This window comes from Arachis hypogaea, chromosome 14 (assembly GCF_003086295.3).
Source record: "Arachis hypogaea cultivar Tifrunner chromosome 14, arahy.Tifrunner.gnm2.J5K5, whole genome shotgun sequence".
Taxonomy (NCBI): domain Eukaryota; kingdom Viridiplantae; phylum Streptophyta; class Magnoliopsida; order Fabales; family Fabaceae; genus Arachis; species Arachis hypogaea.
The window spans coordinates 32,559,788-32,631,876 of NC_092049.1; the positions used below are offsets into that span (position 1 = coordinate 32,559,788).

The following is a 72,089-nucleotide window of genomic DNA, read 5'->3' on the forward strand; positions in this document are numbered from 1 at the left end:
CTTGGACCTTGCTCCATGTGCATCTCTTCTATCTCTTCCTGATGAACTGCAGCTACAGTCTCATCAATGATGTTGCATTGGAAGACGGAATGATCTTCCAGAGGGTGCTTCATGGCTTCATTCAGATTGAAGCTTACTGCTCGGTCGTCTATTTCAAAAGAGTAGGTTCCTGAAAAGGCATCCAGCTTGAACTTTGAAGTCTTCAGGAATGGTCTTCCAAGAAGGATTGATGACGGCTTCCCTGAGTCATTTTGGGGCATCTCCAGGATATAAAAGTCAATGGGAAATGTGAGCCCCTTAATGCCCACCAGCACATCCTCAGCAATTCCAACCACTGTAATAATGCTCTTATCTGCTAACACAAAACGAGCTGCCGACCTTTTTAAAGGAGGGAGCCTCAAAGCACCATATATGGACAAAGGCATTATACTAACACACGCGCCTAAATCACACATGCAGTCAGAAAATATTACACCCTCAATGGTTAAGTTAACTATGCATGGTCCTGGGTCACTACATTTTTCAGGTATGTCCCCCATTAAAGCAGATATGGAACTACCTAAAGGAATAGTTTCTAATTCATTAATCTTATCATTATGTATGCACAGATCCTTTAGAAATTTTGCATATTTAGGTACTTGCTGAATAACATCAAAAAGGGGAACAGTTACCTCAACTTTTTTGAAGATTTCTAACAAGTTCCATCTATTTCCTGGATTTCCTTGCAAGGTGTGGAAATGGGATAGGAATAGCGTCTCTTACAAATTCTGCTTCTTTTGGTTCTCCATTCCTTGGTTGAACTGCTTCTTCTTCAACCATGTATTGTATTTCATCTTCCTCTTCCACATCCTCCACTTCAACCATGTCTGCATCTGGGGCGTGTTCCTGTGGGCTTGGCTCCTCCTGATTCCTCTCTTGTAGTGTGGTTCCGGACCTTAGGGTGATGGCATTGATGCCACCCTTTGGATTGGGTAAGAGTTGAGAAGGAATTCCACTGGAGCTTGCAGGTTGAGTGTTAGAAGTGCTGGATAATCCCATCTGAGAGACAAGAGCTTGTATAGCGGATGTTAGACCGTTGAGTGTACCTTCCATGTTCTTTTGTCCTTGTGCAATGGACTGAAGCAACTCTTCATTGGAAGAGGAGGGGTAAGTGATTTGAGGGACCTGCTGTTGGTTGTTCTGAGGTGCTTGGGCTTGCCTTAGGTGAGGTGCTCTGTAAGGCTGGTTCTGGTTCTACTGTCTGTTGTTGTTATTATTCTACCTATGATTTCTCTGGTTGTCTCTGCCTCCTCTGTTATAGTTGTCCCTAAAGCCATTGTTAGAATTATCTCTCCAGCTATGGTTGGAGTTTTCTTGCCAACTCTGGTTATAGTTCCCACCTTGGTTGTAGTTGCTGCCTTGTTGGTAGGAGCTTTGATTTGGGCGGTCATAGAAATTGTGAGTGGCTACCAAGGTGTTGTCCTCTTGTTGGAGCTGTGGACACTCATCAGTATAATGACTATAATCAGCGCATATCCCGCATACCCTCTGAGGAACCAATTGTTGACTATGTTGGGGTGAGGGAGGTTCAGACTGTTGTTGATTCAGGTTTATCTGCTTCAGTAGATTGGTCACCTCTCCCAGAGCTTTAGTGAAAGCAGCAGTCTCACCACTAGAGGACACCTCCACAATAGTCTTAGGATGGTTGGTCCTGTGTTTAGTGTTCCGGGTAGATTCAGCCAGATCAACGATCAGCTGCCACGCTTCTGTCGCCGTCTTGTACTTCTTCAGAGAGCCATTACTTGTAGCATCTAATGTAGTTTTATCTTGAGGCTTCATACCTTGTGTAAAGTAACTGATCAACACCATCTCATCAATCTTGTAGTGTGGACATGAGTCCAAGAGGTTTCTGAAACATTCCCAATATTCGTAGAGGGTCTCTAATTTTCCTTGGATAATGCAGGAGATCTCTTTCCTTAGTCTGTCTGTAACTTTAGCTGGAAAGTATTTGTCCAGAAACTCCCTCCTGAGCGCATCCCAGTCAGTAACTACTGCCTCCGGTTGAGTGTAGTACCACTCCCTCGCCTTTTCCTCAAGAGAAAACAGGAAGGCCATAAGAAAAATAGTAGTTTCATCTGCACCATGACGCCTAACAGTAGAACAGGTTGTCTGGAAATCCCTGAGGTGCTTTATGGGCTCCTGAGCAAGTAAGCCAAGAAACTTGGGTATCAAGTTGATTAGTAGTTCTATCCTTGTTGGAATTTTCTCAAGATCAATCAATAATTAGTAGTTGTTTCCACTTAGTTAACCCTCAACGAATGAGGGAAAGTCAAGTTAAAAGTCAACTTCTATTCACAATTCCTAATCCTCTCCCTTGGGAAGGATTAGAGTTAGTGACTAACAAGCCAACCAACAACGAACCAATTATAATTGAACTCTTGAGTATTCCAACTCAAGGTTCTCCTTTTAATCAACTCCCAATCAAGTTGAAAAACTACTCCATTATCATAAATGTAGATTTTACAAAATAAAAAGGGGAAATAAAAAGAGACATGATAAATAATAATCAAACAGATCAATTAAAATAAAAATAGTCTTGCATTAATGAACTCTAAAAGTAATCCAATGTTAACTCTGGACAGATTAAGGATATGAAAGAGTAAGTAAAAAGTAAGTAAACAAACTAGAATGACCAAGTCCGGAGGTAGACTCTTCTCAATAACCGAAGCCAAAATCTTCAAATCCTCAATTATGAGTATATAGAAAAAAACCTAGGGGAAGAGTGAAAATCAGATCTAAAAACTAAAAATTATGCGGAATGAATGTCGTCCTTTGTCTCTGCATGTTCTCTGGCTCTAATCTGCATTTCTGGGCCGAAAACTGGGTTAGAACGCGGCCCAGAATTCACGCCAGCGACTTTTGTAAATTCTGCAGATCGCGCACGCCACGCGACCGCGTCGTCCACGCGTTCGCGTCATCCGGCATTTTTCTGTGCCACGCGTGCGCGTTGTCTACGTATTTGCGTCACTTGTGCAGCTTCCAATCCACGCGGTCGCGTCAGGCACACGAGCGAGTCACTGCAATTTTCTCCAATTCGCGCGGTCGCGTGAGCCATGCTCCCGTGTCACTTCTCACTGGTCATCTCCCCAACTTCTTGTGTTCCTTCCATCTTTGCAAGCTTCCTCTTTATTCTCTAAGCCATTCCTGCCCTATGAAACCTGAAATACTTAACACACATATCACGGTATCAAATGGTATAAAGGAGGATAAAATAAAAAAAAATATACAATTAAAAGATCTTTAGGAAGCAAGTTTTCAATCATAGAACATTTTTAGGAAGGTGGTGCACGAAATTGTGATCCTTAACAACGGCACCAAAAACTTGGTGCTCGGAACGTAATTCACACACTTTGTCATAACTTCGCACAACTAACTAGCAAGTGCACTGGGTCGTCCAAGTAATAAACCTTACGTGAGTAAGGGTCGATCCCACGGAGATTGTCGGCTTGAAGCAAGCTATGGTCACCTTGTAAATCTCAGTCAGGCGGATTCACATGGTTATAGAGTTTTAATAATTAAAAGATAAATAAAACGTAAAATGGGATAGAGATACTTATGTAAGTCATTGGTGAGAATTTCAGATAAGCGTATAGAGATGCTTTCGTTCCTCCTGAACCTCTGCTTTCCTGCTGTCTTCATCCAATCATTTCTACTCCTTTCTATGGCAAGCTTTGTGTAGAGCATCACCGTTGTCAATGGCTACTTCCCATCCTCTCAGTGAAAATGGTCCAAGATGCGCTGTCACCGCACGGCTATTCATCTGTCGGTTCTCGATCATACTGGAATAGGATTCAGTAATCCTTTTGCGTCTGTCACTACGCCTAGCACTCGCGAGTTTGAAGCTCGTCACAGCCATCCCTTCCCGGATCCTACTCAGAATACCACAGACAAGGTTTAGACTTTTCGGACCTCAAGAATGGCTGCCAATAGTTCTAGCCTATACCACGAAGACTCTGATCTCACGATCAGAAGGCTAAGAGATACACATTCAAGCTTGTTTGCATGTAGAACGGAAGTATTTGTCAGGCACGCGTTCATAAGTGAGAATGATGATGAGCGTCACATAATCATCACATTCATCATGTTCTTGTGTGCGAATGAATATCTTAGAGAAGAAATAGGCTTGAATTGAATAGAAAAATAATAGTACTTTGCATTACTTCATGAGGAACAGCAGAGCTCCACACCTTAATCTATGGTGTGTAGAAACTCTACCGTTGAAAATACATAAGAACAAGGTCCAGGCATGGCCGAATGGCCAGCCTCTCTAAAGGTCTAAGATAGCATAAAACTAATCAAAGATCAGATCCAAAGATGTAAATATAATAGTAAAAAGTCCTATTTATACTAAACTAGTGACTAGGGTTTACAGAAATGAGTAAATGATGCAGAAATCCACTTCCGGGCCCACGTGGTGTGTGCTTGGGCTGAGCATTAAAGCTTTCACGTGTAGAGGTCTTCCTTGGAGTTAAATACCAGTTTGTAACCTGTTTCTGGCGTTTAACTCCAGAATAGGGTAGAGAGCTGGCGTTGAACGCTAGTTTGCGTCATCTAAACTCAGGCAAAGTATGGACTATTATATATTGATGGAACGCTCTGGATGTCAACTTTCCAACGCAATTGAAATCATGCCATTTGAACTCCTGTAGCTCCATAAAATCCACTTTGAGTGCAGGGAGGTCAGAATCCAACAGCATCTGCAGTCCTTCTTCAACCTCTGAATCTGATTTTTGCTCAAGTCCCTCAATTTCAGCCAGAAATTACCTGAAATCACAGAAAAATACACAAACTCATAGTAAAGTCCAGAAATGTGATTTTTATTTATAAACTAATAAAAATATACTAAAAACTAACTAAATTATACTAAAAACTATGTAAAAACAATGCCGAAAAGCGTATAAATTATCCGCTCATCAGAAGGATTTGTAAATACATGCAAATCATATAAATAAGTGGGTGAAGACTTGATAAAACCACACAATTAAACACAATATAAATCATAAAATAGTGGTTTATCATGAGCCTCATCATTAAGATAAATAATTTTGATGCCCTTTGGGTTTACTGTCGACTTACCCATAACCCATGGAACAGTATGATCAATGGCTATGGTCTGCTTCACTGTCTCCCAATCAAAACTCATAAATCTCATGGCTTCCTTAGCCTGTTGATAACCATATGGCGCATCTGATTTAGGCTGGAAATGGAGGATATCCTCAATGGCCTCCTCAATAACTAAAATCTGTTTCCCTCTGAGCTGTACTGCATCCAAGGTCATCTTATAATAGTTGCAGTAGAATTTTCGGACACAGGATGCATTAACCTCAATCAAGTTCCTCTCCAGAAAGAACCAGCCTCTCTGTTTGATTTTTTCTGTAATGTACTGTTGTAATTCAGCTAGAATTCTTAGGGTCTTTTCCAAATATAGGTGCCTTTTAGACACAAAGACCTCATATTTCAGTTCACAATAGCGATTTGTAAACTTGGTTGGATCAGTCGCAGGCACTAGTTGATCTGCTTTTTCCTACGGAGTGAAGTTCTTCTCACGCCAGGAATCATCATGTAGAATATCTGTTAGAGCCATAGATGATTGGCCTCGTTTCCTTTTATCCGTGGTGGCCTTAGCTTTTCCTTTCCCTTTTGGATCAGACATCCTGAAAAAAAAAATAGAGTTTCCAGGATATAGATTAATAAGTAAAGCAGAGGAAAGAAAAGCAGGTATGAAGCAAACAGATAGGAAGCCAGAAACAAAAGAAGATTGAAACACACTGGTGAGTGTACGCATAGAAATGATCTCTTGGAAAGTAAGAAAACATTATGCAAAAGCATTCAAAACTACAACCAAGAATTCTGCAATAATAGTGAGAAGCTTGTTTGTTAAGTAACAACAATTAGCTTGCCTTAAAAGGGGTTAAAAGAGTTAGTGTAAACTTAAAAGGAAAGTTAGAAAGTTAATTAGGTTAATAGTTAGAAAAGGGTAGGGAGTTAGTGGCATGGAAATGTTGTTTTTAATCGAAAGAGGTTCAAAAGATTGTAGCATAACCAAGCTCACAGGCAAATGTACAATGCAAGTTATTGAAGATGAAAAAGAGAGAAGCATGAAAAGGGTCAAGAATCATCAATAATGCATTTTAAGTTGGAAGGGAACCAAAAAGGATAGGGAATGCTAGCCTAGCATGTCATGAGTGGACTTTGGGTTTAAACCAAATAAAGCACAATGTAAAAGTACCAAAGGCAAGTCATGAATAGCAGTTAAGAAAAATCATTTTTAGAAAAATTGGGCAGCATTTTGGTTGTAAAAGAAACGTTCCCAGAAAATCAAACAGCAGAATAAGGCAAGCAGTAGCACTTTCAAATAGGAGTAGCATGTAATATGAATCCTAGAACAAGTAATACCAAACTAGCAAGTATATGCAATAAGCAATTTAGCCAATCCAAAACAGCAATAAGCAAGTATATGTAATCAGCCTGGCCTCAGCAAATTCAGAAAGCACGCAATAATTTAAGATATGGATGCAATGTATTGAGCTTACTGAATCAACAAGGAAAAAGCAAATTGCAACAAGAATGCTAATGTATATGAAGTTATATAAGCAGTGGTATCAATCAATTAAGATCCGATGAAGCAAAATAATATCGAACAGCAATGAACAGCAGTGAATAGCAACATCAATAGGCAAGCAATAGATAATTCAAACAGTAGGAACGGAGCACTTATCAGACCTAGAATCCTCTAACCACAACCTAGCTACCTAACCACCTAGAATCCACTACGAAACATGCATATCTAACTAACCTAAATTGAACAGAATTGAAATATGCAACTGCCTAACTTGAACAGAAAAGAAATTTGAGTGCAGCAAAACCTGGGGGGCGCAGTGAAAGAAATAGAAATGAAGGGAGAGGGGGATGTACGGCGGCGCTAGTGTGGCGGCACGGTGGCACAGTGGTGGAGGCGGCGGTGCTGTGGTGGAAACGGCGGTGTGTGGTGAGGCGCAAGAATGTGAGAGGAGGGATAGGGAGAGAAAGAGAAGAAAAAGGGGGAAGAGGGGGGTATGGTGGCGTCGCGGTGGTGGTGGATGGCGGTTCTGTGGTGGCACAGCGGCGGGTTTGAGGTCGGCGACGAGGCAGGGGGAAAGAGGGAGTAGGGGGAGAAGGAGAAGAAAAGAGGAAGGGTGAGGGGAAACGGTGGCGGCAGGGGTATGGGGTTGCCAGCGGCTGCTCCGGTGAGAGGGTGGTGGGATGCGGTGGCTATGGAGGTTTGGAGGGAGACAGAGTGGTGAATGAACATTCGGGAGGGAGGGAAGTGACGCGAGGGAGGGCTAGGGTTTTCGCGTCAGAGGGTTAGTGAATTTAAATCCACGCGTACACGTGGGTCACGTGTGCGCGTGGATGAGGTAAAATATATAACGACGCGTAAGCGTCATTGACGCGAACGCGTGAAGAGGGATGGGTGGAGATGACGCATCCGCGTGAAGCACGCTTACGTGTTGACCAGAATCGTGATAAACGCACGAATCCAGCATCGTTTTGGCACAACTCTCTGTTTCATTTGAGGCGGCAAAAATATGCATGCGACGCGTGTGTGTCACACACGCCCACGCGTGGTGTGCTAAGATGAAAGTGATGCGTACGGGTCATGGACGTGCACGCGTGGGCTAATTTGTGCCTATCGCACACCAGCCGCACGATTCCAGCCCAACTTTCTGGTCGTTGGATGGAGACGCTAATTTGAAATCGACGCCCACGCGTAGCCTACGCGCACGCGTGGTGTGGGGTTTTTTTTTATGCAGTATGCAGCATGTAAAATTGGGATGCTGATGCAGATGTTATGAGTGAAACTTAGAGAAAATAGAAGAAAATAAAACTAAAAATAAAACAAAATAAAATAAAACTAAGATTGAAAAAGAACGATCATACCATGGTGGGTTGTCTCCCACCTAGCACTTTTAGTTGAAGTCCTCAAGTTGGACATTTGGGGAGCTCCTTGTTATGGTGGCTTGTGCTTGAACTCATCCAGAAATCTCCACCAACGTTTGCAATTCCAATAGCCTCCGGGGTCCGAAACTAGGCATGTAAAGCCTTCGAGCAAGTTAAAGAAGGTGATCAGGCTCCAGGACTGTTGATTATCAGAATGAATTCCAGGATTCCAAACCTTACTTTTGTACCCGTCTTCGCTTCGATCTATATTGTTCCAACCGGGAAGTATGAAATCTGAATTTTTATTGAGATACCCAAACATCTTCCGAAACCCATTCAATCAAGCTCTACACCAATCCTTGCACTTCCATTTGGAGCGTGAAACTGTATTGAACCTTGCATGCCAACTCCTATTACTAACCATCTTCCTCTTACTCTTAAAGCCACAGAGAGCTCTAAGCTGGCCATCGGTTTCAAGTAAACCATATTCAAGTGGGAAGGAAAAGATAAAGGCTAAAGATTTTACCCACTTGAAGTTTGTATTGGGTGGTAATGGCATCGGGAGAGGTGTTTCCAGTGGTTTTTCAAGCTCCACTCCCTTGTACTCTTCTGTGAATTCTTCCACTTCCTTACAAACCTCTTCAACTGCAACCGCATCTTGATCAAAGTCTTCTACTTCTTTCCCAATAACTCAAGTCATAAGTTGGAGGTTGAGAAAAGTCTACCTCCACATCATCTTCAAATTCACTTGGGGAAGATTCTTCAATCTCAAAGAATTCAATTGCGGATGCAAGTTCATCATTAGGTGAGCTTGATTCATGATCATCATTACCAAGGAAACTTGCTTCTTGATCTGTTCCGTCCAGTTCTTCATAAGGTACATGCCTCGGGGGTTGTGCACTATCCTCCTTAGCATCAATTGCAAATTTCTTGGCGGAATTCTCTACAACTCTTGATTCCCATGGAGGTTCAGCGTCTCCTAAGTCTTCGACCAATTCTTCTTCTTCGATAATTCCGACTTCCTCCACTTGTTCCAATACAAAGTCATGCTCCTTACTGTCCGTCAGAGCTTCTAGTGTCTCCTTCGTACTACGTTCTTTATTAGATTCTCCACATGAAACTATGGGAGTTCCTTGAGTGTCCGAACGTCGGGAAGCTAATTGATTTATCACTTGCTTCAGTTGATGAAGGGTTGCATGAAATTTATCCACTGTTTTCTTGAGACGATCCTGCGATTCTTAGTTTGCTCGGATTGCATGATTAGGATCATATGGCTCTTGGCTCAATGGATGTGGACATATGGAAGTGGTGGTTCTCGGTAGTAGGGAGCTTGTGAGCATGGTGGTTCAGAGCTATGTTGAGGAGGGGGTTTATAAGCATAGGGTGGGGCTTGTTGGTAACTACAAGGGGGTCCACCATATCTATCATCTTGGTATGCACCTCGAAATGGCTCTTGACCATAGTAATTTGGTGGAGGTTGGTTGTCACGAAAAGGTCCACCATAACTATTGTCTTGGTATGCATCATAGAATGGTTGTTGGTTATAGCGCATTAAAGGGGGTTGTCGCCAAGAGGGTTGATCAAATCCTTGTGGCTCCTCCCATCTTTGATTCTTCCAACCTTGATGCATGTTCTTATTATAGCGCCCATTCCTTACAGCAACATTGGAACCAAACTCAAAGCGACAAGGGTGAGAATTCATAGTAGCTAATAAAAATTAAAAACAAAAACAAAACCAAAAACAAATAAACAAGCAAAATCAAATATTTACAATAACCAATAATAAGGCACACAATTCCAAGTCTCCGGCAACGGTGCCATTTTAAACGAATTGGATTTCTGCTAGTAAAGAATTTCACAAATAAGTTCTCGTTGCTAGTATAGTTTCTAAACCAACAGAGAATCCTTTCATGCAAAAGTTTCGGTTGTCACTAAAGCAAACCCAATAAAATTTATAACTGAAGTATTTAAACCTCGGGTCATCTCTCAAGGAATTGCAGGGAAGTATGATTTATTATTGGTTATGGAAAAGTATCTTTTTGGGTTTTTGAAATAGGGAACAAGGAAATAAATTGGCAAGAAAGTAAATTAATAATCATGAAAACCATTGCAAGGTATAAGAACTGGAAATCCCATCCTAGTTATCCTTATCAATTGTGATGAGAATTGTTTATTGCTCCCACTTAGTTAACCCTTACTAAATAAAGGAAAGTCAAGTGGACCAATCAATGGGATTCCTCAAGTCCTAGTCAACTCCTGAGGAAAGACTAGCTTTAGAGGGATCCAAATCAACCAGCAAATTCCAATTATCAATCAACAAAGGAGTTTGATAACTCAAGTGTCACCAATTACTCAATCAAAGCCAAAGGATGTAAAAAAGCTAGATTAAAATCATAAATCTGAAATACCTCAAATTGCATTAAATAGAAATTCAAATCTAACATGAAGGGTTCATAAACAAATTTGGCAACATAAGTAATTAACAAGTGAAATAGATAAACCAAAGTACTAGAATAATTAAAAGTAGAAAAAAAACTAAATTAAAGGAACATTGAACCTGGAATTGAGAAGGAATAAACCATAAACTAAGAGAAATCCTAAATCCTAAAACCTAGAGAGAGGAGAGAGCCTCTCTCTCTAGAAACTACATCTAAAACCTAATATTTTTGTCAATAATGAATGAATGATTCCTGAATGATTGATTCCCTCATTCTCCAGCCTCTATTCTGTGTTCTTGGGCTTAGATTTGGGCCGAAAAGGAGCCTAGAAATCGTTGTGGGCGAGTTCTGCAACTTTCTGCACGTGGCATCTGTCACGCGTGCGCGTAGGTCATGCGTGCGCGTCATTTGGAGATTTTTCTTGTCACACGTACGCGTCAGTCACGCGTACGCGTCGCTCGTGCTCTGCGCTTGGCACGCGTCTGCGTCGTCCCTGCGTGCACGTAGCTACCATTTTCTTCAAAATTTCATTTTCGTGCGTTCCTTCCACTTTTGCATGTTTTCCTTCTGTCCTCTAAGCCATTCCTTCCCTATAAAGCCTAAAAATACTTAACACACAGATCACGGCATCGAATGGTAATAGAGGGTAATTAAAATTAACAATTTTTAAGGCTTAGGAAGCATGTTTTCACATATATCACAGAATAAGGAAGGAATTGTAAAACCATGCAAATTATATGAATAAGTGAGCAAAGACTTGATAAAAACCACCCAATTGAGCACAAGATAAATCATAAAATAGTGGTTTATCAATGATCCTCTTCTATGGTAGGCTATAAGTGATCAAAGCCACGCCAAATGATCCTTAATCTTCTCTGCTACAGGTTGAACACCATTGCCCGTGGTCATTCAATCTGATGGATGGTGAAGCTCTTAGCAAATTGTTCTCTTGGCGATCCTACTCAAAGCGCCACAGACAAGGTCGAATCTTCCGGATCAGAGAACGCTGCTTATATGGATTCTAGCCTATACCACGGAGACCCTAATCTCCCCGGACATTAGCTGAACTGGTGTCTCGAGAAGTCCTCAACAAAATTATGGATTAACCGTCTGAGAGATGTATAAATATAGCTATTGGTTCGTATTTTCCGGCCAAGTATTCACACGAACCCAGGTAGACGCGGGTGTTTGTCAGGCACATTCATCTTAATGTGATGAATAGAGCGAATTTGTCAGATCGTCCTGTTCACCACGATGAAGATCGGAATATACATCTTATAGATAGATCAAACACAGATCGAAGAAGAAGAAATAGTACTTTTATTAATTAATAGGACTCAGCAGGGCTCCTCCCCTCAACCTAGGAGGATTAGAAACTCATACTGAAGTAAAAGAAATGGTGAAAATGAAAATTTAGTAGACCTCCCTCCATGGGAGGTGTATGATCTAAAAAAGTGTATTACGTGAATTACATGAATAAGATCTCTTAAATACTAAACAAATGACTAGTAAGGGTAAAACAGTCTATTTAGTGCTAAAATCCACTTCTAAGGCCCACTTGGTGAGTGTTTGTGCTGAGATTTAATGATATCCACGTGATATAAGGCTCCTTGGGCGTGGAATGCCAACTAGGGGGTCCTCTCTGGGCCTTTGGACGTTGGGCTCTGCTCTTTGGGTGCTTGATGCTTGGAAGGGGGCAGGAAGCTGGCATTGGACGCCAGTTTTGGGCCTTCTAATCCGAAGCAAAGTATAAACTATTACATATTGATGGAAAGCTCTGGAAGTCAACTTTCCATAGCCGTTTAGATCGCTCCATTTGGACTTTTGTAGCTCCAGAAAATCCCTTCCGAATGCAAGCAGGTCAAATTTAGACAGCATCTGCAGTGCTTTCTCTGTCTCTGAATCAGACTTCTGCTCCAGCTCCTCAATTTCAGCCAAAAATACCTGAAATTGTCCAAAAATACAAAAACTCAATAGAATCCAAAAATGTTATTTTAACACTAAAACCTATAAAAACTTAATAAAAACTAAATAGAAACTACTAAAAACTATATGAAAGTGATGCCAAAAAGCGAATAAAATATCCGCTCATCACAACACCAAACTTAAAACACAGTAGGATAAAAATAAAATTAAGATACAATAAATTTCTAAGTTTCAAATGAATCTTAGTTAAAAATCAGATGAGCGGGACTTAGTAGCTTTTTGCTTCTGAATAGTTTTGCCATCTCACTATCCATTGAAACTCAGAGATGTTGGCATTTTTAGGAACTTAGAATCCAGATGATATTATTGACTCTCCTAATTAAGCTTATTTTTATTCTTGAACACAGCTTTCTGAGTCTTGGCCGTGACCCTAAGCACTTTGTTTTCCAGTATTACCACCGGATACATTCATGCCACAAACACTTTACCTGGGTGAACCTTTTTAGATTGTGACTCAGATTTACTAGAGTCTCTAGATAGAGGTGTCCAGAGTTCTTAAGCACACTCTTTTTTCTTTGGACCACGACTTTAACCGCTCAGTCTCAAGCTTTTCACTTGACACCTTCACGCCACAAGCACATGGTTAGGGACAACTTAGATTGAGCTGCTTAGGCCAGGATTTATTCCTTTGGGCCCTCATAACTACTGATGCTCAAAGCCTTGAGCCCTTTTTACCCTTGTCTTTTGGTTTAAAGGGTTACTGACTTTTTCAATCTGCCCTCCTTTTCTTGCATTTTTAGGCAGTAATGGATTTTTTTCCGCTATTTTTCTTTCTTTTTCGCATGCATAATAAATTTTTTTTGCAACATGCTTTTTCTTTTGCCTTTTGCTACTTTTTTTTGCTTCAAGAATCAATTTTTAGATTTTTCAGATTATGAATAATATTTTTCCTTTTTCCTTATTCTTTCAAGAGCCAACATTCTAAAATTTCAACTTCAAACATGCACTGTTTATTTCATACATTCAGAAAAAAAAAGCAGATGACACCACATCAAACTAATTAAACTAATATTATTTTAAAATTGAAATTCATGCATCTCTCAATTCTTTTCAATAAAAAATTTCATTTAAGCAAGGTGAGAGATATAAGGAACATTTTACAACTTTTAAGACATCAAATACAAATGATCATGCAACTTAGAACAAAAGAACAGATAAATAAACAGACAAAAAATAACAGGAAAGGAGTAAAAGAAAACGAATCCACCTGAATGATGGTGGTCAGTGCTCCTCCTTGAGGATCCAATGTAATGCTTGATCTCTTCTATGTTACTCCTTTGTCTCTGTTGAGGCGGCTGCACAAGTTTATGTGCATGCTCTCTAGTTTGCTCCATCCTCTTCTTCTATACTTAAGAGTGGTAGAAGTCACAAAGCAGAGCTTTGGCAACACCAAACTTAAGAGTTTTACTCGTCCTTGAGCAAATATGATCAATGGAGAAGAAGGTGGGGTAGGTGGAGCTTCTGTGGGTCCTCTTGGTCCTGAGAGGCTAGGGAATTCTAGCTTCCTTGCTTCTCTACACTGGCGTTTGAACGCCCAGGAGGGCTTCCTCACTGGTGTTCAACTTTAACACTCCACTTGGAGTGTTCTGTTTTCACTGCTGTGAAATCTGTCTCTTGACTGATACACATGATCATGACTCTGACAACTAAAAGGAAAAACAAAAGGAAAATAAATGGTTGAGTAAAGTTGGGTTGCCTCCCAACAAGCGCTCTTTTAAAGTCACTAGCTTGACCTTTAGCTCCTTACGGAGGTGAGTATGGGCTCAGATTTTTGCCCTTGACAGTGAATTTACTGGCTGTCTTCTCATGGATGAGCTCTATATACTCTAGACTTAGGACACGGCTCACTGTATGTAATAGGGCTGGCTTCTTAGTGAAGATAACTCTCATGCCAGGTGAGAGGCCTTCAGTTGGGACTTTCTTGTCCCTCCAACCTTTAGGTACTTTCTTTTTAGCACCTTTGTGCTTAGAGCTTGTTGAGGGCTGCCTAACACTAAACTTAGAATTGATGTCTGGGGGTTCTGTAGAGCTCTACACAGAAAGAAAGGGTTGGCACACTAGGTGTTACACAGTTATCTCTCTTTTAGAGGGAGAATTGGGGTGAAGCATCTTAAATAAGATGTGGTCCTCCCCTAACTTTAGGGTTAGTTCTCCCTTAGCCACATCAATGATAGCATTGGCTGTGGCTAGGAAAGGTCTTCCAAGGATGACACAGTCATCCTCATCCTCTCTTATGTCCAAGACAATAAAGTTTACAGGGATGTAGTAGTTTTCAACTTTAACCAACACATCCTCTACTAAGCCATATGGCTTCTTCATGGTCTTATCTGCCATCTCTAAAGAGACGTGTGCAGCTTGTACCTCAAGGATTCCCAACTTCTCCATTATTGAGAGTGGCATGAGGTTAATACTTGACCCTAGGTCACATAGAGCCTTTTCAAAGGTCATAGTGCGTATGGTGCAAGGAATCAGAAAGCGTCCAGGGTCTAGAAGCTTCTGAGGTAGCTCTTACTGTACCAAAGCATAGAGTTCTTTGGTAAGCAGTGGAGGTTCTTCCTCCAGAGGCTTTGTACAAAATAGCTTGGTATTTAGCTTCATTAGAGCTCCTAGGAAACGAGCAACTTGCTCTTCCCTAGTGTCTTCATCTTCACTTGATGATGAGTAGTCATCAGAACCTATGCACTGCAAAAGTGCATTCAAAGGAACCTCAATTGTCTTTGTGGTTTCCTTTGGTTCTGGGCTAGAGGGTTCTTGAGTGGGATTCAGGCACTCAAAGGGTATGCCTTGGCTAGCGTTCAACGCCAGCTCTGTCAGCTTATTGGGCGTTGAATGCCCTTGCTGTCCACCCTGACTGGTGTTAAACACCGGTCCCTCTAGCATTCTGGGCGTTGAACGCCATCAGGGATGTCCTTGCTGGCGTTCAATGCTAGCTTCCCTGGGCTGGTGGGCATTGAACGCCCAGTGAAGGCTTCTTCATTGGCATTCAATGCCTTTCTATTCTCCACCAATTCGGCCTTAACCTCCATGGTTATGGCCTTGCACTCTTCTCTAGGATTAACCTCAGTATTATTGGGAAGAGTGTCTTGAGGGATCTCAAGGATCTTCTTGCTCAGTTGACCAACTTGTACCTCCAAATTTCTAATGGAGGACCTTGTTTTATTACTGAAACTGTGGGTGGTCTTAGTGAGACTGGAGACTAGAGTGGCTAAGTCAGAGAGGCTTTTCTTAGAGGTCTCCATATTCCCTTGAGAAGATAGGAATGGTGGCCTGTTTTTGAACCTATTCTGGTTCCTACCACCTTGATCGAAACCTTGCTGAGGTTTCTATTGGTCCTTCCATGAGAGGTTAGGATGATTCCTCTATGAAGGGTTGTAAGTGTTTCCATAGGCTTCTCCCATGTAATTCACCTCCTCCATGGTGGCTTGATCAGGATCATAGGCTTCTTCTTCAAGAGAAACTTCCTGATTACTACCAGGTGCAGTGTGTATCCCAATGAGATGTTGAGAGATCATGTTGACCTGTTGGGTCAAGATCTAAATCTGAGCCAGGATGGCATTCAGAGTCTCAACTTCATGAACTCCTTTCTTCAGAGAGATTCCATGTTTACAGGATTTCTTTCAGAGGTGTACATGAATTGGTTGTGTGCAACCATCTCAATGAGCTCTCTTGCTTCTGTAGGTGATTTCTTCAATTGGAGAGATCCACCTGCAGAGTTATCCAATGAAATTTTGGACATCTCAGATAAGCCATCATAGAACATGCCTATGAGGGACCATTCTGAGAGCATGCCAGGAGGACATCTCCTGATCAGTTGCTTGTATCTTTCCCAAGCTTCATAGAGGGATTCACCTTCTCTTTGTCTGAAAGTTTGAACTTCCACTCTAATCTTGCTCATCCTTTGAGGAGGAAAGAACTTAGCCAGAAAAGTATTACAAGCTTTTTCCAAGAGTCAAGACTCTCTCTTGGTTGGGCATCCAACCAAAACTTAGCTCTGTCTCTTAGAGCAAAGGGAAAAAGCATCAGCTTGTAGACTTTAGGATCAACTCCATTAGTCTTTACAATATCACATATCTGTAAAAATTTTGCTAAGAACTGATGAGAATCTTCCAGTGAAAGTCCATGAAATTTGCAATTCTGCTGCAGAAGAGAGATTAACTAAGGCTTAAGCTCAAAATTATTAGCTCCAATGGCAGGTACAACAATGCTTCTGCCATAAAAGTCAGAGGTAGGCATGGTGAAGTCACCAAGGACCTTTCTAGGCTCCTCTTGTGGTTCGGCCATATCCTCCAATTCTTGTTCAAAACTTTCTGAAAGGTCTCTTCCGAAGTTTTGTGCTTTAGCTAGTTGTAAACGCCTCCTCAGAGTCTTCTCAGGTTCAAGATCAGGAGTCAAGAGGGGTTCTTTATCCCTGTTCCTGATCATAAATAAGAAGCCAAAAAAATAGAAAGGAAGAAAGTTCTTTATGCCAATTGGCAAGAAGCTCCTCCTTAAAGTCAGAAGTAGAGAAAGAAGAAGAAGATAAAAAATTAAAAATAAAAACAAAAATAAATAAAATAAGTAGAGAAAAAATTACCTTGGAAATAATGAATAAGAGTAAATAAAAAGAAGTGAAGATGGAAAGGGGATCACAAGAGAGCTTTGTGTGCCAATTGGCAACAAGCTCCAAGTGAGATACAAAGAAAAAAGGAATCCAGATAAAGAAGGTGAGCTAGAGCTAGGGCAGGAAGTAGAGTTTAATGAATATGGATGAGAAGAGAAGATGTATAAATAGAAAAATAAAATAGGAATTAAAATATTTTTATTTTTATTTATTTTATTAATTAATTTTTGAAAATTAAGTTGTTAATTTGAAAAAAATTTAAATGTTAATTGTTGAATTTTTGAAAATAGAAAAGAGAGAAATTTTTGAAAATTAAGAAGAGAAGAGAGTTAGTTAGGTAATTTTGAAAAAGAAGAGAGAGAAAGAGGAGAAGTATTTTCAAAAATTAATGTAGAGGAGAGTTAGTTAGGTGGTTTTGAAAAAGAAGAGAGAGAAAATAAGAAGTAGTTTTCGAAAATTTTGAGAAGAGAGAGTTAGTTAGGTGGTTTTGAAAAAGAAGAGAGAGAAGAAGAGAAGTAATTTTCGAAATTTAAGGAAGAGATGAGTTAGTTAGGAAGTTTTGAAAAAGATGAGAGAGAAGATAAGATATTAATTAAGAAAAGATGAAAATAAAAATAAAAGATGAGATAAGAAAAGATTTGAATTTTTTTAAAAATAAGATAAGATAAGAAAAGATTTGAAATTGAAATTTGAAATTTTAGAAAAAGATAAGATAAGATTTTTAAAAAAGTTTTGAAAAAGAGAAACAAAAAGATAAGATTAGAAAATTGATTTTGAAAAAGATTTAATTTTTTTTAAAAATTTTGAGATTTGAAAAAGATAAGATGAGATTTTTGAATTTTGAAAAAGATATGATGTGATAAAATTTTGATTTTTGAAAACTTGACAACTAAGATATGATAAGATAAAATTTTAAAATCAAAATCTGAATTTTATTTAAAAAATTCGAAAATTAAGGTGAAAATTAGTTAGAAAAGATATTTTTTTGATTTTTTTGAATTTTATGATGAAAGAGAAAAACACAAAAAAAAACACAAGGCTTAAAATTTTTAGATCCAGAGCCCCTTTATTTTCAAAAATTTGGAGGGAAATACTAAGGGACACCAAACTTAAAAATTTTAAGTTCAAGAGACATACAAGACTCAAGAACACTTTGAAGACGAACAAGAACACAAAGAACAAAATTTAAAGACTCAAAGAACACAAGAACATAAAAAGAACACTAAACTTAAAATTTTTAGAAAACCAAAACCAAATTTTCAAAAATTGCAAGAAAAATAAAAAGAAAACAGCAAACTTAAAGACTTGACACAAGATTAAACAAAGAAAAGTTATTTTTGAAAATTTTTAGAAAGAAAGATTCAAAGGAGCAACTATTTCCAAGAACATAGACACATTCAAAAAATGCATGGATTAAACAAAGAAAAGAAAAATATTTTTGAAAAAGTTTTTAGAATTTTCGAAAATTTTGAAGAAGAAGAAAATAAAAATAAAAGACTAAAAACAAGAACAAATATCAAAGAAAGAAAAGAAAAATATTTTTCAAAAAGTTTTTGAAATTTTTGAAAATTATGAAGAAGAACAAAAATTAAAGACTTAATTAAAATAATGTAAAATAAACTTACCTGATCTAAGGAGCAAAATCATCCTGCAGTTCGTCCAAACTCAACAATCTCCGGCAACAGCGTTAAAAACTTGGTGCGCGTGTACGCAAAACCCATACTATTTTGTACAACAGAAGCAGTACCAGCATGTGCATTGGGTCATCCAAGTAATATTTGAGCGAGTCAGGATCGATCCCACGAGGATTGTGGCTTGAAGCATGCTATCGTTGTCTTGCAGGTCTTAGTCAGGCGGAATCAGAAGGTTTTATGTTGGATAAACTTTGAATAATTATATGTCATAAATGCTTAGATATTAAGAAGTTAACTACTAGGAATTATATGTTGGGAATAGAAATACTAATAGAGTTGAGAGTTGGAGTTGCTTTGTCTTTCTGAAGTAACTCTGGTACTATTATCTTCTTTGCTTGTGAATGATCTTCTTCTATGGCAAGCTGTAAGTGATCAAAGCTACGCCAATGGTCCTTCATCTCCTCTGCTACAGGTTGAACGCCATTGCCCGTGGTCATTCAATCTAACGGAGGGTGAAGCTCTTAGCAAATCGTTCTCTTGGCGATCCTACTCAAAGCGCTACAGACAAGGTCGAATCTTACGGATCAGAAAACCCTGCTTCTATGGATTCTAGCCTATACCACGGAGACCCTAATCTCCCCAGAGATCGGCTGAACTGGTGTCTCGAGAAGTTCCCAACGAAATCGTGGATTAACCGTCTGAGAGATGTATAAACATAGCTGTTGGTTCGTGCTTTCCAGCCAAGTATTCACACGAACCCAAGTAGACATAGGTGTTTGTCAGGCACGTTCGTCTTAATGTGATGAATAGAGTCATGACGGGTGGAAAAATGTCGGTTAAGAAATTCTTATAAAAACAGCGTTGCAAGTATAGCTCCTAATCGATGAAATTCCCACTATCAATTTAAAAGATGTCACAATTAAGAATAATAACTGGGAGTAGAATTCCCAGGTCATTTCCCAAAGAGTTGACACAGATGTGTAAATTATTGATCAGGAATTTTCTGAGAAATTTTAGAATTAGAAGCGAAAAAATAAATGGTGATCAATTAAAGCAACAAATAATGACAAGAGGTATTAGATATTTGAAATAAAAGACCTTGGCTAGGAGAAGATTAATCGGAGTTTCTATCCTTGTTGAATTTTCCAAGTATAATAGTAAAAGTTATTGCTTCCACTCAGTTATCCTCTTGCAGTTACAATGGAAGGTCAAGTGGGTAACACTAACTCTGGTTCAGAAGTCCTAATCACTTCACAGGGAAGGATTAGAATTAGTGAAGATTGAGTTAGCCAGCAATTTCCAATTACAAATTAACACTTGAGTATTCCAACTCAAGGATTTCCAATTAATCAACTCCAAAGCCAAGTTGGGAGCTCTACTCCATTAACATGAGTGCCATTTTCACAAACATGTAAAGGGAGTAGATAGGAGACATGGTAATTGAAATTAAATTAATAAAAGCAAATTTGTAGCTGATGAATTGATTGAAAGGAATCAAACAAGTAATGAAATTAAATATAAAAAATAGTTCTTTGCATTAATAAATCCAAAATTAACAATATCCAAATATGACTACGAGCAATTAAATGGAAAACAAAAGAGTAGAGTGATAGAAAAGCAAACTATGATGATGATAACTCCACTTGAAGGTAGTAGCAACTCTCTCAATATCCAAATTGAAGCTAAAAACTAATAATGCTAAGAACCCTAAGAAAAGTAGTGTTTTTTTCTCTAGAATTCAAAAACTTAACAAAACTAAAGTGAAAGTAAAAGTGAAGTATGTCTCTAGTCTCTGCTACACCTCTGTCCCTAGTCTGTGTTTCTGGGCTTGAAACTGAGTCCAAAATCAGCCCAAAATCGCCCCCTGCGAGTTCTAATTAATGCAGCACGTCGCTCTGTCACGCGTACACGTCGCTCTGTCACGCGTACGCGTCGCTGGTCTGCTACACTTGTCACGCGTATGCGTCAGTCACGTGTACGCGTCGCCGTGTGACTTCGCTGGTCATGCGTACGCATCAGTTACACGTACGCGTCGCTGTGAAATGCTCCAAGTCACGCGCATGCGTCAGCCATGCGTGCGGGTCGCTCCTCGCTGCTCAACTCCTTAGTTTCTTGTCTTTCTTCCACTTTAACATGCTTTCTCTTCCTCCTTTGAGCCATTCATGCCCTGTAACCTTAAAACACTTAACAAACGCATCACGTCATCGAATAGTAATAAAGGAGAAATAAAAATTGACAATTTAAAGGCTTAGAAAGCAAGTTTTCAATCATGGAACAAAATTAGGAAGGATTTGTAAAACCATGCAGTTTGTATGAATAAGTGTGGATATAATTAATAAAATACACTCAATTTAGCACAAGATAAACCGTAAAATAGTGGTTTATCAAGCCAATTTGTCAGATCGTCCTGTTTACCACGATGAAGGTTGAAATATACATCTTAGAGATAGATCAGACACAGATCGAAGAAGAAGAAATAGTACTTTTATTAATTCATAGGACTCAGCAGGGCTCCTCCCCTCAACCTAGGAGGTTTAGAAACTCATACTGAATTAAAAACGATGGTGAAAATGAAAATATGGCAGACCTCCCTCCATGGGAGGTGTATGATCTTAAAAAGTGTATTACGTGAATTACATGAATAAGATCCCTTAAATACTAAACAAATGACTAGTAAGGGTAAAACAGTCTATTTAGTGCTAAAATCCACTTCTGAGGCTCACTTGGTGAGTGTTTGGGCTAAGCTTTAATGACATCCATGTGCTATGAGGCTCCTTGGGCATGGAATGCCAGCTAGGAGGTCCTATCTGGGCCTTTGGACGTTGGGCTCTGCTCTTTGGGCGCTGAACGCCTGGAAGGGGGCAGGAAGCTGGCGTTAGACGCGAGTTTTGGGCCTTCTAATTCGAAGTAAAGTATGGACTATTATATATTTCTGGAAAGCTTTGGAAGTTAGCTTTCCATAGCCGTTCAGAGAACTCCATTTGGACTTCTGTAACTCTAGAAAAGACCTTCCGAATACAAGAAGGTCAGATCTAGACAGCATCTGCAGTGCTTTCTCTGTCTCTGAATCAGACTTCTACTCCAACTCCTCAATTTCAGCTAGAAAATACCTGAAATTGTCCAAAAACACAAAAACTCATAGTAGAATAAAATGTGATTTTAACACTAAAACCTATAAAAACTTAATAAAACTAAATAGAAACTACTAAAAACTATATGAAAGTGATGCCAAAAAGCGTATAAAATATCTGCTCATCAAACACAAACCTCATCATTCAAACTTGTAGATTCTATTGAATCAAAAGTTATAATCAAAACCCTAAGATAACAATAACCAAAAATGGCGCGAAGCAAAGCATAGGGAAGCGTGGAGAAGAGAAGAAAGCGAGGAGTGAGGTTGGCGCAATCGAAGAGAAGTAAGGAGTGAGGTTGGCGCGATCTAAGAGAAGAGAAGAGAAGTGAGGTGCATGCAATGGAACCCTCTCTGCGAGAAGAGAAGAAATCGCGAGAGATTTTGGCGCGATAAAGAAACACCCACTCCCAACGCGTTGTATTAGCTTCCTTATACGTAACAGTATTTTCTACTGTATTTTAGTGAGAGTGGCTGAATTGGTGGCTAAAAAGTAGTGTACAAATAGCATTTTTCATATATTTGTTATGGATCCCTTAAACTATAACTATAATTTAAAATTGGTTTAATTACTCTGTTGGTCCCTATAGTTTCACGAAATTTTCAATTAGGTCCCTATACTTTTTTTCCTTTCAATTGGGTCCCTATACATTAATTTTTTTTCAATTTAGTCCTTATTAACGTTAAATGTTAAAAAAATGTTAGTGAATTGTAAAATTACTTGTATACCCTTAGGGACCCAATTGAAAAGAAAAAATGTATAGGGCCCTAATTGAAAATTTGATAAAACTATAAACATTCAATGAAAGATATTCCTATAATCCCTATTCAATGATTCTACAACAAAAAAGATATTCCTATAATCCTTTTTATTTTGTCACTATCATTCTTTTGCTTATTTATATATAAATTATACCAAAAATACCTTCTCTTTTTTTTTAACTTTCAAAATATCTTATCTTAAGAACAACTAAAAAAAAGGATTGAATAAAATGAAACAGAAATAATAATAATAAATATATATAAAATAAATTGTCAAAATTATCCCCAAAAATATAACAAATCAAATTTTAAATACAACAAGATAAAGAATTTATTAAAATAAAGGAACCAAGAGAAGAAAGTATTACTGTTTGTTTGCATTTTTTTTTTCAACAAATTAGGTACTGAATTCTAACACAACATCTAAACCACCACAAATAACTTTTTTGCTCTTTCTTTTTTGGACCCTTAAAGTAATCTCTCTGTATGAACAATGTATATATTTCAGAAGAGAAAACACACATCAAATCCGTAAAATCTCATATAATGAAACCATTTGGCCGTGAGTTCTCTAGCTGGTAACATTTTTTGTACATTGAAGCTTCAGGCACAAACCTTGAGATATGGAAATTTGGACAAGGTTAACACCCCTTCTGAACTATGTGCGCCAGAAACAATGAAGAACTCATCACAGTGTCTAACTCTCTTTCTAGAACATATTTACACGGAAGAACCATGGTAGAACAAAAGCTATGACCAAGCATGCCATCAAAAAGTTACAGAATGGCTGTCCACGCTAGCATCTTCCAAAGAAGCTGGTTGAGGTACTATTACCACCGTCGATGAACCTACTTTCGTTCCACTCTTCCATAAATAAATGATTGATAACCTGTGATTCTGAAACATTTTTTGCAGTCTCACCACATATTTCACACAACCTGTGATTGTGAAAAGGTTAATAACTTTAACAACATACTCGGCATTCAACAATGAGCAGTTCATGCAGGAGATACATAGTTATGAATTAATTCTTTTGGGGTGATGAAAGTGTAAATTTAATTTCCTATTTCATTCCCCATATATCATCTGAACAGAGGGGAAAAAGGGTTTTCAAAGATACTTTATGAACACACCTACCACATATTATTCGTTGAAACAAGATATTACCAGTGCACACACATACAGCAAGAAGAATGCAGGAGTGAGTGCTTCTTTTCAAAGGCATAATCAGAACTCATAATCAATTCAACTCATAATCAATTACACTCATAATTAATTAATAATAGATAAAATACATAATCAGAACTCGTAATCAATTCAACTCTCTCAAAGGCATTTAACCAAACACCTTATCTCCAATCTCACCTCTTTTCTTATTTCTAACATAATCAATTAATTACAGATAAAATACATAATCAGAACTCATAATCAAAATTTTTTAACACAATCAAAATTAATTTTAGCAAACTAAGCTTCACAACTAGATCAATTGGTTCTTCTTATCATTCAGGATGCTGGTTACCTAATCAAATAAAGTCAAAAATTACATACAAGCAGCAATAAAAAATAAGCATAAGAAAAATTAGAGGTATTTAACAATCAAGATTTCTCAACATTGTACCTGAAAAATTTGAATCGGAAGAGGATGCTGTTTGACTACTAGTTGTTTTAAGCATAACATTTCTCCCGTTCTTAGTGTAGTGGGAAGGAGACATTATTGAGAAGAATTATTACCCAATGCTAACAGAAATCCACATGTTCATTCTACTCCCGATCTTTGCAATTCAAACAAATGAAAGCCATCTGACTAGTTTCCTTCCCACATGCCACCTGGTTCATCTCCTCCGATCAAACAGTTGAAAAACTAAAACAAAATTCAATCATCACCTATTGTTGCAGAACTAGTCCAGACAGCAAAACAGAGTCGAGGAGCGGCAATTCGAGACAAGGCACCTGAGGCGCGGTGAGGCAAGGCGGGACGAGGGATGCAATAGGCAAGGCGGACGAGCGGAGCAGAACAGAGCACCTGTGGGCGACGCAGAGGGACGACGACCACCCAGCGACGGACGACGACGACGCCATGGAAGACGGCAGCAGAGTGCGAACGGAGGAGAAATCCAATTGGGAACTTAGGAGAATAACTTAGGCGTAGTTAGAGTTCTCTGATTTTGGGGGACAAAATATAAAGGGTATTTTTGGTATTTCAAAAAATAGAGATGTTTTTAATTAGGTTTTTTAACTAAATTATGAGAATATTCGATTTTTTGATGGAATATTCTATTATTTCAAACGGTTTTATGACGGTAGGGACTAAATTGAAAAAAAAAATTAACGTATAGGGACCCAATTGAAAGGAAAAAAAGCATAAGGACCTAATTGAAAATTTCGCGAAACTATAGGGACCAACGGAGTAATTAAACCTTTAAAATTCAAGTAGATAGAGTTACTAATAAATATAACCTAGCTGAATCAGCTAAAAGTTTGACCCTTAGTTATAAATAGCCTCCTTGTGATGTTCTATGTACAACACAATCATTAATAAAATTGTGTATTATTCTTCCTATTTTCTTTTCTCTTATCTTTTACTTTAAATTCTAATCCTTATTTTCATAAAATATTTGTAATTTTATAAAAAGAATGTATTAATTATTTAATGATTCTATTAATATGCATGTACCGTTAAATCAAAACAGCATAAGGTTAAAATGTGTTTTTATGGTATTTTTCTTTAAAATTTTATAGAATTTTAAAACTCTAAATAAAAAAGAAATATTATAACAATTATATTTTATTTTATTTTTTTAAAAAAAAAAACTTAATTAAATTATTTATTCGTATTGGCCTTACTACATGAACGTGCCGCAAACCGCGACAGCTTCTCTTTAAAGAAAAAAAAAATCTCTTAGAACATAAAATCTTCGTTTCCAGTCAAGAACAGCCGACAAACATGACACAACAATTTGGGCCATTAATGAATGTAATTATGTGATATATATTTTATGTGTATATAAAAAAATTAATAATTAAATTAATTACTAATATATAAATATAAATATATATTATTTATTTTTAATATATATTTTATATTAATAATTAATTTTTAATAACATCTATAACACATATATATATATATATATATATATATATATATATATATATATATATATATATATTTTGACAAATTAGAGATGTTAAAAATTAAATATATATAGTGACAAATTAGAGATAAAATTTTGATAATGCTTAAGAAAATTAGTCAACCGCTCAAATCCGGTCAACCATTTGGCAAAGACATCAAAATGATTCTAATATTTTAATCCTAAAAAACTGTCAAAAAATCCAAAAAAACCTACACACCTAACAACTCTTGATTGCTTTTTTTTAACTCTTTTTCGTATACCATGATCTTCTTTAGTATAGTTCTTTCCTTCAAAATTACTCTAGAAAAAATTAATAAATACTTTTTCGTCACTAAAAAAATAATTTTAATTTTAACTATATTTCTTAGATGTTAAAGTTTTATAACCATGATTTATTGCACGAAGCTTTTCTATGTAACTAATCCGAGCTAAAATAATACACAACGTAACTAATTTTAACACTGGTGTACGTAGCTATTGGTAAGTTCTTACACGAAGTAGGGTAATATTATTTTACGATATAATATTAATAATTTGACCAATGGAAAATTGATATTTCAATTTAGGTTCGACCAATTCAAAAAATAATTTTCACATACTACTTTTTTAAAAAAAAAGAAACTATTTCACATACTACTTTGGTTTATGATCATACTTCGTCGTGAAGTACAAAAACAAATAAAACTACTATATAGAACTCATTTATTTGATGTGATTCTAAAACTTTAAGAAATTAATAAAATACTAATATATTCACCTAAGTAACAATTGTTATAACTATTTTTGATTTGGTTATAAGTGTCTTTTTTTAATGAGTATTCTCTCAATTTTTTTAATTAAACTATTATAACTTTTGATTTGGTTATAAGTATTTTTTTTTTATGAAAATGAATTCTCTTAATTTTTTAATTAAAAATATAAAATATGATTTTTAACTTTATGATATTTTTTATGGTTTTTTTTTTCGTTTTATCTATGAAATGTATAATAAAAAATTACACATTTTTTTAAGTAAAAAAAAATTGAAAGAATCCAATTATCTTTTTAAGTATTCACCCATTAACTGCAATGATAGATATGTGTGTGTGTGAGAGAGGGGTAGAAATCAAAAGAGTGAACAGCCAACTCGGTCCCTGTTCTTTTTCTTGATGAATATCACGATCCTTATCCAAAAAAAAGGGACAAATCGGTCCCTATTCCATATTTCTGTGAGACGTCGCGGTCCTTCCGTCATCTCCCTTGACCAAAATAGATAGAAATTGCCTACGTGTCAGTTAACGTTGCTGATGTGGAGGTTAACACTCTGTTAAGTTCCACGTTGGCCATTAGGGAATGGACAGGGGTCGATTTGTCCCACTTTAGAAACCTAAAATTACGTTGTTTTTGGGTTTCAATCCATGTTCCATTAGGGAATGGACAGGGTCGATCTGTCCCGCTTTAGAAACCAAAACTACGTCGTTTTTAGGTTTCAATCCATGTTCCATTAGGGAATGGATAGGGGTCGATCTGTCCCGCTTTACAAACCAAAACTTTGCAAATTCACCATAATAATTTTTATTTCATTCATTATCAAAAGTATTGTTCACAACTCAACTCTAGGAAATAACAAAATTCAGCTATCAAAATTCAACACACTTGCTCTAAACAAGCTTGTAATTACAATCCCAACAAGAAATGCTAACAAATTAAACTCATACCTAATACATCTATTTTCACCCATTTTCAATCTACATTTATCTAACTGGTCTTCCAAACCAATTAATCTTTCCTCTAACTCATTAACTTTGTTATCCACCACATAACCATGGCCTTCTAATCGATTCTGCTTTTGCTTTGATGCCCCAACTGAGACAGCCTTGTTATCATCCTCAGCACATGAAGTAACATAATCATCTAACCATACAAAGAAGTTGTAATGTCATTTTTCAGTCTATGAAAATGTTTAACATTTGTTAGCATCTATAGAATAGAAATCGAAAATAAAAAATTAGCTAAACCCTAAACAACTACTTTGAAGTATGGGCAGCGAAAGAATAATCTGTCTGAATTCTTCACCATCCTTGATATGAACAAAATTGCATGAGAACCACAATAACAAATTGGGGCAACCCATTTCTTTTTTCTCGGAGCTCAAACACTTCCACTAGAATTCAAGCTCCAGCCTAAATTGCCTCTACTTCGTCGGTTTGATGATGAACAACGCTCTTCAGTACCAATCATGTTCTCTTAGGGTTTGTATTTGGGTTGGGAGAAGAGTGAGAGATTAGCTGCATAGAATCACTTTCAAACGATTTTGTTTCAGTGAAGACTAAAAATGACGTAGTTTTGGTTTTTAAAGCGGAACAGATCGACCCCTGTCCATTCCCTAATGGAACATGGATTGAAACCCAAAAACGACGTAGTTTTAGGTTTCTAAAGCGGGACAGATCGACCCCTGTCCATTCTCTAATGGCCAACGTAGAACTTAACAGAGTGTTAACCTCCACATCAGCAACATTAACTGACACATAGGCTATTTCCGTCTATTTTGGTCAGGGAAGATGACGGAAGGACCACGACGTCTCACGGAAGTATGGGACAGGGATCGATTTGTCCATTTTTTTTTTTTTTTGGACAAGGATCGCGATGTCCATCGAGAAAAAGGACAGAGACCGAATTGAGTGTTCACTCAAAATCAAAATTATACACTAATAACATATAAATAAGTCATAAAATGCTAGATTTCTTCTTTTGGGGATAAATACTATGGACTTTGCTTGGTGGCAAATGCATGTTTAAAGTTTAAACAATCATTATTTCATTATATACGATGATATATGATATGATATGATAGATATGATGCCCTCGATCGACCCCTCGTGAAGAAGAGGAGGACGCAGAGCATCACATGAGTAGGTGACAATGACATGCATAGGACTATAGGAAGGAACTCTAAGTCTCTAACTGTGCTTTCATTATCTAGCTAGTAGTATTCTATCTAGTACTATTGTACTACTAATTAATTAATAACGATGTGTTTCTCCATCCGAATGAACTCCAAGGAATAATTTTTCATTGGTAGGTAAAACAGTAGTCTTGGTTAGGAAATAACAACAACAATAGTGTACTCAAAATTTTGGATGAACTGAACTGATGTCTGATGACATCACATCCCCATCAATTATCAATAGACAAAACAAATACATGTTTGTTGGCAAGGGGCCAATATCTATGTACATACCTTGACAAATTTTGAATCGATAACGTAAAAAAACAATATTTAAAATTACTTTATATAATATAATATTTTTAATTTTATATATATGACATTAGTAATTATATATTTATTATATTTAAAATTATATAATTATTTTAATAATAATTAATAAATATTAAATAAAATAACTTTAGACTATTTAAATTATTTTTTAAACATTATTGTTTTAAATAATGGAGTCGGAATAATCCAATTGATGAACCGTACCATAATATTTCATAATGAGTAGCGGCTTAAAAGTAATAACTTTTGGACATTGATGAGCATTTAGTCTAACAAGCTAATAAGTGGTGTTATAAATAATGTCATAGATTTGATTTCAAGGTAATGCACAGAATTTGTTTCTTGGTGCTAAATCTTAATTAAGGTCTGAGTCAATAATGTTAAGAACAAGAGCAATAACATAAATTTGATGCCATCTTTAATTTATTGCACTCTATCATCATCTATATACACTTTTGTTTATCAATAAGATTGTTTTGTGTATTCGACGACCTAATTAATTAATAATACAATAATATGATAATAAGAAAAATAGTACACACCTAGCTAGCTAGCTACCTAAGCCAAGTCTTATGAATATGCATGGTCCATCCTAAACCCTCAACACACACTACTGTTGTTCCACATGCATGGACATGGTGATATGGTGGTCTCTGTTACTGTCTTATATGTATGCAATGCAAGAATACAACTAATTATAGCTAGGCAACAAGCCAGTACGAGTAGTAGTTCAAACTTTTCTCATTAGTACGAAAAAGTGGCATATAGCTAGAGAATCTGGCTCACATAATTCCAATGGTTACATACAAGACACATTCGCTTGAAATTAGATCTAAGCTCAAATATGAGGATGGTTCTGAAAATCAGATCGGACCGATCGGTCGAACCAATCCAATCGAAAATTGGCAAGGATAATGGTTTGGTTTCATGACTAAGACCGCCAATTAAAAAACTGTCCAAAGATCACCGAATTGGTCGGGAATCAATTAGTTGGATCGGACTGAGAATCGGTTAGTTCTTTCTGAACAACGACGTTTTGTTTGATTTAAAAAAAGAAACCCATGCATATGAGTCATGCCCCCTTCCCCCAACCCCCTTCGCGTCTTTCGGTGTGTGAGTGTATCACTCAACATTCAACAAAATCAAAATCCTTCTTTAAAGTTCAAAAAGACAAAAACCCAAAACCAATTACCCTAGCTTCTTCAATGGTTCCACCACTGCCGTCCGTGATTGCCGGTGCCTCTGCGACTTCCTTCTTCGCCCTGTCCCAAACCCAAACCCTCTATTCTAGCTCCGCTCGACGTCCATCCTCCCGCGGCTTCTCTGTTTGAGATGCTCGCCGTCGTGTCGCCGTCATCTCATTGTTGTCCTGCTCTCCGTTGTGCTCCACCGCTGTCAAAGGTTAGTGATAGTGCTTACAAGATTTTTCTTTTTATACTCTGTTCTGATTACAAGGATTGTGAAACCTAGTTAAATAACAAATAATTAAGTGATAAATTAAATTAATTATGAACATAAACGGTTAAGAATTTAAAAATTTATAATTGAAAAAAATAAAAATATTTAAAATACGAATTAAAACACTAATCTTAAAGATTTTGTCCCAACAAGCTAAAACAATTTAACCGGACCTATGTTGAACCCAAGCCCACATACATAACTCTCATAACTTAGCAAAGATTTAGCATTTCCCCCTTTTTTTCATTGAGTTCCATGGAGAAGAGAAGAAGAGGGAAGAACATGCCCTAAGTGTACTATTCACCCACATACAAAAATTTTCATAACTTTTAAACCGTAGCTCCGATTGAAGACCCGTTTGCGGTTACGCGCCGCACTCGTTGTACTCTTCAATTCTATCTAACCATTGTGGTAAGGAACTCGAAATTCTTGCCCCATTTTCTATTTCTCTTCAATTTCACATTTTTGGTTTTGTTATTGAGGAAATTTCGATTTTTCAATGCTTAGGGGAGGCTCAATCTTGAGTTCTAGTGGATTTTTGACCCAAGGCTACAAGAAATAAGTTAAGAAAACCTTTCTCCTATGTGAAAATCTTGTGATTAGATGGAATAGAGCTTGTCTGGATTGAATTTGGGATGAAATGGAACTAGCTAGGTGAATTTTGGTGCGGGATTGAATTCAAGGATCGCTTTGATGTGGAATTGGTGGAGCTTGAACCGGTGAACATTGGATTTGCCGGAGAAGAGTTTTTCTGAGGTTGAGACCACCGTCAATGAAGGTACGAATTTTAATTTCGAATAGACATTGTGTAACACTATGTGAAAATCTAGGTTAATTGTCCTAGGATAGCATTGACTGTTGTGTGTGTTGATGATGAATTGTGATTTAGTATGATTATGTGAATTGGGTGTTTGGTGAGTGCTATATGATAGGAGATAGAAATTGGATATGAATATTATGGTATAGTATTATATTGATTGATGTGAAATTGGGTTGGAGACCGTGATAGGATGAGGTATCCCCTATGAGGTAAGCTATGATAAGTTGCAAAATTTTCATGTAGAGATTGATTATAGAATGATATGGTTTGGTTGAGCAATTACATTGTTGATATTGGTTTGTTGATGAAAACTTGGAAAGTTGGATAATTGTGTTGAAACTTGTTTGATTAGGTGTTGAATGGATAGAACTTGCTAAATGAATGTTGAGATGCTTAGAAATGGTTTGGAATGATTGGAAAATAAATTGGAAGGAGAACTGGTAAAAAGACAATTGGGTAATTTTGGTAAAAATAGAATTTTGACCAACTTCGATGGGTCATACTTGGCGCTCGAAGTTTGGATTTAGGTGAAATTTATTTTGAATTAAAATTTGGGAAGAGAACTTTAAAAATGTATAAGAATGGGTGAAAACTAAATTTTGTAGCAAAAGTTATGCATGTTTAAAAATTTGGTGTCAAGAACTCAATTCTATAAATTTTGCAGAAAGTTGGGGCCATGTGTACGCACGACCTGTGCATACGCATGAGGTGGATTCTTGAATTGAAACCATGCGTACACATGACACCTTGTTTTTTAGAAATGATGATTTTGGACTGTTTTGCCCTCCCAGTCTGTTTATAAACCCCTCTAACCTCCGTATGGAGTAGAATAACTGATAATTAAGCTTTGAATACACTGGGAAGTGATATAATGAGATGAACTGATTAATTCCTGGATAACCACTTGATAAATTGGATGAAATTCTTGTGGGAATGGTGGTTTTATCCATCCTACGGTGAGGACAGAGGTTCCTTCCCGCTCACATTTTAAAGAAATTGGAAAAACGATACATAATTGGGGGGTTTATAAATTCAAATTGATGAAATGGGTAACTAATTGGGGTTAATAAGTTAAATTACTTATGAAATCACTAAAAGACATTAATAATGATTAATTGTGGTCTGAATGGCTGGATTGGCAAGGTCTGGGTGATATCCCACTTGTGTATTGATTGAATATTTGTAATTGGCAAGGTCTAGGTGTTATCCCGCTTGCATATTGAATTGATTTTTGCTTTAGGCACCTGTACCGGACAAGGACAGTGGTCTTATCCCGCTTGTTCCATATTTACGGTGTGACGTGGGGACAGTGATACGTAACACCCACGTTCTTTCGGATGAAAGGTGAGACGACACTCTTTATTGATGTGAGACAGCAATCTCAGTTGTTTGACACATTTATACCTCCGCGAGAAGGTGAGACGACACTTTCTGTTGAGATAATAGTATTGTGATTTATAATTCCTCCCTGGGATGCACACCAAGATACCGATCTAGGGTGTCAACCGGATTTTGTGTCGGGTTTGGCATAATAACTGACACGTGAGCTCATGACCAGTAGAACAGGCATGCATCATCTGCATATATGTAACATTGTTTGAGTATGCTAATTATATTTCGATTGTCTATGTGTTATTTCTGATTAACTTCTATTTGCCCTACTTGATGTAATTGCCTTTATTTGTGTATGAATCTCTCTACTTGTGTTTGCTTCTACTACTCAACAAATTACTGAATTTTAACCATTATGATACTGAAAAAGCTGTTGACCTGTATGGAGAAGAGTTGAAGACTTAAAACTACTGTATAGCTAAGATTTAGCTCTGTTTACCCTATTCGGTTTAGAAAGGACCCTAGACTTGAACCTTGTGAATTTGGGAGTTTAGTATTGGAATTATTACCCTACTGGGAACCTTTTAGTTCTCCCCCGTTTTGGAAATTTTCTGTTTTTCAGATACAGGACATGATGCATCTTGTCAAGCGTGTTGGATCTCTCTTCGAAGTGAAGACTCTATTTTGGATTTGCATTTTGTACTTAGTGTAGTTATATTCTCCACTTTTGAACACACTTTTGTATATCCCTCTTAAAGGTAGATTTATGGAGAAACAGGTTGTATTTTGTGTTTTTGGGATGTATTATACTTTCTAGCCGGTCTTGTCTTCGCAGGTCGAGACTAGTATTTGCTATTTATCTCCTTTTGAATTTTATATATATTTCTTTCATTTCTATATAGCTTTGACGTTTTGAGTGAGATGTGATTTCTGTTCCATTATCTTTCTTCACAGGCTCCTAGCTATATTTCTATCTTTCAGTTATATATGTATCTATTTTGCGTTTAGGCATCATAATACCTCATCACCTCTGATTTATAACTATAGCGTAAGGCTTAATGTGGTAGGATGTTACAGGGATTTTGTGTTGTTGAAATTATTGATAAAAATAGATTTGTTATGTTGTTGCTGTTTTTTAATTTTTGAGTCTATTGTTTTTGAATTTTTGTTGATAGATTTGTTGATTTCAAGGTTTAGGGTGATTATTTGTTGCTATTTTTTAATTTTGGTTGCTGATTTATTTATTGTTTGTTGAAATTATTGATAAAAATAGCTTTGTCAGGCTGCTGCTCTTTTTAATTTCTGAGTCTGTTATTTTTGAATTTTTGTTGATAGATTTGTTGATTTCAGGATTTATGGTGATTATTTTTTGCTTGTTTTTAATTTTTGTTGCTGATTTATTTGATTTTATTTATGGATGATAGTATTAATCAAGAAACCATTGCTAATAATAATGTATATGTGAATAATAATTTGTCTACCAATCCTCCTATTTCGAATGATGCTGCTAATCCTAATCCTCCTAGTTCTAACGATAGTTAGACACAAGGTTCTTCTATTTTATGGGAAAAAACATATTTAGCTTCGAAATATGTTGCTTTACAAGTAGTGAATGGAAAGCCACAATATCAATATTCATTTTGTCTACAAGTTTTTAATGGAGGCAAAATTTATAGAATGAAGAAACATTTGGCAAAGATTACTGGAGACGTGAAAAAGTATCCTAAAGTTCCGTATGATGTGGGAAAATAGATGGAAAGTTTATTGAAAGAAATTCAGAGCAACAGAAGCAAAAGAAAAGTAAGCTTTAGTGAAGATGATGGTGATGATATAGAGGATGTAATTGATGAAGCAATAGCGCAAGAAGAATAGCAACGTGCTTCGAGTCAGCAAGTCATTAGAGGCGAGCAAAAAAAGTGTTAGTTTTTAATATAATGATAACTTGTGTATTTTATTAAGTGATATTGATGTTAATTTATATCAAAGTGGTGGTGGTAATAGTGGTCTTTATGCTGCATCTCTTGATTCTTATGCTCAAGAGGGTGGATTAAAAGCGAAGATGATCCCACCGAAACAAATCTGCAACAGATTCTTGCAGATTTTTTATGATTGATGATAAATTTTATGTTGCCATTTGACATTTAGATATTTCTTTTTACTATTTAGCTTTTGAGTTCGTATTTTGATAAGATCATATGGCATTGGTTAATGACATTTCATGTATTATTTTAAATTTAGAAGATATTTTAAGATTTATATTAGACTATAATTATATTTTAGGATGTTTATTTATAACTTATTTATTATTTTATTCTAAAACTATTTTTTCAATTGAACCACAGTTGGACCGGTTGAACCAGTAAACCAGTAACTAGAGCGGTTTGATGACCAGTCTAGTTCTTAGAACCTTGAATATAAGATTATTTATTATATTCACATAATACAAGATTTAGTGAAAGATAAAGTAAGGGAACAACGTTTTTTTCTGAACAACGTAAACAATAGATTAAAAACAGAAAGTTAATTTTAATTTTAAAATCAAATTTTGAATGAATTAGGTTTAATCATCTTTTTTTTTTTGCAACCACTCTTTCGCAATCTTGTGCTACCTCCGTCGCTGCTGTATCGCGACCCCGGTGTCCTCGCACCTGCTGTCTCGTCACTTTTTTCTTATCAACTAAGTCGGATGTTCATTTTACTAAGTATGCGAATGTTCTTTTCATTCTAAAGCGGATGTTTATTTGGGTATACGATTGGTATTTTACTTTATTTACTTGATTCTGCATGCACATTCTCCGCAGAATGTTCATTTTACTATGTATGTGGATGGTTCTTTTCACTAAGATGTGGATGTTCATTATTAAACACCACTCAAAGAAAACCCCCAATTTCTTCTCCCTCCAATATATGGTTTGAAAAAAGAAACAGGTATGAACGCGATAAAAACACAGGGGACTCTCGGTGGGAGGGTGGTGGCGTAGTGACGGACCGGGTCGGGCTTGGCCGTTGAAGACACACGGCAAGGAGGACGATCTGTGCTGGTTCGAGGCTACGGCAGCGACCACACTGGGCAGGGACGCGGCGTTGAGGACGATGCATGAGGCTTTAAGACTCCCCATGCTAAAAATTGCATTCCTTATTTCATTCAGAAATCAACCCTCTGTTCATTTCTTCCGTGACCCTCAATGGAATCTTGCTTAGGATGTTGTCATACATTTGTCTTATAGTCGAAGTGAACAATGGCTCAAAATCTCTTCAATGTACCTTATTATTTCTTTCCTCTCTTCCAACCAATAACCTGCTTCATTTTTCAATCTTTAAATATGATTTCTCTCTCTTCTCTGGATGGTTGTTGCATGAAAGAAGGATGTGTTCTTATTGTCCCACTTCAACCACTTTAATCTAGATCTCTAGCCCCAAAATTTCTCCTCTTACTTCCATAATGCTGTTATTTTCGCCGTTAACACTTGTACCTGATTCTACTTCTCTTCGGTAAAATATGAATCTTGTAACTTCTTCAACTCTTCCTTCAGTCTATTTATTTCCATATCTGCCCATTTGAATGTAGGTTTACTCTACTTTTTTAGCTCTTCCTAGTGATTATTCATTCTCCTTGTTATCCTTGTCCATTCGTAATTCTGTGAGACCTCTTTTTCCCATCCCTTAACAATATTTTCACATTCTTCATGGTCAGCCCAAAATGCCTCAAATTTAAAATTCTTGCTTATCTTATATACTGGTTTTCAGTCCAAAATTAGCGGGCAATGATCCGAGCTTATAGCAAGCATGGTCGAGAGTGAAGCATTCTCAAAGAAAAGTCTCCATTCCCAATTAACCAATACCCTATCAATCCTTTCTCTAGTTACAAACCCATTTCTCAAATTACTAAACCATGTAAATCTATCCCTTTGAGATCTAAATCCTCATAAGAGAGTTAGAATAAACAAAGTTTCTGAATTCTCTTACATGGCAATGTGACTTTGGATGTAAACCCATCTTCTCTTCTTGAGTCAAAACTGTCATTAAAGTTGCCTATAAAGAGCTGAAATTTAACCTTGTTATAATTGGTTGCTGTGATTTCCCCCCATTGCTCTCTCCTCCTGCCAAAATTACATGTTCTGTCTCATAGTTATAGTATGTCTTTTAAAATGTAAAAAATTCAGACACGATTTGATTAGTCTACGCTTGTTTTGTTCTTAAATAAAAAAATTTTGGTTGGACATCTCTCTCTCTCTCTCTCTCTCTCTCTCTCTCTCTCTCTCTCTCTCTCTCTCTCTCTCTCTCTCTATATATATATATATATATATATATATATATATATATATATATATACACACACAAAGTTTCATATTCATTTTTTTGGATGACCATTCACATGATCGATATAAAAAATAGTTGTTTTTTCTAACATAATGCTATATAATTAGATGCACATGTAAAACTATTTTATACTGACTGTGCATCAAATTAAATTCTCTTTTTGTTCACTTAAGTTTCCGATAGCATGATGATTATTAGTTAAAGTTCTCCCCAAACAAAATAAGGCTCCAAAATATATCAACTCTAAAATGATTGATACCAATTTAAACACAATTGACTGGGAATTATGAAAATCATAAAATCAGAAATGACACCTGTCTTAACATTTTAATTTTAAGTAGCAAAGAGCACCACCACCACCACCACCACCACCACCACCACCACCAACAACAACAACAACAACAACAAAGCCTTGTCCCACTAGGTGGGGTTGGTTACATGAATCAAACTCTCTCCCGGGATAATTTACAATTAATGCAAAATTTCCGGTCGACTCTCCTCAACAAGAAGAAGTCGATTTGAGAGCTTGTCATGCCACTTTTATAGGTTATAAGATGTTCGTCTCTCTTTTTAAAACATGTATTTGCGATGAGAAGGTCAAAGGTTGAGGAAAAGTCCAAGGTAGTTTTACCCTCAGCATTGATCACCCCGAAACCATGGCATCTGTGAATACTTCCATACCCAGTCACTTCTCTTTCAACATGGCCATTTAAATCTCCTCCTAAGAAAATCTTATCTCCCGAAGGTATGTCTTGGACCAAACTCTCTAGATCCTCCCAAAACCTTATATTGTGTTGTTCGTCCGAACCCACTTGCGGTGCATAGGCGCTAATCACATGAAAAGGACCTCCCTTCACCACAAGTTTGATAGAGATGATCCGATCTCTCACCTTCTTGACATCCACTACGTCCTTCTTCCACTGCTTATCCACAATAATACCAACCACATTCCTATTCTTCACCTTTCTTGTATACCAAAGTTTGAAACCAGAAGTATCCAACTTCCTAGCCTTCACACCAACCCATTTTGTTTCTTGTAGGCACATAATGTTAATCTTCCTCCCTGTCATGGTGTCCACCACCTCTATGGACTTTCCTGTTAAAGTACCTATGTTTCATGTCCCAAATCTCAACCTTCTGTCGTTCCGACCTTTACCTTTTACTTTGTGAACTAGCTTATTTACCCTCGTCTGTTCACGAAAACGCGGGAACCCATGCTCATTTAACACTACATCCGGGCACCGATGCAGCGGCTCTTGCTCATTTGACATCGTACTCGAGCCATACAGCGCGTTGCTTCCGAGCAACGACCTAGGTTTAGCGCAATAATGTCTTTGATTCATGTCATGGAAATTCGACTATATTTTTATGTTGGTTATCGAAGACCTAACACAACCCTCCTCCTTTATCCGGGCTTGGGACTGGCTATGTACCACAAGTGTAACATAGGCGGAATTTAAGTAGCAAAGAGCACCAAACAAACAAAATGAGATGCACCTCCACAGAGCTTTACATCATGCAGACAGAGCTTTACATCATGCAGACTCGTTGAACCCTAGCAAAGTGTATTATATACTAAGCTTTAACAACTCACAAATGTCGTTAAATCTTTCAAGAGAGTTGCCATACACATTTATCACTTATGTGATAAAGCTTAGTCACACTTCATAGTTCATATATCTATCCAGTATCCACCTTTTTCTTCTTTGGGTCACTAGAGTAGGGACTAGGCATTAACCCTCAACCGGCCACCCTTTTTTACATGGCTCATCATGCACCACCCTTAACAATGTGTATAATAACATGGCCGCTTAAGCTGACCTGAATAAACCGTTTAATAGTGTTCTTTGAAGATTCTTAGTATAAAACTCATCCCTTAAAAGGTTTAATAATTTAAAAACAAAAAGAAATTTCATCATTTCTCATAAACATGTGTATTGCAAATATTTTCTAAAATTTCGGGGTGATGCTACAACCATCGATACAAACCATCTAGTTCTAGTTTTACCTATCCGCCCAAATAATACATCTCTTAATTGTAACTTGCACCCATTCTAATTATGTTAATGGAAAAATATGTACATTATGGAACTAGAATATATGGGTGTACAGTCGAACTACCTTAAGTTAATTTGAAAGTTTAATTTAGTATGAAAGTTTTGGAGAAAATTATTACATACATTCGAAGTGGCTAAAAAAGTGGTTCCTACAAAACTTCAGCACAGCAGGCGGATTTGCCGGCCAGTTGAGCATGATTTGATGATAAAATATATAGTAGAAATTCTGCATAAGTTTTCAGCCAGAAGCTGATGCAGTTCTGCGTTTATCAGATTCCTCTTGCTCTTCCTTAGCGAACTCTTCAATCAATTCTCGCTGTCTCGTTGTTAGGTTTCTGCAGAAGGATTCCAGGCAGAGGAAAATTGTATTGTAGGAATCAATCATGAAACCATGCACAGTATATTATTGAAATAACAATATATATAACACTCACGTTGGAATGCTGACATTAAAATGAACATATTGATTGCCAAATGTGTAAGAATTCTTTGTCTTGATCCCTGTTTCAAAGAAAGAAGATAAGAATCACAAAAGAGATTAGCAATAGGTGGTGTGTGCCATTCATGCATGTATTTTTGCACAATGCTTTTCCAAAATAAAAGATATGACTTTCCTTGCATGGTTGGTAGTTGCTTTACCTTTATTTTTCAAAACCACTTTTTGACCAGGTTGGGTGCCAGGCCGAACCTGCCAAATAGGAACTCCACATTTAAACTTTGCTAGTTACTAAAATAACATGAGAAATATGCCTTGGAACAGCAATAACTAACCTTAAGAACAACATCTCCAGTAAGGGTTGGAACCTGAATGCTTCCCCCTAAAATTGCCTGAAAATAAATATACAAATTTCCAGTGTTTAGCTTAATTTTAAACTTAACACTGGAAAATGCAGCACAAACACACAACATATATTTGCGATTGACTAAATGTATGATAAAACACTTCTAGCACCAACCAAAACACTAATTGCCAAATCACACTCAGCATCTAGTCATCAACACCAAATATTTCAAACTAGTTCTTTTTTATTGTAAAAAGCAAAAATTCATGTCAACAAAACTTATACAATGTTAGTAGTTCCTAACAAGGGTGTAAATCAGATAAAGAACTGTTAAAAAAAATATGCATCTCGATTACAACTATGTCAACTCTATAAAACCACATTTTCTGAAGATAGCATATGCTTCCAGAGTATAATAAATCGAATTAACATCTCTTTTCATCGATGCTGACGAAGTTGCTCATGCAAAATATTTTTATAAAATAAGGTTATTATTGAGAGAGAGAGAGAGAGAGAGAGAGAGAGAGAGAGAGCGAGAGAGAGAGAGAGAGAGAAAGAGAGAGAGAGAGAGAGAAGTTAGCTTGCCTACAAATTTTTCATAAAAGAATATTATTTAGAGAGAAGACCAATGCAAGACAGAAGGATGAGAGATCCTTCTAATAAGTTGCTTGCCAAGAATTGTAAATTAATTACAAATTGATTCCCCCTATTAAGCATATGCATTTTTGGACAGAACGCAGGGACACTACAACTGAAAGCCACATATCTCATTGCTAAAAATTTTCGGCCAAGGAATTTACCTGTGTGATACTTAAAACAGCATCAACATGAATGTCAGATCCTTCTCTACGGAAAACAGGGTCTTCCCGAACCTAGGAAAGGGAGAAAGGAAACAAATAAAAATGATACGCCGAAAGTACAAATAAAAAGAGGATATGATCTCCAAGCTATTTAAGTACCTTAATAGTAACATAAAGATCTCCAGGTTGACCTCCATCAGGATCTGCTCCACCGCTTCCATAAACCCTAATGGTCTCATTAGTGTCAATCCCTGCAAAAGTATCAAATAAACAATCAGACCTCCTTTTTCCTAGCGGAACAACTGAACCTAAGAACCAACATAAGGGATGTGCAATAATATAAGAAAGTACATATAGCTGTCTTCTGTCAACGCATAATCAAATTCAACTACTAGTACTAAAGCTTTGTTACACAACATCCCAAAAGAGTGGGTTAGCTTAAACCTAATGGAATCACTTGTTCAAATCATTTTTTATAGATCATAGTTCCATGGAACGCAATATATTTTGGTACAGGAATGGATACATGGCATGCCACATGCAAAATTGTTATGTGGGAAGTATAGCCATGACATTCCGGTACGCAGATGAATTGTGAACTAATATGCGAGAAATGGTATGCAGTATGTCATCTAATCAATGAATTCATGTAACTATGATATGGATACCCCATTTTTAAAAGTTACCGGGCATAATATCCAACTTGACAGTCTTTGTTCCTCTGATAACCTTCGCACCCCTGCAAGACTTGCAAAACTCCTGATACAAACAATAAAGACAAAATTATTAACATTTCCCCACCAAAGCCATTGGTACTGAAGTTGAGCACAAGAATTAACTGCATATATGATAAATACAGTGCCATGATCATATGACAAGTTGAGGGGGACAGGAGAATAATAACTCCAGATATGGAATGTGTCCAAGGAAGAACAATATGCCAGCAATTAACCCAAAATTGCAGCTTATTCCATAATATCTTAATTCTGAGGTTCCGACCTGTTATATAATATACAAAACTACAAAAGTTTTAAGCTTTAATTAATAAATAAGACGAGATGAACCATACCGATACAATTTTTCCAGTTCCCTTACACGAACCACAAGTACTCTCCATCCTAAATATGCCAGCTTGTACATATGTCTGCACATGCCTCAAAATTATTAATTATTAATCTGATGACACTTTTCAAACTTGTAGCATGATCTCACTATCTAAGAGAGAGAGAATACTGACCATCCCTGACCCCTTACATCTTTTACAGGTTTCAGGTCTTGTACCAGGAGGAACACCAGTCCCACCTGCAGCAGGTTCAGCAAGAGAAAGATCCTTGACATACAGACCAAACTGAATATAGCAGTGAGATTCAAAGCTTTAAAAATATTAGATGACTAATTAGCATACCACAGGTATTACACACAACATCTGCTGGAAATGTCACGGTTTTGGTGCACCCTTGGACAGCTTCCATAAAGGATACTTCAATTGAAGTCTGTAAAAGAGATCATTGAGATTCCCTTCAAAGAAAGTCATTAGCAATATAAAGATGACTATATATGAAGAAAAAACCTTGATATCCTCGCCACCAAGATTCTGATGGAAGAAGCTCTTGACAAAATCCTGATCACCATTGAGGAGAACCATATTAGATTTCAAATATGGGATTCAAAAAGAAAGAAATCAATTAGACAACATGATTGGTTAAATGCAGAGAGGATAGACATTAGAATAATAAATAAACAAATAATACATACTGAGACCAAAATATACTGCCTTACAATTAAGAAAGAAAAACAGATGCATACTCATAAAACTAATTACATTGAAATATATTACACCAAATTTCAGCATATAGATCAGGGTGGTAAATAGATACACCATTTCCCGAACTAGTGATCGAGGAAGTTGCATGATTAGTTAAGGTGTTCTGTTCATAAATCATAAAATACAACAGAAGTGATATATAGAAATGAAAATTCATTATTAGTACTAGCTTCTTGACAAGCACAGACTGTTGTCCCCATCAAGTTGCATTTCCATTTTTTAGATATGTTTTATAATTATGTAGGATAATAGTGTTTTTTTTTTTAACAGTGGTAAGTACTTTTTTTTTAATAAACATGTGATTATGAAAGTATGTCTTGACCAGGAAGTTTCTTAAATTTAATGACAAAAGGTGGTCATTAGCACCTATTATCTTATATATGGTATAGAATAAATGATATGATAATTATGAAGCACAATTCCTAGAGGATTTCTAACTTAATGAGGAATGACCATTTCATAAAGAAATAATTATGCACAGATAGAAATGATTTAGAGAGACAGAGACAGAGCTAAATGGAGGAAATTAGTAAGTCCTTACATGATCACGGAATATCTGCTCAAATGGATTAAAGCCACTCTGGCCTCCTCCAAAACCAGTAGACTGTTGGTTCACATAGGCATCATGGCCAACCTACATATTCGTATTAAAATACATCAATTTATTTGTTGGTGGACAATAAAATAAGAAAACAACAGGACAGCAAAACAGGAAAAGGAAAAACCCGATGCTTAGGAGAAAGCAATAAATCACTCATAATAAATTGACATACCAATACACAATTAAACCTAGAAGCACGTGCATGAGCACAAGTCCTACATAAAACTGAGGCTCATAGAATCCTACACTCTTGACAAAAAAAGTCTTTGCGACTTAAAATTTTAGCAATGTACTATATCAATTTTCAATTATTATAATTTTTTTTTTTTCATTTTCTGAAAAGAAATGGTGGTGTGTCTACACTAAACAGATAAAGGATGGCCACGAGGAAGCAGGTCACAAAAAAGAAAATAAAAACTGCACAGTGAAAATTTAAACCTTCAAAATTATATGCTACATAGAATTATTGCATAGGATGATAAATAAAAAAAAAAACAAAAAATTATATATTTTCCATTTCATTGTATAAAAACTTATTTCAAGCACACATCATGGCAATATAATCTTCAACAAGTGAAGGAATAAGCTCAAGTCACAAGAATATTATTATTATTATTATTATTATTATTATTATTATTATTATTATTATTATTATTATGCAATGACAAGAGTTACCACCCCCCTATTCTCCATACTTTTCTCAAATATCTCCATCATGTTATCTTCTCATAAAGGAAAAGCCTTCTACTTAAATATCCTACGTTAAAAAAAAAAAAAAAATCTTACTTGCATTAGTTTCTTCTGACTAAGTTCAGAGGTTTTGGCTCATGTCAAAAAGCAACGATTTTATTCTGTGGCAGTCCACAGTTTTTGCAATGCTCCAGTGCAAATGGTAGGACTTCCAGAATTTTTTATGATTCCTTTTTGACTGTTGATTTCATTAGGATAGAATTATATTTTTGGCTTCTCTATGTTGCTCAGCACATGGTCTATTTAATGGGGTCTTTTAGCTGATACTCAAAGGTGTCATATATAGGATAGCTCGACTTCATGTCTTACATAAACCCTACGTATCTATGTCAAGATGGTTTATCCTCTTATGTAATTTCTCTTCAATTCTAATATAATTTCTTAGATCATTTAAAAGATAAATACTTGAAATCCTAAAACCTCTTCCACCCCCCAAATTCTCTCACCCAATAAAGGAGAAAGTATCAAGTATGTAGTTGGAAAGTCGTGAGACCTGATCATACTGTTGACGCTTTTCTTCGTCCCTCAACACCTACAACACACAAAGAAAGGCAACAAACCAGCAATCAGTTAATTTGGGGTATTCATATTCATACTAGAACTCTGGTTTGGATTAATAAGAACTACAACAACAAAGAGCAAGCTCTACACCTCATATGCAATAGTAACTTCTTGAAACTTCTTTTCAGCCTCAGGATCACTTTTGTTTGTATCTGGATGGAGCTTCTTTGCTAGCTGCAGTATATTATAAAAATCAAGACATTAGAAAAAGAAGAGGAAAAAAAATAGTATACAAGATAATTCATTTGCAGTCCTATTATGTCAACAGAGAAAAAAAGAGAGAAGTGTGTTGTGAGAGAGGGAGGAGAGGGCTCGGGAAGCAAAATTTTTTCACCAAAACTTCGTAGTCTTCTCTACCAATTGAATAATTAAAATAACAACTCCCTGTTAGAAAATGCAGATAACTGATTGTATATAAGCAAAATTTGATAGAAACTGAATATAAATTATAGAAGAAATTCTTGCCCATCCAACAGCTTAGGCAATGGCCAAATATTTTCAGCATTCAGCTCAAGAAAATGGTGGAATGGAACAAACAATTATGAGAAACCTACCCCATAGTAAGCCTTCTTTATATCAGAAGAACTTGCATTCCTACTCACACCAAGAACATCATAATAGTCTCTAGACAATGAAGCTGTAAGGAGTTCAATGTAAAAATAAGTCAGACTCACATAGAAGCAATTCAATGAAAGTAGCATGCAAGCATGAATTTCAAGCTCCTAGTGAGCCTGATCAAAAGAAAATAGTAGACAAACTACAAGTGATAAAGAACAAGAAAGAAATTCATCAAAATGCTACAATACAAAAGGAAATCATGCACGTGACACAGCAATTAATTGATAATTTATACCAGAGCCATGAATTGTTCTAGACGACCCCAAATAGTAGGTATTTGCCGCTCCTCCCAGTAACAACCAGTTCTTCAAATTTAAACCGTCTCCAACTGCAAATGAGTAATGGAGAGGATGTGAACAAAACAAAAAGTGAAAGTAAATCCATGAATCTTTTGGCCAACATAGATACACCTAAATTACTTAATTCAACATTTCATGGAGAACAAGAAATGGAAATGCAGTCAACTCTAGTAGCTGCCAAAACGTGTTATTTATGTAGTATTACCTGGACCACAACTTCCAAAAGTTTTGGCTGGATTGCAAAGCCCTGAATTCAGTACCCTATAGCCCCTTTGAAACACTGCTTGATATACCTAAAAATAAGGCAAAAAATTCCACAAATAAATCATAGTTCTCGGAAAATAAGAAAAATTGAAAGCGTCAATTTATTTAAAAAAATAAATTTGAGGAATTTATTTTTAGCGGAAACAAAGAATGCCTACGGAATCTTTGGAATCACAGAGTGATCGACGAGCAGCCCAGTGAAGAAGCCTGACGCCATTGGAGCGAACCATTTGAGGAAGCTATCTGCTCTGACAATGACAAATATTGAGGCTTTTGAAGAGAATCGAGGATTTTATTTTTGTTTTTCCTTTTATTGGATTTGTGATAGAAATTGAATGGAGCTAAAACCCCTGAGAAAACCCTAGTTCGAAGAAGGTTCTAGTTGGAGCGCGAATGAGGTCACAATTTCAAGGAAGAGCAACTGCAAATGCAACAGAACAACTGGTTTGAAAGTTGCTGTGTGTTTTCTTTTGTGAGAGTGAAAAGAATTTGGTTGTCTGGATCCTGTGAGCTACATTTGTGAACGTGTGATGGCCCAACATAACGTTACGTAGTTCCTACACTAACCCTTTGATTGGATAGATAATGAGAAATAGAGGTAAGAAAATTAGAAGAAAAAAAATAAAATAAAAAATGGATGGTTTTATGTATTGTTTGGATAAAAAAAATTAATAAAAAAAATAAAAAAATTTAATTAAATAAAAAAAATGAGAGGAAAAAAATTATATTAATTATCTTTATGGTTTTTTTTTTTTTAATTGATCAAAAGTGAATTAATAATTTTATACTTATTTATATATTTTTCTTTTATTTTTATCTTATTTTTTAGAAGAAAATATTTGGTGGATTTTATATTATTTTTTTCTATTCCATTTTTTTCTTCATTTAAACAACTTTTTTTTTTCTTATTTTCTTTTCTTCTATATTATCTTAATCCAAACAAAGTGTAAATAGAATTGTCTAATCACTAGTGTGTGCGGTTTGCAATGAATTAATTTACCTTTTTGATTTATTAAGTATTAGTTTACATTAAAATCAGTTACTAAAATTAATTATTAATATAAAATATATATTAAAATAAAAATATATAATAAAAATAAATTAAAACAATATATATCTATACACAAATATACAGTAACTAATTTTGATAATTAAATTTTATATATAAATAATATCTTTAATTTATTAAATACTTAAAATGTAATACCCTACTACACAGAGTTTTACGCTTAAGTCGTAAAACAGAGGTAATATGGTGTTACGGACCTCTAATCAGAATTTATTTACATATAATGGTGAAAAGAGATAATATACTAGGAGCCTTGAAAAACGGCTAAACAAAATCGCAAAATAAAAATCGCAATGCTCAAGGAAAAGAATTACTTGCGTGCTAAGAAACCTAAAGGTTCAAGATATAAATGAACGAAAGAACGATAAGAGAGTCAAGAATACAGTGAACTAGTTCCTGACTCAACCTGCGAAGCCAAGGCTGGTCGGAGAATATTTACATATATATACATAAGTATCTCAACTACCCAAAATATAGAATAAGACCTAACTCTCCCACAACCTCTATGAGGAACAAATAACAAGTTTCTTGGAGAGTAAGCTAGTACATGTATACATACATATACAAACTAAAACCCACAATACACCGGGGACTACTTCGCTTCAAAGAATCCAGACACCTAGCGAGGAGCCTCTCGACCTACATCTGAAAACAACAACACAGTATGGGATGAGAACCGAAGGTTCTCACCATGGTAAAGGTGCCACGCCTATAATAAATAAGGTCTTGAAAATGCCAGAAGCAATCCTAGAACTCCGTCATACAATTATAAAACTTAATCTCTAAGCAGAAGCCATAAAAAGGGGTAGGTAATCTAAGTACCCTAAACCTACTCATTTTTAAACCTAACATAAACACCAAATTGTTCCCTCCCTTCCTCCGATCCTCCATCATCCATGAATCAGCAGAGACAAACAAACAAATAGTTTCACGCACAAGTAGGGAACAGATAGTGCAAATAGCAATTATAGCAGTTAGCAGGGTATAAATTCAGTTAGGCAATCCCAAATAACGCATAGTTAATAAAACAAACAAATGCACATGATGCATGCTTGTCCTATGGCTGATGAGGCTCATCTGTCGGTTATCCAGCCAACCCGACAAGTCCGAAAACCTTAGACTGTCTCCCGTCGCGCATCCCATGAGTCTATGCATAGATTTCACATTCATTCATCATTTAATCACTCAATGGGGATATCCATACCCGAGAATTTATACGTGCCCGGTCACCCTTACGACGTAGGATTAATAGAGTATCGATATTCAACCTGGAACACGTAGTGGCAAGCCACGGTTCTGTTACCCAGAAAAACTCATATCTCAGATAACATCATTTATAAGTCATTTCATGTTCATAATCATTAGTTAATCATTATTCATCAAAGCCATGGCATCATAACTTCACTTATATTCACATCTCTTCCTTATAATTCATTATATTTTACCTCTTTCTTCATTTTCAAGCTATCCCAAACTCCTATCTTCCACTAATTACCAAGCTCACTAGTAAAATCTAGGGTTAATAAGGCAAAAATAGGGGTTTAGGGGTTCAAAACCATGTTTAAATCTTAAAAACTCAGGTGTTGGAAAACAGGGAGTGTGCGTACGCACAAATCTGTGCGTGCGCACAGCTCAAAAAGAAAGCAGAACGTGTGCATGCCTGTGCACACCAGCCAGGAATCACTTGGTGTGGGTGCGCATCAGTCCCTGTGAGCGCCACCAACAGAAAGCATATCCTGGTGCATGCGTGCGCACAAGGGTGTGCGTACGCACACTTTCTGAAAACCACCAGGTGTGCGTGCGCACAACAGTGCGCGTGGGTACACACCAGAAAAACCTGGTTCTGCTGCAACATTCAAAATTTTAGTTTTTCGCACCGAATTTCCGGCGTCCATAACTTCCCCTACATAATTCGGTTTTCCGCAAACCTTATATCATTTTCAAGCTTTTAAAACCTTCTTTAATTTGAAATAAACCTCATCTTTATAAAAAATTTGTGGAGCAAATTATGGACTACCAAAATTCATCAAAATTCACTTTTTACCAAAATATACCAAATCCCACCTTTTACCAAATTCACATTCCTTACCTACAAAACCTGCAAATTTACCACATAACAAGTCCCTTTTCAATAACACCAACCACTAGCACATTAATACACACCATTCCATAAAATCTATACATTAATTCTAACATTCACCATTCCAACCACAAGCTACAACTTTTAAAATTTCATTAATTTACTTCTTCAATTCATTAATAACAACCTATAAATCATCATTAACCAATCAACAAGTCATAACCACAAAATTTCATTGATATATACCAACAACATCATCAATTCACCATTATTAGTTCCAATAACACATTCTCATTAATTTCATTTATCTCATGACCATTAATTCCAACACAAGACTAATCATCAATTTACCATCAACATCACAAAACTAACCATTTAATGTATAAAATCATTTTAACTAATCCTATAGTTCTCTAGCCTAAGTTTTCACACAACCTTACATATTAAATGCGCGAAACATAAACCATACCTTGGCCAATCACCGCGTTTGGTCCAAGGCAGCCACACTAGCTATACATGCAGCCCCCCAAGCTTGAGAACCAACCAAAGTCTTAGTTCCAACCACCACCAAGCTTCCAAATGCCCACAATTCAATTCCGGTGTACATATATATATATATATATATATATATATATTCAATTCACACCTAATACACATGTATATCTTAATTTCAGATTTCACATAATTAATTCAAGATTTGGCTAGGGTTTAGGTTGTCCTTATCGTACCCACACATATAGCAACTCAAGCCCAATAAGCTCCGCAAGCTAAATCGAACCTAAAACACCAAATTGGGCAAGATTTCATCACAAGAGTTCAATTTCACAATTAGAAAGGGGGTAGAGATTCTGAAATGAAATTGGGGCTTACCGGTGAAATTGATCTGACAGAAATTTAGAGCTGGACGCGCTGGACGCGTGGCCACGAATGGTGCGGCGATCGGAGCTCAAACGGAAAAAATGTGGTAGTTGGAAAGATTGAAGAGGGTTTGAGAGCTCTCCTCTCCTCCAAATCTGTTCAGCTTGTTTCGTTGCTGAATGGGGAGGAAGAAGCCTCTGCCCATTTTAAGTTATGGGTTCGGTTTGGGCCCCAGTTCAACCAGTTCGGCCCATTCGGTCCAATTTTTTGCCAAATTTTTCAAAATTGGAGTCAAAATTTTTGTTTTGAAAATTTCTATCCTATTTTGATATTAGTTTTGCATTTTTAATTTTTCTGATTAAAATTCGATTTATTGACTAATTATTTACCGATTTTAACGAGATTTACATAAAATATCAAGAAAAAAAAAATAAGGAGTGTAGCACTCCTTTAAATCTAAAACTTAAATCTTAATTTCTAAATTCTAAACTCCTAAATTTTAAACTATAAATCCTAAATTTTATATTTTAATTCTTAAATTTTAAATCTTAAATTTTAAATTTTAATTTTGAATTATCCATATAAAATATAATAAACAAAGAATTAAATTTTCTTTAACTCACAAGGAGTAAGCTTTATTTAATCAAAAATATTTAAAGATGAGTCTATGAAATAAAAATAAATATTTTAATAGTCAAAATAATAAGTTTTTAAGAATTTATTGAAAAATTTTTAGTTTTAACTTTTGAATTTGAAAAATAAAAAGTTATTTTTTATGAACTTATATAATATATGTTGATGATAAAGGATATTTTAGTAACAAAAAATTTATATATTGTAAAACGACTCATGAGAAAATTTATTTATTTTAAAAATAAAAACATACCATCATAATCATTGAATTAAGGAATAATGGTTAAGATTAAAATATAAAAAATAAGTAATATTTATTAAGTTCTTATTACAATAATTATTATTATTTAATTTAATTATCTTACTGTAAAAAATGTATAATTGAGAATTTTTGTTGTAAAATTCGATTAATTAACGAATAATTAATCCACAAATTAAATTTTATTCTAGAAAATTAGAATGTAAAATTTTATAGCTGAATATGATAGAGAAAATTAAAATGAGTATTTCGATACTAATTTTAAAGAATTCGACCTAAAATTGGACCAAACGGACCAAATCGAACGAATTAGATCCGTATTGGACCCAAGGCCCAACCCAAGCCAAAGAACTCAGCATCTTCTTCCTCCATCATAAGCCATTCACGCTGGGAACTTAAGGAAAGAGGGAAGAAGAGAGTTCCAAAACACAAACCTAGCTTGATCTTCAAATCCTTGTAACTTTTGATCCAGAGCTCCAATCGCCGCACCGTTTATGGCCCTGCGATCGCGGTGTCGAGGTCTACAAAGCCCATGAGGTTGTGTAAGAGGTAAGCCACAAATCCCTCTCTAATTTCCCAGCCCTTGAATTTGAAATTTATTGGGTAAAAGTGTTGAGATTTTGAGCTTTTTATGAATCCAATTAGCTTGAGAAGAATGCTTAGTTTGGCCACTTTGATCCTTGGGTATGATAAGATTCTCAACCCTAAGTCAAATACTTGAGTTGTTGTGATTAGATATTGAGTTTGTATGTATGGGTGCATATTATATGTGTTAGGCAAGGTATATATGTAAATAGATTGGAGCTTGATAGAGATTTTGGGAGCTTGAGGTGATTTACAAGCTAGAAATCTGATCTTAGAGGTGTTGGAGTCTTGAAAGTTGAGGAAGAGTTGAACTGGAGGTGTTCTGGGTTGAGCGGAGAATCGGCCAAGGTATGTTTCGATTTCCTGTATCTAAAATGTAATGTAATGTGAAAACTTAGGCTAGTGACCTTAGGATAAGAATTGAATTTGTGATGATTGTTAATTGGTTGAAATGGATAGCATTGATTTATGTGATTATTAGTTTTGGAAGGTGCAATTAATGTTCTTGATAAATGATGCTTGTGAATGGTATGTGATGATGATGATTGGTACTTGTAAAGGTTAATTTGAAGTTAAAATTGTACTTGATGTGGATAATTGGTCTTGTATGTTGAACTTTGTGGAATTGGAAGTGTTGGTTTTGAAGTTTGATGGATATGGAGGAGTGGTAAAGTGATGAATGTATATTGTGTATTGTTGGACTTGGATTATTGAGTTGATATTGGTAAAAATGGAGAGTTTGTGTTGTGGATTGAATAAGGGAGTTGGAATGTGGTTAAGGCTGAATTGGTAAGGTTTTGGTTGGTTTTAAAAGGATTTGAAAGCTGTATGTTTTAAAAATTGAGGCTTGTTAGTTTTTGTAAAAGTTGTGATTTTTGGCCAACTTTGGCGAAGCATAACTTGATCTCCGGACCTCCAATTTGTGTCAAACTTATTTAGAAATGAAATCTGGTCCGAGATGTTTATGCCGTTCGAAGAACAGAGGAAAAATGTTTTAAAATGATGAAGTTATGCTCGATCAAAGTTTGGTGTACAAGCTGAAATTTTTGGACTTAGTAGCTTTTTGGGTAGCTGCATTGTATGCATACGCATACAGGCGCCTCTGGTTGGCCCATATGCGTATGCGAAAATGGCAATGTGTACGTGAAATAGGCCAAAATGCACGCTCATGCGTACGTGTGGCCCACGCGTACGCGTGACCCGGGATTTTTTCGTACGCGAAAATCCTCATACGCGGCCAGTCGGGTTAGTGCGAGTGCGTACGCATGACCCTATTTTTCAGCAAATATGACTTTTGTGTTTTTAAAACCAAATTTTAAACTTCTAAGCCTTCATTTTCATCCTTTATGTCCTAAATCATAATAGAATTCCTAGTAATAAGAAGAAGCTAGGGAAGGGGATAACTTGTGGATGAAGTAAAGAAAAAAATTATGATGAGTCATGATTAATGATGATCGTATGGGTTGCTAAGGATGATGGTGGAAGTGTTGTGTATGATGTGAGCCGAATGGCTGTATGTGATAATGAAATATAGCTGGTTATGAATTATGATTATAAGCCGGATGACTGTGATAAATATTGATTTACGACTGAGTATGAATGCATATATGCTTATTGATTGAAAATGTGATTGTTGCATTTCCCCTATCTGAGATACGAGTTTTCCTGGGTGAAAGTAGTGATTAGCCACCACGTGCTCCAGGTTGAGACTCAATACTCTACTGACCCTATGTCGTAAGTGTGGCCGGACACTGTGAGAGTTCCGGATGAGCTCGCCCCCGTGGATAAATACCAGTGTGGGTGTTGTATATATATATTGATAATTATGATTGTGAATAACTCGAGTTAGGGATGCACGATAGAGGGACAGTCCAATGGTTAGCTACCAGGACTTGTCGGGTTGGCTTTATAACCGACAGATGAGACTCATCAGCCAATAGGACAGGCATGCATCATATGCATCTATGTGTTTGTTTGGTGTGTGATGGAAGATTTTATGTCGGTAAAGAATTTCACAAAAAAATAGTTGTGTTACAAGTATAGTTCTAAACCAACAATGAATCCTCACATCAAAGTTTAATACGGTTGTCACTAGTTCAACCCCAATAAAATAACCGAGAGTATTAATCTTGGGTCGTTCTCCCTAGGAATTATAATGAAGTACTTTATTATTGGCTATGAAGGAATGTTTTGGGGTTTTTGTAATAAGGAATAAGAAATGTAAATAGCAAAAGAAATAAGCTAATAACTAAGAAAGCTCTTGGCAAGGAATGAGAACTAGAAGTCCTATCCTCGTTATCATCATCAATGGTGACAAGAATTATCCATTGCTCCACTTAGTTAACCTCTACCTTTGAAGGAAAGTCAAGTGGATGGAATTGGCTCTTGTCCACAAGACCTAGTCAAATCATAGTGAAAGACTAGCTTTAATGGCATTCAAGTCAACTAGCAACTTCCAATTATCAATCAACAAAAGAGTTTGATAACTCAAGAGTCTCCAATTACTCAACCCAAGCCATGAGGAGAAAAATCTACTTTAGAATCCAACCAAGTATTTTATCAAATACTTGGAAGGCATAAAAGAAAAGCATAATAAAATGACAAGAAATATAAAATCTAACACTACCAAATGCAAGGAAATAACAATAACAAAGCAATTAAACAATAAAGGAACATAAAATATGAAATTGCATTAAAGAAAATTAAAATCAACAAAGTGCTCATAGACATGAAAGTAGCAAAATAGAAGAAATTAACAAGAAGAACTAAGAGAGCAAAGATGTAGCAACAAAGAATTGAAAGGAAAAGATAAATGGAAACAACAATTAAAACTAGATCTAAGAAAATCTACCATAATTCTAACCTAAATTCTAGAGAGAAGAGAGAGCTTCTCTCTCTAGAATTCTAATCTAAAACATGATGAAAACTCCACTATGACTCCTTGGTTCATTCCCCCTTCAATCCCTAGTTCAATAGCATCAGAAATTGGTTGGATTGGGCCCAAAATGCTTCAGAAATCACTGGTCACGTGTTGCCTTTAAGTGAGTCACGCTGATCCTGCAATGCGCACACATGGGCGACGCGTAGGCATTGTATAACTGTAAGGAAACTATGGCAAATTGCATATCATTTTGAAGTTCCAGATGTTAGCTTTCCAACGCAACTGAAACTGCCCCATTCGAACCTCTGTAGCTCAAGTTTTGATCAATTTAGTACGAAGAGGTCAAGATTGATAGCTTAGCAATTCCTTCATCTCTTCATGAATTCTCCATTTTTACATGCTTTTTCTTCATTCTTTCAATCCAATCTTTGTCTTCTAAACCTGAAATTACTTAAAAAACATATCAAGGCATCAAATGGAATTAAAGTGAATTAAATTTATCAATTTTTGGGCCTAAAAAGTATGTTTTCACTCTTAAGCACAATTTAAGGAGAATTTACAAAACCATGCTATTTTAGTGAATAAATGTTAGAAAAGTTGATAAAATCCTCTAAATTCAACACAAGATAAACACTAAAAATGGGGTTTATCAATTCCCCACACTTAAACAATAGCATGTCCTCATGCTAAACCAAGAAGGATAAGAAACGATATGTACATTTATTGAAGGTAACTACCTATATGCAATCTATCTACATGCAATCTATCTAAGTGCATACAATTACTTGGTCAAAACAAATCAATTCCCAAGAATACATATACGAATACGAGGGTTAACGCAATCATGATCAAATCAACTCCACAATTAGATTGAGTTATTGAAAGGAATTTACAAACTTGCAAGAAAAGAAATAATAATTGGTTGAAACATAGAATTAAGCAATCGAACCCTCACCGAATGTGTATCCGCTCTAGTCACTCAAGTGTTTAGGGTTGATTCATTCAATTCTCCTTTAATCATGCTTTCCAAGTGATGAGCAGATAATTTATACGCTTTTTGGCATTATTTTTACATAGTTTTCAGTATGATTTAGTTAGTTTTTAGTATATTTTTATTAGTTTTTAAATAAAATTCACATTTCTAGACTTTACTATGAGTTTGTGTATTTTTCTATGATTTTAGGTATTTTCTGGCTGAAAATTGAGGGACCTGAGCAGAAATCAGATTCAGAGGTTGAAGAAGGACTGCAAATGCTGTTGGATTCTGACCTCCCTGCACTCAAAGTGGATTTTATGGAGCTACAAAACTCCAAATGGCATGCTCTTAATTGCGTTGGAAAGTAGACATCTAGGGATTTCCAGAAATATATAATAGTCCATACTTTGATTAAGGATAGACGACGTAAACTGGTGTTGAACGCCAGTTCCATGCTGCATTCTGGAGTCAAACGCCAGAAACAGGTTGCAAAGTGGAGTTAAACGCCAGAAACAGGTTACAAACTGGCGTTCAACTCCAAGAAAGACCTCTACACATGTAAAGCTCAATGTTCAGCCCAAGCACACACCAAGTGGGCCCCGGAAGTGGATTTCTGCATCATTTACTCATTTCTGTAAACCCTAGTAACTAGTTTAGTATAAATAGGACTTTTTACTATCTTTGTAAAGGATCTTTGATCAGTTTTTAGGCTATCTTAGACTTTCAGGGGGGCTGGCCATTCGGCCATACCTGGACCATTATCACTTATGTATTTTCAAACGGTAGAGTTTCTACACACCATAGATTAAGGTGTGGAGCTCTGCTGTTCCTCATGAATTAATACAAAGTACTACTGTTTTTCTATTCAATTCAAACTTATTCCTATTCTAAGATATCCATTCGCACCCAAGAACATGATAAATGTGATGATTATGTGACGCTCATCATCATTCTCACTTATGAACGCGTGCCTGACAAACACTTCCGTTCTACATGCAAACAAGCTAGAATGAATATCTCTTAGATATCTAATACAGAGGACCGAGTCCGAGATATTAGAATCTTCTTGGTATAAGTTAGAACCCATGGATGGCCATTCTTGAGATCCGGAAAGTCTAAACCTTGTCTGTGGTATTCCGAGTAGGATCTGGAAAGGGATGGCTGTGACGAGCTTCAAACTCGCGAGTGCTGGGCGTAGTGACAGACGCAAAAGGATAGTAAATCCTATTCTAGTATGATCGAGAACCGACAGATGATTAGCCATGCAATGACAGCGCATTGGACCATTTTCACAGAGAGGATGGGATGTAGCCATTGACAACGGTGATGCCCTACATAAAGCTTGCCATGGAAAGGAGTAGGAATGGTTGGATGAAGACAGCAGGAAAGCAGAGGTTCAGAGGAACGAAAGCATCTCTATACTCTTATATGAAATTCTCACCAATGAATTACATAAGTATCTTCTCTATCTAGTTCATATTTTAATTATCTATTTAATTATTAAAACTCTATAACCATTTGAATCTGCCTGACTGAGATTTACAAGGTGACCATAGCTTGCTTCAAGCCGACAATCTCCGTGGGATCGACCTTTACTCACGTAAGGTTTATTACTTGGACGACCCAGTGCACTTGCTGGTCAGTTGTGCGAAGTTGTGACAAAGAATTAAGATTATGAACGTGCGTATCAAGTTTTCAGCGCCGTTACCAAGGAATGGAACCGTCACGATTTCTGCGCACCAAGTTTTTGGCGCCGTTGCCGGGGATTGTTCGAGTTTGGACAACTGACGGTTCATCTTGTTGCTCAGATTAGGTAATTTTATTTTAATTTTAAGCTTTTTATTTCTTATTTTCGAAAAATACAAAAAATTTTTGTTCTTTTTCGTTTTTCCCAATTAAATTTTGAAAAAAAAAATAAAAAAAGTTTAATAAAATAATAAAACCAAAAATATTTTGTGTTTCTTGTTTGAGTCTAGAGTCAAGTTTTAAGTTTGGTGTCAATTGCATCTTTTTAATTTTCAAAAAAAAATTATTTTCAAAAATTTCATGCATTGCATTCTTCATGATCTTCAAGTTGTTCTTGGCCAGTCTTCTTGTTTGATCTTCATATTTTCTTGTTTTGTGTCTTTTCTAGTTTTTCATATGCATTTTCAATTTGTTAGTGTCTAAAAACTAAAAATTTCTAAGTTTGGTGTCTTGCATGTTTTCTTTTCTTGAAAATCTTTCAAAAATAAGTCTTGATGTTCATCTTGATCTTCAAAGTGTTCTTGGTGTTCATCTTGACATTCATAGTGTTCTTGCATACATCACATGTTTTGATCCAAAATTTTTATGCATTGAGACTTTTTTATGTTTTTCTCTTTCATCATTAAAAATTCAAAAATCAAAAAATTATCTTTCCCTTTTTCTCTCATAAAATTTTCGAAAATTTGAGTTGACTTTTTCAAAAATTTTTAAAATCAAGTTGTTTCTTATGAGTCAAATCAAATTTTCAATTTAAAAACTCTATCTTTTTCAAATCTTTTTCAAAAATAAAATCTTTCTCATTTTTCCTTTCATAATTTTCAAAAATTCCAAAATGATTTTCAAAAATCTTTTTCTTATTTCTATTTCAAATTTTCAAAATTAATGCTAACAATTAATGTGATTGATTCAAAAATTTTAAGTTTGTTACTTGCCTAGTAAGAAAGGTTCAATCTTTAAACTCTAGAATCATATCTTTTTAGTTTCTTGTTAGTCAAGTAATCAACTTTGATTTCAAAATCAAATCTTTTTTAAATTTCTTTTTCAAATCTTTCTCAAAATAAATTTCAATCACATCTTTTTCAAAATCAATTTCAAAATCTTTTCTAACTTATTTTCTAACCTCTTATCTTTTTAAATTGATTTTCAAATCTTTTTCAATCAATCTTATCTTTTTGTTTCAATCATATCTTTTTCAAAACTACCTAACTAATTCTCTCTCTAATTTTCGAAAATCCCTTCCCTCTTTTTCAAAAAAATTCATTTTTAATTAATATATTGTTTTAAAAATTTAATTTAATTTCATTTCAATTTTAATTTTCAAAATTTAACTTTAAATTTTAATTTTAATTTAATTAATTTTCGAAATTCTGTCTCTCTCATCTCCTTCTAATTATTTATTTATTTATTTATTTACTAACACTTCTCTTCATCTCAAAATTCGAACCCTCTATTCCTCTTGGTGTTTGAATTTCTCTTCTTTTATTCTTATCTTCTTCTACTCACATAAAAGAATCTCTATACTGTGACATAGAGGATTCCATATTTTCTTTTCTGTTTTCTTCTTTTTCATATGAGCAGGAACAAGGATAAGAACATTCTTGTTGAGGCTGATCCTGAACCTGAAGGGCCTCTGAAGAGGAAGCTAAGGGAAGCTAAAGCACAACTCTCTGGAGAAAATCTGACAGAAATTTTCGAAAAAGAAAGAGACATGGCCAAAAATAATAACAATGCAAGGAAGATGCTTGGTGACTTTACTGCACCAAATTCCAATTTACATGGTAGAAGCATCTCAATCCCTGCCATTAGAGCAAACAATTTTGAGCTTAAGCCTCAATTAGTTTCTCTGATGCAACAGAATTGTAAGTTTCATGGACTTCCATCAGAAGATCCTTTTCAGTTCTTAACTGAATTCTTGCAGATCTGTGATACTGTTAAGACCAATGGGGTTGATCCCGAGGTCTACAGGCTTATGCTTTTCCCATTTGCTGTAAGAGACAGAGCTAGAATATGGTTGGACTCTCAACCTAAAGGCAGCCTAAACTCTTGGGATAAGCTGGTCACGGTTTTCTTAGCCAAGTTCTTTCCTCTTCAAAGGCTTAGCAAGCTTAGAGTGGATGTTCAAACCTTCAGACAAAAGGAAGGTGAATCCCTCTATGAAGCTTGGGAGAGATACAAGGAACTGACCAAAAAGTGTCCTTCTGACATGCTTTCAGAATGGACCATCCTGGATATATTCTATGATGGTCTGTCTGAATTATCAAAGATGTCATTGGACCATTCTGCAGGTGGATCCATTCATCTAAAGAAAACGCCTGCAGAAGCTCAAGAACTCATTGACATGGTTGCAAATAACCAGTTCATGTACACTTCTGAAAGGAATCCTGTGAATAATGGGACGCCTCAGAGGAAGGGAGTTCTTGAAATTGATACTCTGAATGCCATATTGGCTCAGAACAAAATATTGACTCAGCAAGTCAATATGATTTCTCAGAGTCTGAATGGATTGAAGGAATCATCCAACAGTACTAAAGAGGCATCTTCTGAAGAAGAAGCTTATGATCCTGAGAACCCTGCAATAGCAGAGGTGAATTACATGGGTGAACCCTATGGAAACACCTATAATCCCTCATGGAGAAATCATCCAAATTTCTCATGGAAAGATCAACAAAAGCCTCAACAAGGCTTTAATAATGGTGGAAGAAACAGGTTTAGCAATAGCAAGCCTTTTCCATCATCCACTCAGCAACAGACAGAGAATTCTGAGCAGAATCCATCTAGCTTAGCAAATATAGTCTCTGATCTATCTAAGGCCATTGTAAGTTTCATGAATGAAACCAGGTCCTCCATTAGAAATTTGGAGGCACAAGTGGGCCAGCTGAGTAAAAGAGTCACTGAAACCCCTCCTAGTACTCTCCCAAGCAATACAGAAGAGAATCCAAAAAGAGAGTGCAAGGTCATTGAATTAACCATCATGGCCGAACCTACAAGGGAGGGAGAGGACATGAATCCCAGTGAGGAAGACCTCCTAGGACGTCCAGTGATCAACAAGGAGTTTCCCTCTGAGGAACCAAAGGAATCTGAGACTCATCTAGAGACCATAGAGATTCCATTGAACCTCCTTATGCCATTCATGAGCTCCGATGAGTATTCTTCTTCTGAAGAGAATGAAGATGTTACTGAAGAGCAAGTTGCCAAGTACCTTGGTGCAATCATGAAGCTGAATGCCAAATTATTTGGTAATGAGACTTGGGAAGATGAACCTCCCTTGCTCATCAATGAACTAAGTGATCTGGATCAACTGAGATTGCCTCAGAAGAAACAGGATCCTGAAAAGTTCTTAATACCTTGTACCATAGGCACCATGACCTTTGAGAAGGCTCTATGTGACCTTGGGTCAGGGATAAACCTCATGCCACTCTCCGTAATGGAGAAACTGGGAATCTTTGAGGTGCAAGCTGCCAGAATCTCATTAGAGATGGCAGACAACTCAAGAAAACAGGCTTATGGACAAGTAGAGGACGTGCTAGTAAAGGTTGAAGGCCTTTACATCCCTGCTTATTTCATAATTCTAGACACTGGAAAGGATGAGGATGAATCCATCATCCTTGGAAGACCTTTCCTAGCCACAGCAAGGGCTGTGATTGATATGGACAGAGGAGAATTGATCCTTCAACTGAATGAGGATAACCTTGTGTTTAAAACTTAAGGATCTCCTTCTGTAACCATGGAGAGGAAGCATGAAAAGCTTCTCTCACTACAGAGTCAACCAAAGCCCCCACAGTCAAACTCTAAGTTTGGTGTTGGGAGGTTCCAACCTTGCTCTGAACATCTGTGAGGCTCCATGAGAGCTCACTGTCAAGCTATTGACATTAAAGAAGCGCTTGTTGGGAGGCAACCCAATGTTATCTAATTCTATTTATTTATTTTCTATTGTTATTTTATGTTTTCTTTAGATTGATGATCATGTGAAGTCACAAAAACTACTGAAAAATAAAAAACAGAATGAAAAATAGAATGAAAAAATAGCACACCCTAGAGGAGAACAGTCTGGCGTTTAAACGCCAGAAACAAGCATCTGTCTGGCGTTTAACGCCAGAAACAGGCACCAAGCTGGCGTTTAACGCCAGAAACAAGCATCTACCTGGCGTTAAACGCCAGAACAGAGCATGGAAGTGGCGTTTAGCGCCAGAAACAGGCAGCAGTCTGGCATTAAACGCCAGGATTGCATGTATAGGGCGTTTTACACGTCTAAAGGGTGCAGGGATGAAAAATCCTTGACACCTCAGGATCTGTGGACCCCACAGGATCCCCACCTATCCTTATTCTCTCCTCTTCACACCTTTTCATAACTTTCTTCCCCAAATACCCTTCCTCAATCACTTCAATCACTCTTTCCCATCACCCCCTCACCACTCACATCCATCTTCTCTTTCCCATAAACCCCACCTACCTTCAAATTCAAACTATTTTCCCTCCCAAACCCAACCCTAATGGCCGAAACTTCACCCTCTCCCCACTCCTATATAAACCCCTCATTCCTTCTTCATTTTCACATAACACAACCCTAAATTCACCCTTGGCCGAAAACACCTCACCCTCCATCTCCTCCATTTTCTTCTTCTTCTACTATTTTTCTTTCTTCTTTTGCTCGGGGACGAGCAAACATTTTAAGTTTGGTGTGATAAAAATCATTGCTTTTTGTTTTTTCCATAACCATTAATGGCACCTAAGGCCAGAGAAACCTCTAGAAAGAGGAAAGGGAAGGCAATTGCTTCCACCTCTGAGTCATAGGAGATGGAGAGATTCATCTCAAAGGTCCATCAAGACCACTTCTATGAAGTTGTGGCCAAGAAGAAAGTGATTCCTGAGGTTCCTTTCAAGCTCAAAAAGAATGAGTATCCGGAGATCTGACTTGAGATCCAAAGAAGAGGTTGGGAAGTTCTCACTAACCCCATTCAACAAGTCGGGATCCTAATGATTTAAGAGTTCTATGCAAACGCATGGATCACCAGGAACCATGATCAAAGTATGAACCCGAATCCAAAGCATTGGCTTACCATGGTTCGGGAGAAATACTTAGATTTCAGTCCGGAAAATGTAAGGCTGGCGTTCAACTTGCCAATGATGGAAGAGAACGCATGCCCCTACACTAGAAGAGTCAACTTTGATCAAAGGTTGGACCAAGTCTTTATGGACATATGTGTGGAAGGAGCTCAATGAAAAATTGACTCAAGAGGCAAGCCGGTTCAACTAAGAAGGCATAACCTCAAACCAGTGGCTAGGGGATGGCTAGAGTTCATTCAACGCTCAATCTTTCCTACTAGTAACCGGTCTGAAGTTACTATAGACCGGGCCATCATAATCCATAGTATCATGATTGGAGAGGAGGTGGAAGTTCATGAGATTATACCTCAAGAACTTTACAAGGTGGCTGACAAGTCCTCCACTTGGGCAAGGTTAGCCTTTCCTCACCTCATATGCCACCTCTGCAATTCGGCTGGAATTGACATAGAGGGAGACATCCTCATTGAAGAGGATAAGCCCATCACTAAGAAAAGGATGGAGCAAACAAGAGATCATGGACCTCAACATGAGCATGAGGAAATTTCTCACCATGAAATCCCTGAGATGCCTCAAGGGATGCACCTTCCTCCACAAAACTATTGGGAGCAAATCAACACCTCCCTAGGAGAATTAAGTTCTAACATGGGACAAATAAGGGTGGAACACCAAGAGCACTCCATCATCCTCCATGAAATTAGAGAAGATCAAAGAGCAATGAGGGAGGAGCAACAAAGGCAAGGAAGAGACATAGAGGAGCTCAAAAGCACTATTGGTTCTTCAAGAAGAGGAAGACATCACCCTCACTAAGGTGGACTCATTCCTTAATCTCCTTGTCTATTTATTTTACTATTTTTTGATTTTCGAGCTTTATGTTTTATTTATGTTTGTGTCTTTACTATATGATCATTAGTGTCTAAGTGTCTATGCCTTAAAGCTATGAATATGAATCCATCACCTCTCTTGAATGAAAAATGTTTTAATTACAAAAGAACAAGAAGTACATTGTTTCGAATTCATCCTTGAAACTAGTTTAATTATTTTGATGTGGTGACAATACTTTTTGTTTTCTGAATGAATGCTTGAACAGTGCATATGTCTTTTGAAGTTGTTGTTTATGAATGTTAAATATGTTGGCTCTTGAAAGAATGATGAAATAGGAGAAATGTTATTTGATAATCTGAAAAATCATAAAAATAATTCTTGAAGCAAGAAAAAGCAGTGAATACAAAAGCTTGCAGAAAAAAATGGCAAAAATAAAAGAAAAAGAAAAAAAGAAAAAGCAAGCAGAAAAAGCCAAAAGCTCTTTAAACCAAAAGGCAAGAGCAAAAAGCCAATAGCCCTTAAAACCAAAAGGCAAGGGTAATAAAAAAGGATCCAAGGCTTTGAGCATCAGTGGATAGGAGGTCCTAAAGGAATAAAATCCTGGCCTAAGCGGCTAAATCAAGCTGTCCCTAACCATGTGCTTGTGGCGTGAAGGTGTGAAGTAAAAACGTGAGACTGAGCGGTTAAAGTCAAGGTCCAAAGCAAAAAGAAGAGTGTGCTTAAGAACCCTGGACACCTCTAATTGGGGACTTTAGCAAAGCTGAGTCACAATCTGAAAAGGTTCACCCAGTTTTGTGTCTGTGGCATTTATGTATCCGGTGGTAATACTGGAAAACAAAGTGCTTAGGGCCACGGCCAAGACTCATAAAGTAGCTGTGTTCAAGAATCAACATACTGAACTAGGAGAATCAATAACACTATCTGAATTCTAAGTTCCTATAGATGCCAATCATTCTGAACCTCAATGGATAAAGCGAGATGCCAAAACTATTCAAGAGGCAAAAAGCTACAAGTCCCGCTCATTTGATTGGAGCTAAGTTTCATTGATATTTTGGAATTTATAGTATATTCTCTTCTTTTTATCCTATTTGATTTTTAGTTGCTTGGGGACAAGTAACAAATTAAGTTTGGTGTTGTAATGAGCGGATAATTTATACGCTTTTTGGCATTGTTTTTACATAGTTTTCAGTATGATTTAGTTAGTTTTTAGTATATTTTTATTAGTTTTTAAATAAAATTCACATTTCTGGACTTTACTATGAGTTTGTGTATTTTTTTGTGATTTCAGGTATTTTCTGGCTGAAAATTGAGGGACCTGAGCAGAAATCAGATTCAGAGGTTGAAGAAGGACTGCAGATGCTGTTGGATTCTGACCTCCCTGCACTCAAAGTAGATTTTATGGAGATACAGAACTCCAAATGGCGCGCTCTTAATTGCGTTGGAAAGTAGACATCCAGGGCTTTCCGGAAATATAAAATAGTCCATACTTTTATTAAGGATAGACGACATAAACTGGCGTTGAACGCCAGTTCTATGCTGCATTCTGGAGTCAAACGCCAGAAACAGGTTGCCAAGTGGAGTTAAACGCTAGAAACATGTTACAAACTGGCGTTCAACTCCAAGAAAGACTGACGTCGGGATTTCTACCAGTAAAGAAATTCATAGAAACGGTTGCGTTGTAGATATAGTTTCTAAACCGGCAAAAATCCCTTCGTACAAACGTTTTGGTTGTCACAAGTAACAAACCCCTTTAAAAATTGTTAACCGAGTATTCAAACCTCGGGTCGTCTTCTCAAGGAACTGCGAGAAAGTATGTTCTTATTATTGGCTATAAAGGTTATAATCGGGGTTTAGAAGGTGAGAAACAAGTAATCTGAATGACGAGTGAATTAAATGGCAATTAAGAATAAATAATAACTGTAAAGCGACTTTTAGCAAGGTAGAGAAATTAGAGGTTCAACTTAGTTATCTCTCTCAACAATAATGAAAGTTGAATCTAAACACCACTTGGTCGACCTTTACCAGGGTAAGGGAAAGTCAAGGGACTAATTAAGTTGACCTTTGAATCCTAATTATTTTCTCAGAAAAGGTTGGGATTATTTAAGTTTAGCTCAATTAGCAAGATCACGACTATCAATTGTATTGAGTTTAATAATTGTTGAGTTACTAAATTCTTTACCAGAACCAAAAGGGGAAAAAGTAAAGTTGCTGGAATAATAGTAAAAATATCCTTAGATGGGAAGCAATGGTAACTTAAGTCAAAGAGAACAATCATAAACTGAAAATACCTCAATTATCATTAATTCAATTAGAAATCTGTAACATGGAATAATTCATAAATAATAATAATCAATTCAAATGTTGGAATAAATAAAGAGAAGTAATATTAAAATAAAATTAAACCTGGATCCAGAGTTACTCTTAAAATAAGAAGAAATCCTAAATCCTAAAAGCGAGAGGGAGGAGATCTCCCTCTCAACTAAATCTAATTCATTGAAAGGTGAAAAAAATGCGAGCTCTCTCTGAATGGATGCATTCCCTCACTTCATAACCTCTGGTCTATGCCTTCTGGACTTGGATTTGGGCCAAAAAGGGCCTCAGAACTCGTTATGAGCGTTTTCTGCAATTTCTGGTGCGTGGCCTCTGTCACGCGTCCGCGTGGGTTACGCGGTCGCGTCAATTGGAGCTTTTCCTTGCCACGCGGTCGCGTCAGTCATGCGACCGCGTCATGTGCGTTCTGCTTAAGGCGCGCGGTCGCGTCAGTCATGCGGCCGCGTCGCTGCTGATTCGTGCTTGGCACGCGATCGCATTATCCATGCGATCGCGTAGATACCAGTTTCTTTAAAGCTCCATTTTGCTTTCTCCTTCCATTTTAGTATGTTTCCTTTTTCATCCTTTAAGCCATTTTGCCTTAGAAAATCTGAAACTACTCAACACACTAATCACGGCATCGAATGGAAATAAAGGTAATTAAAATAATTAATTTTTAAAGCTTAGAAAATATGTTTTTCATTATATGACATAATAAGGAAGGGAAAGTAAAACCATGCAATTAATGTGAATAAGTAGGTGAAGAGTTGAATAAATCACTTTAATTAAGCACAAAAGAACTCATGAAATATGGGTTTATCAAAGACCTCTACACATGTAAAGCTCAATGCTCAGCCCAAGCACACACCAAGTGGGCCCCAGAAGTGGATTTCTGCATCATTTACTCATTTCTGTAAACCCTAGTAACTAGTTTAGTATAAATAGGACTTTTTACTATCTTTGTAAAGGATCTTTGATCAGTTTTTAGGCTATCTTAGACTTTCAGGGGGGCTGGCCATTCGGCCATGCCTGGACCATTATCACTTATGTATTTTCAAACGGTAGAGTTTCTACACACCATAGATTAAGGTGTGGAGCTCTGCTATTCCTCATGAATTAATACAAAGTACTACTGTTTTTCTATTCAATTCAAGCTTATTCCTATTCTAAGATATCCATTCGCACCCAAGAACATGATGAATGTGATGATTATGTGACGCTCATCATCATTCTCACTTATGAACGCGTGCCTGACAAACACTTTCGTTCTACATGCAAACAAGCTAGAATGAATATCTCTTAGATATCTAAGACAGAGGACTGAGTCCGAGATATTAGAATATTCGTGGTATAAGTTAGAACTCATGGATGGCCATTCTTGAGATCCGGAAAGTCTAAACCTTGTCTGTGATATTCCGAGTAGGATCTGCGAAGGGATGGCTGTGACGAGCTTCAAACTCGCGAGTGCTGGGCGTAGTGACAGACGCAAAAGGATAGTAAATCCTATTCCAGTATGATCGAGAACCGATAGATGATTAGCCATGCAGTGACAGTGCATTGGACCATTTTCACAGAGAGGATGGGATGTAGCCATTGACAACGGTGATGCCCTACATAAAGCTTGCCATGGAAAGGAGTAGGAATGGTTGGATGAAGACAGCAGGAAAGCAGAGGTTCAGAGGAACGAAAGCATCTCTATACTCTTATCTGAAATTCTCACCAATGAATTACATAAGTATCTTCTCTATCCTAGTTCATATTTTAATTATCTATTTAATTATTAAAACTCTATAACCATTTGAATCCGCCTGACTGAGATTTACAAGGTAACCATAGCTTGCTTCAAGCCGACAATCTCCGTGGGATCGACCCTTACTCACGTAAGGTTTATTACTTGGACGACCCAGTGCACTTGCTGGTCAGTTGTGTGAAGTTGTGACAAAGAATTAAGATTATGAACGTGCGTATAAAGTTTTCAGCGCCGTTACCAAGGAATGAAACCGTCACAATTTCTGCGCACCACCAAGATTTGTTTTTCATCTAACAATCAACAATTATTCAATGCATGCAGACATATATCATGAGATCTTTTCATAGGTTGTAATGGGGCTATGGTCAAGGTAAGGTTATATATGGCTAAGTGAGTTTGAAATTTGAATCTTTGATTAACTTAAGCTCTCACCTAATCTACAACCTATACAATTCAAATACAAACCTAACTATCTATTCTTCACTTTTTCACACACTCATGCATTCTCTTTTTTATCACAACACATATGTATTGTTATTATTGGTTTACTTTGGGGCATTTGTCCCCTTTTTATTGCTTTCTTTTTCTTTTCTTTTCTTTTTCATTCATTTTTTTATATATGTATTTTTTTTCTTTTCAAACTAAAAATATATACAAGAGCATCAATGCATATGGTTTAACATTTAATGCATGAGTATGTACCCAATTCCTAAGATCTTCAATGAAAATACAAAACATACTTTTACCTCAACCAATGTTCCAAGTTTTCCCACACTTGAATGATACACACACTCACTAGCCTAAGCTAATCAAAGATCTAAATTAAGGACATTTATTATTTTTCGTTTTAAGGCTCATAATGTGCTACAATTAAGAACAAGAGGAGATTAAAATAAGCTCAAAATTGGCTAACAATGATTGATGAAAGGTAGCCTATTTGGGTAACTGAGCTAAATGAAATGATGGCCTCAATTATATAAATGCATGTATACATGGAATAATGGACATAAAGAATCAAACAAATTAAAGATTACAATTATAGAAAGAGAATAATCACACACAAGAAGGAAAATAGTGGTTATATGATGTAACCACACAATTAAGCTCAAAACTCACAAGGTTGTGTGTTCTTAGCTCAAAAATATGTTCCACAATGTATAATTCAAGCAAATTCAATGAAAAATTTTTTTTTTACTCAAATCAATTGGGATGTCAATGCCATATTACGAATGTTTTTCTTGGAGAATTTCATTATTTTAAAGATGAGCAAGGGGGATATGGTGACTTTCCGGATTGCCACTTTCAGCTGGTGGATCAACTGGTTGCTGCATGTTCTTTCTTCCCCTTCCCTTGTTGCTTATGGTGCGTCCTCCATGAAAAATAGAAAACCAGATAAGAAAACAAGTAACTACAAAAGCAAGAAAGCATATATTGTTGGAATGAGGTAATAATCACTAGAATGAAGTGAGTGACCCAATGCGTGACATGGATAAAAGTAAGTGTGCATTTTAAGTTGCGTGCGATTTAGAACACACACACTAACATAAAAAGCTATGTCACAGTTACACAAAAAGGAACATGCACTTCACTCATTCTAGTATGCTTGAGATACTTCAATGGAAACTTGTAAGTTAAGACCAACAAACAAGTCATAAAGAAGCATGAAAGCATTCAAGCGATAATCAAACAATTGTGAAATGTATGATGAAGGGACATTAGTTGATGTGCAAGGAGACTTTAATGATAAAGTAACAATGAAAATTACACATCAACCAATGACACACTTTGAATTTTGGTTCCCATCACCTAGTGGACATAAAATAGGACACATGGTTGCTATGCAAAGTAGTAAAAGAGACTAGAGGTGAAATCAATCACAGAGCAAACAAGGTCGAGAAAAGGACAAATAGGTCCCTGACCTTTTGTCCCGCGGACATTTTCGTCCCTAACCATTGAAAAATACTTTTAAGTCCCTGACTTTCACAAAACTTGGACGGATAAGTCCCTCAGGGAGGCATTTGGATGGATCAGTCCCTGACAGAGGCATTTGGACGGAGGGACTGATCCGTCCAAGTTTTGTGAAGGTCAGGGACTTAAAAGTATTTTCAATGGTCAGGGACGAAAATGTCCGTAGGACAAAAGGTTAGGGATCTATTTGTCCTTTTCTCAACAAGGTCCATATAGCTTGACAATTTCAAAAAGATGTCACTAGGTGAGCTTACAATCCAAATTCACAATTGGGGCATTATGTCAAAATGACTAGTTTTATGTATGTGTAGAGGACATAGTTAAACAATTGAGGGTCAACATGTCCTTAAGGCATAAGCATAACATATGGATGCATATGATCAAGCAACACAATGCATTGAGATAAATGCACAACATCCAACATCAAGAAATTGCCTAGCCAAAGTAAAGAGTTCCAATCACATGTGGCTAGCTACAACATGCAATTCAAAAGATTTAGAAAGCTTGAAAGGCAATTCTCATGCACTTGGTATGCACAAAATTAAGCATGAAGAACTCAAAACCAAGTAACAAATTATAACCTCAATAAAGAATTCCAACAATGAATATTAACAACAACAATGCTAGGATAGCATCTCATGGGTAATCAGCAGCAATTAACATCAAAATCAGCAAATTAAATAAATAATCCAACACGTAGCACCAAAACAAAAAATTGAAGTAACTAACTAACTAACTAACTAACTAACTAACTAACTAAAGGAGAAGATGGTGGATGGTGAATGATAGTGGTGGGTGATGGTTGGAAGAGGAAAATAAAAGAAAAGAAGATAGAAGAAGAAACGAAATGGAAAGAAGAGAAGACAAAAATAAGGTGTGTGAATAGGGCAGGGAGCCACGCGTACGCGTGGGTCACTGATAAACCACTATTTTATGGTTTATCTTGTGTTTAGTTGAGTGGTTTCATCAAGTCTTTACCCACTTATTCATATGAATTGCATGATTTTACAATTCCTTCCTAAATTTGTTCTATGGTTGAAAACTTGCTTCCTAGAGATCTTTAATTTGTGTATTTTAATTCTCCTTTATACCATTCGATGCCGTGATCCGTTTGTTAAGTGTTTCAGGCTTTATAGGGCAGGAATAGCTTAGAGAATAGAGAGGAAGCTTGCAAGAATGGAAAGAACACAAGAAACCAAAGAGATAACCAGCGAGCACTGACGCGCACGCATGGCTCACGCGAGCGCGCAGAATGGAGAAAATTGCAGCGACGCGAACGCGTGACTGACGCATACGCGTGACGAGAAAATTCGCCAAATGACGCGCACACGTGACTGACGCGTACGCGTGACCTGCGCGATCTGCAGAAATAACAGAAATTGCTGGGGACAATTTTGGGCCGCGTTTTGACCCAGTTTTTAGCCCAGAAACACAGAATAAAGGGAACATGCAGAGACTCAACACACATTCACAGGCTCTCATTAGGATAGTTTTTAGGTTTTTAGATCTGAATCTAGAGAGAAACTACTCTTCCTCTAGGTTCTCTTTACATTCATAGTTTATTAGTTTATTGCTTTTGCTTTTGGATATTAAAGAGTCATCACCTCCGTTGAAGATACTATTTTAGTTTGTTTCCTTACTTACTCTTTTATTTATTCCATATTTTTAATTCTTGTTTAGAGTGGTAATTGGATTATTTTAGATTTATTTAATGCAAATGATTACTTTTACTTTTAATTAATTTTCAATCTCTATTTTATTTTAATTCATCATGTCTTCTTCTTACATTTTTCTAAGTATTATGTTCATGTCAATGGAGTAGATTCTCCACTTGACATGGGGGTTGATTAGGAGGAGACACTTGAGTTGGAATGCTCAAGTGCTTAGTTAAATTGGAAGTTGTTGGCTAATTCTGTATTTACTAATGCTAGACCTTCCCAAAAGAGAGGACTAGGATTTGCGAATAAGAGTTAGCTCAATCACTTGACTTTCCTTTATTTAGTAAGGGTTAACTAAGTGAAAATAACAACCTCTTTATACTACACTTGAGAGAATTCCAACAAGGATAGAACTTTCAATTAATCATTCCCCAAATCAAGGCTTTTTATTTTGAATAATATAAATTCCTTTTTAATTTTCATTGCACTTAATTACTATTGTTTATTTTCTGTTATTCAACTCTCAAAATTCTCGAAAAATTCCTGATTAATAACTTAGCATCCTTTCTAGCAACTCATTGGGAGACGACCTGGGACTCATACTCCCAGTATTTTTATTCTAAACTTTTGTGACAACATTTCTAAATTGATGAGGCGGATTTTTGCTGGTTAAGAGCTATACTCGCAATGCTGTTCTATTATATTATAATCTCTTAATTGGTCTAACTTCCACCCCTCGTCAAATTTTTGGCGCCGTTGCCGGGGAGTTGCAATTCTGTGCTGAATTATTAGTTAGTGTACATATTTTTATTTTATTTGCATATTTTATTTTATTTTATTACCATGAGCTGTATGTTTCTTTCATTAAATGACGCATTCACTGCCTGATCCGAGCTTAGCTGTATTTGATCCTGAAATGGAAAGAACTCTTTCACGTATTAGGCAAGCTCGGCACATGTTAGCCTCTGAGGGTGGTGAAGTGATTGTTATTGATTCACCAGTCTCATCTAAGGGCGAATTGGAACCGCTATCTGAGGAAGAAATAAGCTCTTTACTACTGATTCAGTTGATTTACGTGCAGATAACATGGCAGCACCTAGGAGGATTACTCTCCAGGAAGCTGGAGCCCCAGATTTCACACTGCAACCGTATCAAGTGCATCATCCAACTTTGGCCGAGGATTTTGAGCTGAAGACTACACTAATCAACTTGATGCCCAAGTTTCATGGCTTACCTGCTCAGGAGCCTATCAAGCACCTCAGAGATTTTCAGACTACCTGTTCTACTGTTAGGCGTCATGGTGCAAATGAAACTTCTAATCTGTTAACTGCCTTCCCATTTTCTCTTGAGGAAAAGGCAACGGAGTGGTACTACTCCCAACCTGAAGTGACTGTTACCAACTGGGATACGCTCAGGAGAGAATTCCTGGAAAAATACTTTCCAGCTGAAGTCACAGATAGATTGAGGAAAGAGATCTCCTGCATTGTTCAGGGATAATCAGAGACTCTTTATGAGTACTGAGAGCACTTTAAGAACCTTCTGGACGCATGCCCCCATCACATGATTGACAGGTTAGTGTTGATCAGCTACTTCACTCAAGGCATGAAGCCTCGGGATAAAACTACACTGGACGATGCTAGTAATGGTTTTCTGAAAAAGTACAAGACCACAGATGAAGCATGGCAACTGATCAACTACTTAGCTGAGTCCACTAGAAATCACAGGCACAAGAACAGCCACTCAAAGACTATTGTAGAAGTTTCCTCTAGCAGTGAGACTACTGCTCTTACATAGAGTATATGTGAAATGACCAACCTACTGAAGCAGATGCAATTAAATCAACAACAAGCTCATCCTCTCACACCACAATAAAGCCAACAGTTGGTCCCACAAAGAGTATGCGGAATATGTGCTGATTATAGTCATTATACTGATGAATGTCCGCAGCTCCAACAAGAAGACAACACTGTGGCAGCTACTCATAACTTCTATGACCGCCCGAATCAAGGATACAATCAACAAGGCAGCAACTACA

At 36.5% G+C, this 72,089-nt stretch overlaps 1 protein-coding gene and 1 non-coding gene across 2 annotated transcripts; both read right to left on the reverse strand.

The window, feature by feature from the left end:
- Positions 1-38,756: 38,756 nt before the first annotated feature.
- LOC112741937 (chaperone protein dnaJ GFA2, mitochondrial) lies at positions 38,757-45,959 on the reverse strand. Its single transcript, XM_025791131.3, has 18 exons — positions 45,554-45,959; positions 45,337-45,424; positions 45,068-45,160; positions 44,769-44,851; positions 44,305-44,388; positions 44,147-44,185; positions 42,844-42,936; positions 42,048-42,098; positions 41,883-41,970; positions 41,715-41,779; positions 41,547-41,621; positions 41,164-41,236; positions 40,637-40,728; positions 40,478-40,549; positions 39,667-39,723; positions 39,535-39,583; positions 39,330-39,396; positions 38,757-39,230 (listed from the first exon to the last, which is right to left on the reverse strand). The coding sequence occupies exons 1-18, from the start codon at positions 45,623-45,625 to the stop codon at positions 39,134-39,136; spliced, it is 1,338 nt and encodes a 445-aa protein (XP_025646916.1). The 5' UTR covers positions 45,626-45,959; the 3' UTR covers positions 38,757-39,133.
- A 12,624-nt stretch (positions 45,960-58,583) lies between these two features.
- Positions 58,584-58,691, reverse strand: LOC112746514 (small nucleolar RNA R71). Its single transcript, XR_003174394.1, has one exon. It is a non-coding gene; the product is annotated as a small nucleolar RNA R71 (small nucleolar RNA).
- Positions 58,692-72,089: the final 13,398 nt, after the last annotated feature.

Coding starts and splice junctions, on each gene's coding strand:
- LOC112741937 (XM_025791131.3), bottom strand. CDS start 45,625: ATGGTTCGCTCCAATGGCGTCAGGCTTCTTCACTGGGCTGCTCGTCGA. Junction 44,389..44,768: donor TAAAGAAGGCTTACTATGGG/GTAGGTTTCTCA, acceptor AATATACTGCAG/CTAGCAAAGAAGCTCCATCC. Junction 44,186..44,304: donor AAGTTACTATTGCATATGAG/GTGTAGAGCTTG, acceptor TGTGTGTTGTAG/GTGTTGAGGGACGAAGAAAA.